Here is a 69,532-nt window from a genome sequence, read left to right as displayed (position 1 = left end):
ATAGATAGATAGATAGATGATAGATGATAGATAGATAGATAGATAGATAGATAGATAGATAGATAGATAGATAGATAGATAGATAGATGGATGATAGATATAGATGATAAATTAGATATATAGATAATAGACAGATATAGATATGACATATATATAAAGATATATAGATATACTGTAGTTACTGTAAAGATATAGATGATAAATAATGATAGATTAGATATAGAAATAGATGATAATGATATAGATGATGAATGAGATTAGATATAGATGATGGATAGATAGATAGATAGATAGATAGACAGATGAACAGACAGATGGATAGGTAGACAGGTAGGGAGAATAGATATAGGTAGCTATAGGTATAGATAGATAGAGAGAGAGAGAGACACCCAGGTCACCACGATATAAAAAAGATCCTGGGACCCTAGAAAGCACACAGAGAAGAGCAACAATATATTTTGAGGCACACTTGAGAAATGCCTGGGGTTCTCTACACACCCTAATCCTCCATCGGCTCCGACAGATGATGGACTGGGAGGGTCCGGCAGCCAGCCACGGAGACCCCCGCCTTGTCCCAGCCAGCTGTCAGTCTAAGTTATCAGAGCCCCTTGTTTACCGACCCAGAGTGCGTCTACCCACGCGGCATGGCAGCTGGCCGAATGCAAGCCCGCCGGGGGTCAACACGAGTTCTCCAGCCTGAGAAGAAGCATTTCCCCGTCCGCCCCCGTCTCCACCTGCCCCGAGGGGTCGACCCCTTCCCAAGACCCCGGGAGAAGTGCAGAGAAGAGCCGCGAAGAGGATTGGGGGGCTGGAGGCTGAAACATATGAAGAACTGCCGACAGCTACTTTAATGAAAGGAAGGGCCGGGGGTGACACGATAGCAGCCTTCCAATATCTAAGGGGCTCCTATAAAGAAGAGGGGGGGCATCCCACCTATTCTCCAAAGCACCAGAAGGCAGGACAAGAAGCAATGGAGGAAAGCTTGTCAAAGAGATCCACTTTAGAGTTAAGAAGACATTTTCTGACAGTGAAAACAATCAACCTCCAAGGTCCCTTCCATCATCATCATCATCATCATCATCATCATCATCATCATTATTATCATCATCATCATCATCAGGATTCCCTCCAGATGTTGTGGGTGCTCCAACACTGGAGGTCTTCAAGAGGCAGAAGGTCTCCTGCTGGACCACAGAGTTGGACTAGAAGCCCCCCAGGGTCCCTTCTGACTGTTATCCTTCCTTCCTTCCTTCCTTCCTTCCTTCCTTCCTTCCTTCCTTCCTTCCTTCCTTCCTTCCTTCCTTCCTTCCTTCCTTCCTTTCTCAGAATTCCACTTTTTTAAAGAAAGATCTGTGGTTATTAATTAAAATGACATCAAAGTCATGATAGCAGCATTGCAACATTTGGCGGGGGCCTGCCACAAAGAAGAGGAGGGGGTCCCACCTCTTCCCCAAAGCCCCAGAAGGCAAAGACAAGAAGCGACAGATGGAAACTAACCAAGGAGAGAAGCAACCTGGAATGAAGGACTACTCTGCTGATAAAATGAGTTTGTGTGGTTGTTAAGTAAATTCAGCATATCCAATTCAGTGGATGGAAACTCTTAAAACGTGCCCGAAAACTGTGACGCAACCACAGGATGCAAGTCATAAATTCAAGCCGGTTGCCAAGTGCGGAAATACAAATTACTGGGACCGCAGACCAATTATAAATACGAGTCAGTTGCACAAGCGTCCGAATTTTGATCACATGAGCCTGGAATTGCTGCAACGGTCTTACGTGTGAAAAACGGTCACAAGGCTCTTTTTCCCAGTGCCGTCGTAACTCCGAACAGTCACTAAACGAAATGTTGTTCAGTCGAGAACCACCTGTAGTATATTTAGACAAATTTGAATCTCCTCTCCATCCTTCGCCGTTGTTTTTTTTAAACCCCCCCCCGTACAGATCAAAACAATTTTAAATTTAAAATAAACACCCATCACCACCACCACCCAAAAATGCAAAGGATGGACACTAAACAGAACTTTTAATCCTTTTCTTTGTCATTTTAATTTCCTTTAAAAAAAATTAGAGGTTCCGGATGCCTTGCCGTTATTAGGAGCCTTTGAACAGGGGAGATAGATGCTCGGTTCCTTAAGACCAAATTTGGTGGCTTAACTAACTTTGGGCAATGTTTTCCTACAACCAGCCACACCCCCTAATCCTAGATAGCCAGGATAAGGCATCAGCTGTTTCTCTCTTTTTAAAAAGAAGAAGAAGAACAACAACACGGCAAGCTATTTAGGGGCTCGAGGCAGACGGAAGCATTCAGAACTCCTGGGAGAAGACACACACACAGAGAGAGAGAGATTTCACACCCACGTGGAATTCGGTGGTGTTCAGGATGTGACGCCCGTCGGGACTCCAGGACGAGGCCACCAATCCGGCCGAGCCTTCGTCAATTTTGCAGTGCCAGTCGGGGTGTTCCAAGCACCAGACCTAAGGAAGGCAAAAACATCCCACTTCTAATGAGGTCTCTTGCCCTGGAAAGGGGGTTGGACTAGAGGACCTCCAAGGTGTCCCTCCAGCCCTGTGATTCTATGCTGCTCAGTCTCCAGCTGAGAAGATTCAGACGCCTGGCATAAAGAACAGGAATATCCACCGGGATCATGAAGGACTGTGGTTGGACCACGCTACAAAAGTAAGCTTTTTTTCCTCTCTCTTTCTCTCTGTCTCTCTCTTTTGTAGAAAGCCATACGCAGAGTCTGCAACTTACGATCGTTTGTTTGTTTAGATCCACTTAACGGCTGTGTTACCACCTTATCAACTGCAGTGTTTTGCTTAACAACGGTGGCAAGAAAAAAGTCGTAAAACCAGGCCAAACTCGCTTAAGGAATTCCTCACTCAGCAGCACAAATTCTGGGCCCATTGTTGTTACATTGAGGACCACCTGCATTACGATTTAATAATAATAAATATTATTCAATATTGTCTAATAAATACATACGGATAAATGGAGTCGCCGTGCTATTTTTTTAAAAGGCCATCAGGAAAAGTAAAAATAATTTCTCCCTCTAAAGATACATACGTTTCTACAACATCTGTCAGCCTCTAGTTTTGTGCAATATGCAAAGATCACACATTTTAACATTTGGAGTGAAGGCTGGGAGGAAAAGAGAGAAAGGCACCGTGTCCTGCCTCTTTAAAAAAAAAAAAGGCGGAATGCCTCTATTTATCAGTACTCCTTGGCATACTGCCACAGTTGGGATCCGCGCTTCCGTCACTAAGTGAGACGGTCATTAAACCTTTTAGCTATAGAATCAGGCCTCCTCCATTGCTGGCCGGAAGCCAGCTTGGAAAGTGGCCAAAAGTGACCACATGATCCCAGACAATGCAACTCTTGTAAATAAGGGCTTGTTAAACTTGGGACGGTTGTTAAAGGAATGATCATAAATCAAGGAATCCCTATTCCCCTGGAGACGCTGCAACAGTCCTGTGGACTAGTCGTATCACTTTTTTCCAGCACCCTCGTGGGTTTTTCCAGTGCCGTCGTAACTTTGAACAGTCGCTAAACAAAATGTTGTAAGCCAAGGACTTCCTGTGCATTGGGCAGAACTGCAGAGTGCCTTTACAGCCGCGTATCTTTCCTTTAAAAAAGGCACGCTGGCTCTTCCCAAATTGCAAAAATTGTGACTTTTTCCAGGGAAAACGCAATCCATTTCCAATTCCACCTCTTTCCACCAGAGGCTGCTATCCCACCTTTTCTGCTGCCTGAGGAATTTTGGGAGTTGAAGTCCACAAGTCTTCAAGTTGCCAAGTGTGAAGACCCCTGCTCTACATCTATCTATATCTATCTACTCTCTCTCTATACATCTATATCTGTATCTCTCTATCACTAACTCATCTCTCTCTACCTATACACAAACACATATACATATACTCTCTATCTCTATTTCTCTCTTATCACTATTTAACCCCATCCATCCATCCATCTCCCTCTGTGTGTGCGCGTGCGTGTGTGTGTGTGTGTATATATATATATATATATATATATATATATATATATATATATATATATATATATATATATATATATATATATATATATATATATATATATATATATATATATATATATATATATATATATATATATATATATATATATATATATATATATATATATATATATATATATATATATATATATATATATATATATATATATATATATATATATATATATATATCCATACCATCATATTCCTCATAAACCGATTGGATTATCAATCATACCCACCCAATCGCGCACCGTTTCCAACACCCCACCCCGACCCTCTCTTTAATCCCTTCGATTGGGCTTTACACTCAATTCGGATCGAGTGCCTCCCCTTTCCGAGTTGTTTGGCGAAGAGAAACCACTTCGACTCCGACTTCAGCGCTCCAAGCGCCCGGTTTGGAGCTGACACGGAGATCCAGATTCAGACAAACCCCCACGGACGTCCCAGGTCTTTCATTCCCACGAGATGCGGGTGTTGGGTCTCCAATTCCGCGCCCCCCCACCTCCCGCTCCGGGTTAGCAATTAATTGGGTCTCGCCTGTATTTGAAAAGTTCTGGGTGAATTATAAATCCATATAATTACGAAGTCCCCCCGCGCACACGCTTTATTAGAAAGAGTTCAGGTAAACAAATGAACACCTAACACGCAGGAACACATTGGGTGGAGCGCTTAAACGCGGCAGAGGAAAGCAAAAATAGATCACACGCAACAAACCAACTAATTTTCTATCGTTGTCATCATCGTGGCTAGAAGCTAGTTTATGATATTTTTTCCAGGAAAACCAACTTGTTTTAAACCATCGAGAGGATAATTATCCGATGGGGCGTTTGGTCGAAGCAGAAAAGAAGTGGAGACATCCATTGACATTAAAATGGATTATTTTTTTAAAGGTGAAATTAAGTGTTCGGGAGAGCTAAGGTTTCGTGGGAGAGGTGCGAGAGTTGGGAAGGTGTGTGTGTGTGGGGGGGGTGTTATTTGTTTTTTTGAGAAATCTGCGATTTCAGAAGAAAAGGACCTTAAGCCAATACGAATAAGACTAAATTGGCAGGGTCAGGGTTTAGAGAAATAATATAAAATATAGAACACAAAACACAAAACACAAAACGTACAACTAAAATATAAAATATAAAAGTACAACTGCCCAATGTTCAGTATAGAAATCTGACCAATGAATTGTTCCACCGAGTCATGAGTTATAAAAACAAAAATCGCATCACAAACGGTAGAATCACGTCTCAAACGGAATAATTCATAAAACGATAGCAGATCTCCAGCGCGCCCGATCCGGAATAATAAAATCGTAGGAAGGAAGGAAGGAAGGAAGGAAGGAAGGAAGGAAGGAAGGAAGGAAGGAAGGAAGATTCCACGCCAATATATATATGTTTGTCCATTATAAACATTTTCCCTCCACGAATTATGAGAATCAATAGGAGTGAAAAAGAACGAAAGGCGAAAGTTTTTAAAATCTCCTTTTCGGCCCATTTGACGGTGTGTGTGCGTGCGCGCGCGCCTGTGTGCACGCATAAAATGCAGAGACACATACGAACACACACACACACACACACACACAGACACACATATAGACAAACATTGTTTTTTTATCACTTCTAGAGCACAAACCACGGAATGCCAGCTCCTCGACAATTCTCGTATATCAAGCGAATTACAAAAATTATTTTTTTTAAAAAAAAGAAAAATTATTTTTTAAAAAAGAAAATTAAAAGTGAGACATTTATGTGCCGATTCGGGAAGCCCAGAGACTGTTAAAAGGTTGTCGCGCTCGCACGCACACACGCACACACACACACCCCGGCCGTGACTCTTACCCCGTTCACACGACCTGCTTCCCTTGCGGGGGAAATGAAGCACCCCTGCACCATAAAAATAGGCGAGGGAGGCAAGGGAGAGGGCGGACTACAACTCCCCTCATCCCGAGGGACCCAGTCTCCCCTGCCCACCGCCTCCCCCTCCCCAGGTCTCCAACACCGGGGACAGGATGATGGGCATTGTGTTCCAGGATTGGAGAAACCTGTGAATCCGGGTGGGGGAGAAAGGTAGAGGGGAAAGGGGGAGGAAGGCATCCCATGCTCCCCTTCTCCCCCTCCCCTCCCCTCCCTCCCTCCCTCCCTCCTTCGCTCCGCTTCGCTTCTCTTTCCTTTCCCGCCGCTGGCCGGGGAAATGGCGCGGTTGCTCCCAGCGCTTGGCATCCCGAGGTGAACACGTCTGCAACCCGCCCAGCCTTGCCCGGGGTCTCTAGCAGGGACCGGGGCATGCAGGCTGCAGCCCGACCTCTCCCCAGGCCAAGGGGGGCGACCCGGGGGGCATCAGGACCACCGCGGCACGGGAAGGACCCTTCCCACGACAAGTTTGGCACCAGCCAAGTCCCGAGATTTGCCTGCCTTTAGATGCCCACCGACCAGGTAGGAGAGGAAAAGGAGGAGGGGAGCAGCTGAAACTGGGGGTAACAGGGAGGGGAGAAGACTCCCCCCCTTGGGGTGCCCTGCTGGGCAATGACACCCTTGTTCCGGTGGGGAGGTGCTGCCTTCACACAAAACCTGGGAATTCGAGTGGGGGGGGGGCGAAAGACCGCTGGTAAGTGTCAGGAGTCTAGAAAACCCAATTCTGGGGGGAAGCAGGGATGGGTGCGGGTGTTCACACGACCCCTGTAACCTGGGTTCTGAATTGAAAGCCTTTATCTGGCACTGCCCAAGGCAAACCAACCCAGGTTTGGAATCAGCAAAGGAGTGAGTGGAAAATAAAACAGATCAAGCGGCTGGCAATCGCTGGCTGTTCTGATCAGGTTCAGGGGTTGTGTGAACGTGCTCTAGGGTGAATCTAAAGAAAGAGTGGAGGAGATTGAAAGCATTTTGATTCCCGTGGCTAGCTGGAGACAAGGCATGATTTTATAATGGGCTGGGGTTTGTGGCTCTGCTACCGTGTTCGCACGACACATTTAACCCAGATCGAATCACTCTGCTAAATTGAAGCATCTCCAGGATATTGGATATTTTGCGTATGTGTGTGTCTGCCCTTTTCTGGTTGATTCTTGTGCTGCCTGCGTGCAAGGAAATGGTTTCTGCAGGAAAAAAACAACAGCAAGGTGGATAGAATTGATACCTTGTGCCAGTTCAAACCAGTGGGATAAAACAGTAAGCTACTGGTTAGCAACCTCTTGTCATCATGCCTCTGCTGTTCAAAACCAGACTTTCAAAAAATTGGATTGTGTTCACCTAGGCACGATTTTTGTTTGATTTTGGCTGCGCCACACACAGTTAGTTCATCTCTTTAGTCAATCTGTTTAGTATCCCTAACAGATTTGGTGCTGTGTTAATTCTGGTGCCCTCGTTGGCAAATTCTGGTTTATGAGATTGTGTTGTGCAGTTGTGATTAATTCAACAAGCCAGAAGCCCTATCGTAATATCTGTCTGTTACAAATTTGAGCAGTTTTAAAGTACTGTAAAGGAGGAAAAAGATATTAAATATTAGCCAAGTTTGATTTTGCTTTACTTTGATTTCAGACAATATAAACCAGATTTTGCCGGTTAATCAGACATTGGATTCTTATCACAATTGGGGTGTATACGTTGTGGGTGAATCCCACATACCTGAGCTTCATGAAAGCATTGGATTAAAAATTGTGTCAACTGTGTGTGCTTTAAAAAAAAATTATGAACTAATCCAGTTGGGCTTTTCTGCAAACACAGCATAAAGCTTCCTCCTAACAACAGCCTTGCAGGGTAGGACACGCTCACCCAAAGAGGTCCAAAGAGGCTTAAATATGTAGCCAGTGAAAAGAGAATTTGCTGATGGCTTCTGTGCAGTTCTAGAAATTTGTGCCATTCCTTTGAAATCCTCTTGGGTGGGTCTTTCTTTGGACCAGCTTCCATAGTTTGCAATTTCCCAGATTTGTGTTACATCACAAGTGTGAGCGTGCAGTTGTGCAGCCAAGAAGACTTAGAATGCTGTACAAAGGGGGGGGAAGGAACTGACCCATCAAATTTTGCAACCAGACCCCAAAACATCCCTCAGACTAATTCCAAAGAAATTCTCAACCTCCCTGAGAACGAGGTAGAAAAACGGAAACCGCTCGGCTGCGGAGGAAGAAAACTTTTGCAAAGCGGCAAAGTAGATTTGGGTGTTGGATTCACGCCCTCCGAGTTCCATATCCAATTAGAAAACCCCAAATCATTCCAATATAGGTAGTCCTCGCCTTACGACGTTTTCACTTAGTGACTGAAGTTACATCTGCACTGAAAAAAGAGACTTAGGGCTGTTTTTCACATATTTACGACCATTGCAGCATTCCCCCCACACACGGTCATGTGATCAAAATTCAAAGCCTTGGCAATTGGCTCACACTTATGACAGTCGCAGTCCCGCGATCCCCTTTTACGACTTTCTGCCAAGCAAAGTCAACGGGGAAGACGGATTCACTCAAACGACCGTGTCACGAACTTAACAGCTCTCAGGGATTCGCTTAAGGACGGTGGCCAGATGATTCGTCAAATGGAGGCAAAGCTGACTTAACGAATGCCTCGCTTAGCGGCTGTCTAACTGTTCCCTGCCATTTTAACACAGCTTAAACCGCAACCTTTTTGTTGTTGTTTTTTAACACAATACATCCGATGTTTGTGAGCCGCAAGGCTTGGCTGCAAAGCCCAATTCATGGAAGCCTAGAGGATATATAACCCTGGTTGATTGGTCCAGGGATCTGGTTACGGAGGCAGTTGCTGTTGAGGATAATGTATCCAGGTTTAAGACATTGGATACCTCGGTTTGAAAACGCAACAGAAATAAGCTTAAAACGTTATTCCCTAGTGAAACATGCGGCGAGGTGGGGGTGGGAAACACACGCACACACCAGAGGCTTCAAAAGGGAGAATTAATAGCAGCGCATCTGTTGCTTCTGATGCTCTAAAGCGGTTTTCTTGCGGGCAAAAATATAAAATAAACCCCCAGGTATGAAATATCTCAATGCTGGCTTTCCAAATTCTTGATTAAATTGATTTGCAGAAGCTAAGCCAACTTTTTTTTTTAAAAAAACGACTCCCAAATACAAAGCACTCATTTAAGCCCCAGCGGGCTTCACCCCCATGGTTTGTCGAGCTCGCCATAAACCAGGATCGAGTCGCGATTCGCCGAGCAAAAATAAAATAAGATTTAAAAAAAATAGCATTGAGTGTTTTTCCGAGACGCCTACAAAGGAACCTCGGAATTACTCTCAGCTTGTCTAGCTGTTCATAATATTCCAAGGCGGGCTAAGGAGGATCCATGGGCAGATTTTGCCCACCGGCCTTAAAAATAACCCCACTTTAAAAAATAAAAAAACAGGATTCATGACCACCGAACCTTAGCAAAGATCCTCCAGCAGAGATTTAAGAATTAAAAAAAGGATCCGTTTTCTTTTAAAAACACACACACAAAAACCACCCTTTCCCAGCCAGCTTACAAATGCCCAGCTCTGTTTGCAAAATCTTTTGACTCCCCCCCAAGTGAGAAAGAGGCACGCCCCCCCTTCACTGAATGAGGAAGAGGCAGGGAAGTGCTCTTAGCCACGTTTTTGGGGTGCTGTGGAGATCCCCACTTCCTCCCCGCTGGCCTTGCACAGCTGTTCCACTCACTGCCGGTTTCCAGATGGAGAATTAATTCACCTTCCTGCCTTTGCAGGGGATGGAGGCTTTTAATTGCTCACCTGCTGTTTGGGGTGGTGCCCGGGCACCCCCAGGGAGCGTGTGAACCCCCGTTCCTTGCAGGGCCCTAGCGGTGGGGGAAAATTTTTCTCCGCAGCTGTCGCCGGCCTTTCCCCATGCAAAGTTCTGAGGAGGCTGTGCTTTAGAATCCGGCTTGGATTACAGCTCCCATCCTCCCCACCAGGGAGGTCCACCCTCCGTGGTGGACTGGAGGCCTGGTGTGCTCAGAGTTCATTCTTGGAGAAAAATAAAGATTTTTGCGACTGGAAGCATGCACGGTCCTTCCCAATGGGAAAAAAAATGGGTTCCCCCCGCTCCTCCCTGGCAAAGCTCTTCATAGGAGAGAACAGCTGGCAGGAACCTCATCAGGACTAGTATCTTTGCAAGTCCCTTTTTAATTTTTCTTTTAGTCTTGTTAACGTAAAAGGCGTCAGAGTCCCTTTGGCTCGAGATGCTTAAACAGAGGCTAGACGGCCATATATATTGGGGATGCTTGTAAGTGGCAGATTCCAGGTCTGGTGGGGGATAGACTGGATGACCTCAGAAGACCTCCCCCCGGCGCAAACATTCTATGGTTTTGCAGGTCCCATCCTTGTCTGTCTTGCCTCTGTTTAAGCATCTCGAGCCAAACAGATTCCGACGCCTTTTACGTTAATAAGACAAAAGGAAAAATTAAAAAGGGACTTGCAAAGACACTAGTCCTGATGAAGGAATGAACACTGCAGAAACCCAGATGTTCCTGCCAGCTGTTCTCTCTTATGAAGAGTGAGTGAGTGGGGTGGGGAGGGGGATTCATTTTTTTCCCCATTGGGAAGGATCATGCACGCTTCCAGTAGCCAAATCTTTATTTTTGTCGAAGAATTAAAAACCCCGTTTTAACCCTGGAAATTTTGTTCTCAGCTGCCACAGGGGGGAGAAACAGATCTGCAAGTCGGCCAATTGGGCAGGTGCTTAACCTTCCTTCAATCTTAAAAAAAAATAAAAATAAACATCAACTCGACTCGGTTGTAATTAAGAAAAATCTCCCACAATATTTGCCCCTTCTATTTTGAACGGGGGGCATGTTCTGACTTGCCCCTCCGATTCTCAATCACGGCCATCCTCCGCGGCTAATTATGGCTTATAATGAGGGACAAGTCAATCACAGCGGCTCCAGGAGTGTTTCTCTTTCGCTTTGTGGGCGGCTGGAACAAAGTTGGTAAACAATGGATTAATTGGGTTAAAAAAAGAGACCAGGGGATCCCTCGGCAAGCGATCCAATCACAGAGGTGACGTTGACTCGATAGCCCAAGTTGGATTAAAATACAGGGGGTCCCCGACTTACGGCCACAATGGAGCCTGTTTCTCTGTTGCTAAGTGAGACAATTGTTCAGCGGATGTTGCCCTATATTACCAACTTTCTGGACCCCGCTGTTAAGTGAATCACTACAGCCTGACGGGTTTGAGGCAGAAAAACGGAAGCCTCAGGGCCAGAGGGTGGGAAATGGCTGGAGGGATTTGAGGCAGAAAAACGGAAGCCTCAGGCCCGGAGCATGGGAAATAGCTGGACGAATTTTGCCCTTAGGCTGAGCAATCAAACTCTGGGCTGGCCCAGAGTCCCTCCCTCCACTCGATGTTCCAGGAAGGAGCTCGCAAAACCCTGCCACAATTTTTTGCATAGCTTTGAAGAGCTCGGCCGCCATCTCCTTGGTGACCGGGACGCTCCTTGGCCGCTAGCGCCGGTCAGGAGTTCTGAGTCGCAATCCTTAAGTGCCCTGAGCCTTTTCTTTCTCAAAGGGACGCAGGAACGCCACCACCGCCGCTGAGCAGGTAGGCCTTTGTCCCGTTCCCACCCCACACCCCCTCTAAAAATAAAGCATTTGCAAGAGCTTTTTCCCCCCCCCCAAAGAAAGTTTCAGCTTCAAAAAGTGCCTCTGTTTTCAGCAAGAGCCAAAAAATCAGTGCAAAAATTACCATTTGGTGTCTTTTTTTAAAAAAAAGAAGAAGAAGGAAGGTTGGAAGGGAATTTATTTTCAGAAGCTAATTCCCCCCCCCCCCCGGCACGGGAGAGGTGTGCAATTTCTGCAAATGTGGGTGTGTTAAACAAGGCCAGGCCACAATTTAACCTTTCCTTCCTCTTACGATGACAGAGCTGGCCGTGTCCTTTAGCAGGACAGGAAACTTCGTTCAACTCTTTTGCGTCTTGGGCATGGCGAGGCAAAGTCACTCTTGGTGTCTTGACATCAAGACCAGCCGTGCGGTTGTGCGCTTGGACGGAAGTAGAACACGGAACGTAGAATAATGGAGCTGGAAGGGACCTTGGAGGTCCTCTAGTCCAACCCCCTGCTCAAGCAGGAGAGCCTATGACCACAAGGGGATCCCATGAGCCCCCCACGGGATGCTGCGACCGTCATAAATACGAACCAGTTGCCCAGCGGCCGAATTTTGATCATGTAACCGTGGAGGATGCTGCAGCGGTCGTTGTGAAAAACGGTCCTAGGCTACTTTTTTCAGTGGCGTCGTAACTTTGGACGGTCACTAAACGACCCGTATTGCTCTCCGTTTTCTTTCCTAAGCAGGACATTTATCTCAGATTAAGAATGTGATGAAACGGTTTCAGAATCTTTCTTTTCCTCTTCCAGAAGAAGGGATCAGTCGGAAAGCTACACAATCTAACACAACTGTCTTCTTCTTCGACAACAGGGCCGCCCATCCTTCTCCGAGTTCGTCGAAGATGTCGCGGGCTTCCCCGGCAGACGAAGGCACCACCTTTGAGCATCTCTGGAGCACCTTGTAAGTAAGAGGGTGGGCGAGGGGACTCCCTGGAAACTCGTGGGGGCACTCACAAAATGGGGTCAATGGAGCAGCGGCCTGGTCCTCAAAGGGCAGCTGAATCGGGCTTGGCCTGACCAAAACGCCCACTGAGAGGAGGAATTAGTGTCTTCAGGACGGACAGGAGGTCCTCGATTTATAACCGTTCCGTTTAGTGACCGTTTGACGTTGACTGCAATTCGCTTAACGACCACCGTAGAAATGGCGATAAGATTGACTTACGACTAGAACGGCTCACAAGTCGAGGGTTACCTGGATAAAACCTAGACCCAGGTTTGCATTCCCACAACACCGTCAGCACCACCGAGGGTGCGTTTGTCTGGAGCCGAAGGCGGACCAAACTCGGCTTGTGGTTTTCGTTGACCCATTCAGGAATCCACCCGCCTTCTGGATGGAACCCGGTCAGATCTGTTTGGTGATCTGGGGAATGAATCCTTTTGCCTGAAACCCAGCAGGGAGAATTCAGCACCTCGGCCAGCGCTTTTGTCAGCCATTGTCGGCCATCCAGCCAAGTGGCCATGGAAGGATTTTGTTTTATTTATTTATTTGCTTTAGCAGGTTTTTTGCCACTCCATGGAGTTTTTCAACCCCATTTTTTGGCTTATTCGATTTATACAGCTGCCTTTGTCGCCGTTGTGACCCCGGAGGTTTTTGGTGTCGGAAGAAACCACACTAAACTGGGAGTTTTCGGTTTGCATGAATGAGCTTGGCAAGAAGCATCCCAGTTGCCAACTCAAAGACCTGTGGACTTCAACTCCCAGAATTCCATGGCTGGCTGGGGAATTCTGGGAGTTGAAGTCCACAAGACTTAAAGGTTTGCCAAGGAGTAAGGCAGTAGCTAAATTTGCCAAATGGATAAGGTAAAGAGCAAACAAATCAGAGGTTAAACACTTGGCTTGCATTCCAAATTTTATCTTTGCCATTTACAGGATTTTGGGAGTAGGGGTGGTGGGGGGGTGAGGCAGTCATGGAGACATTAAACCCAGATGAACCAACCCCACAAAAACACGTGGAATATAACCGGAGCTTGGGTTGCAAAGGAGCCCCCCCCCCCCACACAAATTTGGGAGTGAGATTGCAGCAACTTTTCAATCGACGCAAGAGTGCAAAGATTTGAGGTTGTGTCTTTCCTTCTCTGGTTAGAGAACCTGACAGCACCTATTTTGACCTGCCCCAGTCGGGAAATACGGGAGGAAGTGAACCCCCCAATCAGACGGAGGTCACCATGGACGTTTTCCAGATGAGAAGCATGGACGACTCAGTAATGGTAAGCTTTGGGAAAGGATCCTGATTAATTTGCAATTTCTGCTTGATGTCACACATTTCTGCGAAACCAGAATCTGGGCTTGTCTAAACAAATAATGCTGAAACCTAGCCAGAGTTTGAAAGCTTATGTTTACAACTCAAACCATGATTAAAGATATGCATTATCGGTGAACTGTAGAATAAGGAAGTATAAGTGTTGGAAGGGACCTCAGAGGCCATCTAGTCCAACCCCCTGCCCATGGCAGATGTCTCTATCTAAGCTGCTACCACTTGTGCAAATATTCTGGCATATCTTTAGATTGGTACCTAGCTGAGCATCACGTAAGGCGGAAATTTCAGGCTAATACTTGGGATATGGCTATAAATTCCTCCATGCATGATATTCTCTCTGCTTTTGGGGGCCGGGAGCCCATTTGGATAATGGGATAAACTTGGTTTTAACCTTGGTTCATGGGGGGAGGTGTTGAATGTGTGGTGTGCGACTGGTTAGGTCTGTGAGTTGCGATTAGTCAATTGGTCAATCCATAAGATGGATAAATTCCGGTGCATAGTATCGTTGGGTTGCAACGTCGAAAGGCTTTGCTTCGCTCGAGCTGGCTTGACGGATTTGTTTTGGGTTCTGTAATTGTCGTTTGTGTAGCTGGGTCTTCTGTTTTGTGCTGTTTTGCCTCGGGATAAGGACAGGTAGTCGTCAGCGTACGGCCACAGTGGAGCCCGCAAATTGACGTCGCTAAGTGAAAACATCTGTCAAGTAAGCTTTGCCCCATTCCACGAGCTTTCCTGCCGCCGTTGTTAAGCGAATCACTGGTCACAGTGGGTAACACGGCTGTTAAGCGAATCTGGGTTCCCCCGCTGACTTACCTGTATTTTGACTTTGCTGATGCTCTCTGAATTTCTCTGAACAATCCTAGCAAGGCGTCGGCCTTCAAATTCAGCCCCATAGCAAGGCTTTTTCTAGCCTTTTACGCAACCTAAACCTCCAAATGCAACACTCCTGTTCGTCTGAAGGGGTCCAAGCAAGATGCAGGCCGGAGTTGAGCACTCAAACTCCTCCCGTGGACCCTTTATGAGGGCAAATCCCTTTGAAAGGCCTAAATTAGGTCTCCTGCCTGAGCAGGGGGTTGGACTAGAAGACCTCCAAGGTCCCTTACGACCTTATGCTTTAAATATCCCTGCTTTGATGGGTAAGGAATTCATGTGCTGTTGCTCAAAGGGGGGGGAGAAACAACTTTTATATGATATGATATATAAAAGAATAAGATGTTGAGTGCAGAGAAGAGCAGTTAAGATGATTAAAGGCTTGGAGGCTAAAACATACGAAGGACGGTTGCAGGAATTGGGGATTTCTAGTTTAATGAAAAGAAGGACTAGGGGCGACATGATAGCAGTCTTCCAAAATGTGAGGGGCTGCCTGAAAGAAGAGGGAGTCAAGCTATTCTCCAAAGCACCAGAAGGCAGGATAAGAAGCAATGGATGGAAATTAATCAAGGAATTAAGCAGAAACTTCCCAACAGGGAGGACGATTAGACAGTGGAACAACTTGCCTCCAGAAGTTGTGGGTGCTCCAACACTGGAGATTTTTAATAAGAGATTTGTGTGAAATGGGATAGAATTTCCTGCTTGAGCAGGGGGTTGGACTAGAAGACCTCCGTGGTCCCTCCCAACCCTATCATTCTATGTTCTATGACAATAATCAGGGCCCTTCGCCCCGACCCACCCCTGGGCCGCTGTGCACGTTTGCACACTGCCGTACGCACTCTTTCCCCGTCGGGGTCCGTGGAGGCTGTGTTCCTAACATTCACCCGTGCCACCGTGGGAATAAAACTGCCTTTGCCGGCCACAAAGCTCTGCCTCGCCATGGCTCCGTTGTGCCAGGCGCACCGATCTTGTTGCCAGCAGGGCACAAACCACCTCTGGCGTCATTGACCACCCTGGGGGGGGGCATCTCAAACCACCTGTTTGCAGAGGGCAGGATGGGCATTCACACCGAACAGGGTGGCAATTGTGCAAACCAGCATCCACTGTGTGCCGCGCCAGCCCTCCCTCCCCCATGGAGCACCCTTGGTACCGTCCAATCTTCCAACGGGCATGTTGAAACTTGCCTTCTCATAATGAATAGTCATAAGGGAGGGAAAAGGGGTTGGCTAGCCAGCCTTGGTTGTTAGCTGCAACTAAATGACAGAACCACGATTTAAAGGTGGGGGGGGAGAGGAGAGAGGGAGAACGAAGCCAACGAGGCTACCACTAAGCCAGCTTCGAATCGCCCCCGTCCTTCTGCTCTCGGCACCCCCTTGGTGGACCTTCAACGTCTTCCTGGGTTGGCCTCTCAACCCTCATGACTCCAGAAGTGAGGAGCTGGCTTGCCATCTTCAAACCCCAAGCAGATAAACATGCTGTATGTTAGCAACTCCGTGCCGCCTTACACCACGGTAGGTGCTGATTTTATATCCCTTTAGGAAAGGGTGGTTTAGGCTAGTCCAGGAGAACTTCGGATGGCTTCTGAAGGGCCACCAGCAGCTTGGTCCAGAAGCTGGTGGAGATAGCTGGTATGATGAGCTGTGGGGATTCCTGTCTTCTCCACTTTTCGATGCCCAAACGATCATCCAAATATTTGGATTAAACAAGGTTTGGTGATGCTTGAGGTCTTCCTGAGATGACAGCCTGTTCGGCTCGGTCCCTATCTCTCAACGTTTTCACGGTTTGAGTCTGGGTTGGTTCTCCCAGCGGGATTAAAATTCCACAAAAAATTCGGAAACGAGGCTCATAGCACCCCGAAGGCATCGCAATGGGATTTCCATGCAATTCAGCCCGTGTGGTTCACCAGAAGGCTTGGAGATTGGTGCCCAGCCTGGCCATCGGTCAAGCCAGGATTGGCTAACCACGGTTAAATTACCAAACCTTCATTAAATTAGGGCCAGGTTTGGTTCTTGCGATTGCCACAGAGAATCAGGGTCTCGTCGCTCCCTTTAAAGGAGAGATTAGATTATGATCTCACTCGCAAAAGGATGCCAACCAACCGCAAATATTTTCTCTCTCTCTCTTTTTTTTAAAATGGCAACCGTTCCCCATCCAGATAAGTCAAGCAATTGCCCAACGCATAGCTGCCTTGATTTGATAATATCAAATAAATAGGATTCCACACCGATTCAGTGTGTGTGTGTGTGTGTGTGACAAATAGGAGCCTTCGGTTTTAATAAAAGATTTGGTGCTTTGGTCGGTTACGGCTTTTGAATTCCTAGTTTTTTTTAAGGATTTGTTAAGGCGAAGGATTAAGAGCAATAAAAATCTGAATTTGAGGAGCGAGCAGGGGGAAAACGGCAATTTGAGACAGCAAAAATGATCCTCTACTGCGAAGGCGTGGCATTGTTTTTTTACAGCAGCTCACAACATCTGCAGCTTTTTGTGCCCCGTGTGTGTGTGTGTGTGTGTGTGTGTGTGTGTGTGTGTGTGTGTGTTTTCTCGCCAGTTTCTCTGGCTTTGATCCACCAAACCGCAAAACAGTTAGCAAGCTACGTTTTGTGTAGACAAGGCATAGTTTCACCCAAAGCTGGATCAAAGGGGAGCAAATCCCCAAGTTTTGGAACCCAGAACGGCCAGGTGAAAATTAAAATTAAAACTCTTGAATATCCCAGAGTTTGTCGGAGAGATCCAGAGCGTGCAAAATAAAGGGAAAAAAAAGATTTATTTATTTATTTTTGGATGGTGGAAATCAAATCCATTCCTCGCCCCTAGACAATAAAAATAAACCAGATTTTTTTTTTGGGGGGGGAGGGGGCTGGTCTTTTTAACGGCAGCTTCCGTGCTCCCCTGAATGCAACTGTGGATTTAATAGGGGCCTGGTTAAAATATGGCACTAATTAGCAAGTTGTTGCCGCAGAGCCAATGTTGTGCACCCTGCCATGTGTTTTCGGTAACCTTAGGAGTTAATTGCCAAGCGGGAAAAGTGATTGTGTTTCTTTTTCATTTCTGCAACGCTCAGCAACTCCTGGCTGTGTTTTGTTTTCCAAGGACACACAAATCCCGGGGTTTCCTCAGTCTGGCGCTCTCCCCACATGCGCAGGCTGGACTACAATTCCCAGCAGCCCCAGTCAGCAGGAGCTTTATTCTTTGGAGTACGTTGAGTAGTCCTCAGCTTACGATGGTTCGTTTAGTGACTGAAGTTATGACAGGATTGACTTAGGCTTTTTGCACATATGACCCTTGCAGTGTCCCTGTGTGGCCACGTGATCCAAATTTGGATGCTTGGCCACTGACTCGTATTTATGACGGTTGTGGTAGCGTCCCCAGGTCACGTGATTTCCCCTTATGACAAGCAAACTCAAGGGGGGGGTCCAGAAAGGTGGCAAAATAGGGCAACGTCCACTGAACAACTGTCGCACTTAGCAACAGAGGAATGTCGGGCTCCATTGTGGCCGTTAAGCGATCTACGTTTGGGGCTCAAATGGGGTCGTAAGCTGTGCTCCCAATCTCAAGCTTTCCTGGCTTTGGGTTTTGTTTTGAGGGACGAAGGAAAGCGCCTTCACTGGCTGAGTCCTTTGGAGAAGGCCAGCCCTTCCTGGGTCAGCGTAACATGTGAACCCAGCCAACCAGAGTTTACTCAGCCAAAATCAGGGGTCTTCAAAGGTGGCCCTTTTATGACTTGTGGACTTCAACTCCCAGAATTCCTCGCGATATAGATGATATAGATAGATAGATAGATAGATAGATAGATAGATAGATAGATAGATAGATAGATAGATAGATAGATAGATAGATAGATAGATATAGATAGATAGATAGATAGATAGATATGGATGGATGGATAGATAGATATGGATGGATGGATAGACAGACAGACAGACAGACAGACAGATAGATAGATATGGATGGGTGGGTGGATAGACAGACAGACAGACAGACAGACAGACAGACAGATAGATAGATAGATAGATAGATAGATGATAGATAGATAGAGCTGGATGAATAGATGGACAATAGATATAGAGAGATAGATAAATAGATAATAAATATAGAGAGCTAGAAATATACAGAGAGATGGATAGATGGATTGATAATAGATATAGAGAGACAGATAAATATTTATATGTGTGTGTGTGTATACACATACACACACACACACACTATTCTTGTTGCCCCGTGCATACTTTCGGGGAGAAAAGAGGTGTTTCTTTGTCGGCGCAAGTCAAAGCATGTTGCGAATTCCAGCCGTTACTCACCGAACACTGGAGAGATTGTGGGAGACGCAACACACCGGAGGTCTCCCTAACCCAGCGGGCTCTTCACACACACACACACACACACACACCCTGGTTTTTAAAAAAAAAGCCAAAAAGCTCTTACGGCGGAACTTCAGAAAGTTATCAGTGGGTGAGGTTCGAATCCCAAGTTGTGACACGTCCCTCGACTCCCAAGCCTGGTGCAGTTTGAAGGGAGGGTTGAGGTTGATGCCGCAGAGGCCAGACAAGGTTATCGGCAGACGGTCCTCGCTTTACAACCACAGTGGGCCCAAAGGGGGACTAGACACTCCACCGTTAAGCGAGCTGGTTAAGCGAGTCAGGCTTTATTTTTATGACTCTTGCCATGGTCATTAAGCAGAATCGTGGTGGTCCTTAAGTGAATTGTGGCGGTCATTAAGCAAATCCAGCTTAATGGAGGTCTTCTAGTCTAACCCCCTGCTCAAGTAGGAGACCCTGGACCATTTCAATCAATTGATCGATCAGAATACAGCTGGAAGGGACCTTGGAGGTCATCTAGTCCAACCCCCTTGCTCAAGCAGGAAACGCTATACCATTTCAATCAATCGATCGATCAGAATACAGCTGGAAGGGATCAATTTAATCAATAGTAACAATTGCCCGATAGTGCCCAGGGGATGCCGATATATACAAAAGTTCACAACTCCATCTCGACTTAGCCTGTCAATCACACCTTTCCATGATCCTTGGAACTCCTGGCTGGTCTCGGGCAGCGGCTTTCTGCTCATCTGCTTCATTTCTGACTCAGACAACCATGATTGGCTCACTGCAGTTAAAGAAATAAACCAGAATTTGGTTGACTTCGCACATGTCCCGTCAGACGTGCTGGTGTTCTCCTGGTGGGACACTCATCAGTGTGAGAAACTTTTTTCCAGCGCCGTTGTAACTCCGAACTGTCACTAAACGATCTGCTAATGATTGGGGCGTATTTTGCTCCACCAATGAGTCTGGTGCTGCTTTTCTCTAGGTATTTCACTCCCAATAAATTGAATTTCCATGGTTATTTTCTGACCGTAACTCCTCAGGGCTTAAAATCCAACAGCCTGAGATCCAGATTAGGAATCTCGATAACCCACAAAGCTTCCTTTGATGGTTTGTATGCAGCTACTGGCCGGAATTGGCAGGCTGTAAATCTCAGTTTGAGATAAGCACCATGGAGACTTGTGGTCATTCGTTTCCTGGCTGGCTTGAGTCACAGGAGGAAGGGGGCCTCTGCTCCTCTCCAAGTACCTCCTGGGGAAGTGGGGGACCGAAGCCCATAAATGCAGGGAGATGGGCTAGGAGGTACAGGAAGACGGGGCAACACTCCGACTGGCTTGTGCAAACTTGCCAAGGGCAGATTTGACTCCAGGATGGGTTGAGTGTGTCAGGAGAGACACAGGCAGCGACAGGCTCAGGTTGGCAAACACAACCCCCCCCAATCCCCAACTTCTACACACACACACACACACACACACACACACACACACACACACACAGAGCAGCCTGTTTTATGAGCCTCCCAATCTCAGCCTTTCCTGGAGCAGGAAAATGGTTGCAATGGGGCTTTGGAGGAAAGCCTGAAAAGACTTTAGGACACATTTGCTTGGCCTCACTCTGGGCAGAGGGTTCGTTTAAATGCTGAGGCTTCCTTCCTTCCTTCCTTCCTTCCTTCCTTCCTTCCTTCCTTCCTTCCTTCCTTCCTTCCTCCATCCCTCCCTCCGTCTTTTCCATCTCCTTCTATACCTTCCATCTTCTCCTTCCTTCCTTCCTTCCCTCCCTCTTCCATCTCCTTCCTTCTATTCCTCCCTCCCTCCCTCCTCTTCCTTTCCCCCTTTCCTTTCGTACCTTCCTTCCTTCCCTTCTTCCCTCCCTCCCTCCCTCCCTCCCTCAATCCAAGCCTACGAGGTCCGTTTATGCCCAGCTGCCACGGCAGGTTCATTCTGATGTCACCTCTCTCGGGACGGCCCAGCCTTTCGCCATCCTTCTGGATGGGCCCTGTGGTCCAAGACCCCCTCCCCACCCCCTCCCCCTCCGCTGCCCCCTTCTCCTCCACCCTTTGCAAGCGAGAAAAGTAAGGGGAAAGGGGAAAAGGGAACTCGGGTGGAGAGCAAGCATGGGCTTGCTCGGAAGGGGAGGGGGAGGAATGCAGAAAGGCTCCCCCGAAGGACCCCAGCCAGGTATGTGGCTTTCTGGCGGGAGCCTCCCCTCCCTGAGGGACACCTGGTGCACCTTTGCACGGGCACAATCCGGCCCGCTCCCTGCCAGAGGAGGGCCGCTGGTTCCCCCCTGGCCTGTGCCACTGGCAGCCTGACTTCTTCTCTTCTTCTCCTCTCCTCTCCTCCCCTCCCCTCCCCAACCCCCCCCTCTCCTCCCCTCCCTCCCCTCACAGTCCCAGTACAATTTGCTAAACAGGAGCATGGATCAGACCGCTGACAGCCGAGCCTCCGCCTCCACGCCTTACAGCGCCGAGCACATCTCCAATGTCCCCACGCTCTCGCCCTACTCCCAGCCCAGCTCGACCTTTGACACCATGTCCCCCGCGCCCATCATCCCCTCCAACACCGACTACCCGGGACCGCACCACTTTGAGGTCACCTTCCAGCAATCCAGCACCGCCAAATCGGCAACCTGGACGGTAAGTCAAGTCTCTTTGGCCTCTCCCCTTTGGCCCTGGGATGTTGGAGGGGGTCCCGAGGTTTTGGGTGGGTGGGTGGGTGGGATTCCTTTTCCTACTGGGAATGCCACCCCAGATGGGATAAGGGTGGGCTTCCCGCCCCGTTGCCCCACCACCACCCCAATGAGACCTCGGTCCAGAGTCCTAAAATCCGGCACCATTTAGCCCGTTGTCTGACCGCGGCAACATCCCCAAATCAGCCCCAAACTGAGATTTATCAGGGGTCCTGGGTGGTCTCTGAGCTGGGTGGTTTCCTTGCAGACGTTTCGTGACCCAAACTAGGTAACATCATCAGAGATTGTCCCATTTTGGGCGATGAAACGTCTGCAGGAAAGCCCCCAGGCTCAGAGAGCACGCAGGACCACCCCCCCTTTCAACCCTGAGTTACAAAGATTCTCCTTTATTGACACTGAGATCGATCTCCACTTTTCTATCAGCTAGAAAAATAAAAGAGTTTTCCCACGCATGGAACAGTGGCTGCACAAGGTCTGTTATACTCTGCCCAAGATCCCGGCACGTGGGTTAAATGTTTTGGCTTTTAATTCTGTGGCCATCTCTTACACAGGAAGCCCTCATCATCTCTGCCTTGCTTGCTTGGAAAGCAGATAAAGACTCAGTCACTGTACCCATTTTACAGATCTTCTCTAGATAGCTACAATAAACAGATTCCCGCATTGCCAGTCTAGTAAAACGGAGATCAGGCAGGTTGCATTTACTGTCAAATATCTCAAGAGTTCACCTTCAGGGGCGTGTGTGTGTGTGTGTGTGTGTGTGTGTGTGTGTATTGTGCAGGAGGGGTATGTGTGTTTGTGTGTGTGTGTGTAATTGCAGCCCTTCGTTGTCTCTCCTTCGCAACCCGTATCAATGCCCCCTCCTTTTTTTATCTTTGACACCAAAGTCACATCCGGGTGGGGGGAAAATATCTGCTTTCCGAATCAATTCTGGGTGGATTGAAGCTGTAAGCCTTAAAATGAGATGAATTAATTTAAAACGGAGAGCGCTTTGCAGGGGCCGCCAGATGTTTACCGACTGGATTTTGCATTGTTGTGCACCTCTCCAGTCTTTCCCAAGGACCTGGGATACAATGATGTGGTTGTGTGATGGTGCTAAAGGTCCTGTTGCAGGATGTCAGCTGTTCCTAGTCGGGCTGCCTTTTTTGCAATTAACTGGGGGGGATTTTGTCAATACCCAGGAGGGTGTTCCAGGGGTGCTCCAGATGTTTGTGATTACAGGTACTCCTTAGCTCTCCAAATTTCTGCTGCTAAGTCAGCTTTGCCCCAGTTTAAGAACGTCCTAGCCACAGTCATTCAGCGAATCACTGCAGTTCTTAGTCACCCACTTGTTAAATCAACCCAGCTTTCCCCCCCCCCCCCGTTGACTTTGCTGGTCAGACAGTTGCAAAAGGGGGAATCGCGTGACCCCACCATGGACTGACTGAGGTTGCTGGGTTATGTAGTCCAAAACCTAGAGAAGCTTGAAATTGAAAGAGGATCGATGTGATTCGGCGCTAACGAAATTGCAGAAATTGTTTTGTTTGTTGTTTTTTCGCTTGAGAGGTGATAATTGAGCTTCTACCATCCCTTAATGATACTCCTCCTCTGCTCTGGGCTGCAAGCAGTGAAAAGGAGACCACTCAGAAACCATCCTATTACACCCCATCCTCTAACTTTGAGATGTCTTATTTTTCTTGTGGGATTAATAATCCCGAGGTTGTAACATCGGTTTCCGTTTGCAAACCCGATGCAAAATTTGCTCGCCGCCCATCCAAAATCTCTTTTACTTGCAGCGTTGCAATTTCTCTGAATTTTGCAGGGCGGCTTATGAATAAACGGAGTTGGGTGGCAGAAGCTGGGTGGTGTAAAAAAATCGACTTAATCATTAATGATTTTTTTTAGGAGGGCGGATTGTAGGGAGAGGCCCTACGTTAAAAGGCAGTAAAAAGGGGACTTTGCATATTAGAAAAAGTGATTTGCAAGCAGGAAAAAGGGGGCCCTTTGGGATGGGTTTAGCAAAACGATACTCAAAACGGGAGGCTGAGGCATTGATAGCTCCACCTGCAATTTTTTTCCCACTCTGTGTGTGCGTGCGTGCATTTCAAAATAAGCATTTTGCAGTTTCACTGCTGTGGGATTTTTTTTATTTTAAAAAATATTTATACCATATAACGTGTTAAGGAACTCATATTCGTTATTGTCTGTCTGATAATGGCTGTGATAGGGGAAAAAATGTAATATTTCTGTTCTTTTTCGAAAGCCCTAATAAGCAGGCATATACATAGAATGAAGGCTACTGCTAAGCTTGTAAGCCGCCCTGAGTCTTAGGAGAAGGGCGGGATATAAATGGAATTAAAATAAAAAAATAAATAAATCCTCACTTTTGGGGCGTTTAATGCCACCCCTTTTGCTATTGCACATAGTTCGTATTGTGGTTTATTTAACAAACCTCTGATAAATGGACAGACAATGTGTTTAGAAAAATTACACAATGTGCTAATTCACACCTGCTCAGCAAAGCTCTGTGGCTGTTAAAATGATATTTATGACAGAGCCGGAAGGGACCTCGGAGGTCTTCTAGTCCAGCCCCCTGCTCAAGGCAGGAGACCCTATACCATCTCAGTCAAACAGTTGTCCGGTGTATTTTATTATGCTACATATGTTTAAAAACAGCTTAACCCACATTTAAAATAATAATAACTCCCACCACAAAGCACCATCGGCATTTAAAGAGGGGGGGGGAACCATCCCACAATTCTTGTGATTTATTTATTTTTTTGCACGAACTTTCACCTCGCAACCTGGCCAAAAGCCCTCCCGAGAGTCTCGACAGCCTGCAAAATTTTCTAGTCCTCTGTGAGGAAGAGCGGGAGGAAAAAAAAACAAAACAAGAGTGAAATATTGACCTATTCACGCAGTCAGGATTTCTTTTAAAAAAACAAAACAAAAAAATCACCGCAATCACAAGGCAGAAATATCGTCCCGGGAAAAACATCCTTCCCACTCTTCCCCCCCCTCCCCACTTTCCTCCCTGTGATTCATTTTGCCAGCGGGGGCGGTCCGCTGCGGCGGCACCCGGCGTGATGGTGCATGCCAACCGGTTCAAAATTGGGGGTCTGCCCGTTTGGAAAAAACTGCCCGGGCATGTTGGGAGTTAGGAATTGCTCACAGCTGCTGTCTCTTTCCCAACCAAGAGATAATTAATATTTTTCACAAGTCCGGTCCCCGTGGATGGCCTGGCAATTGGCAGGTGGGGACCCCCTTCTCCATCTGGCCTAATTGGCATCTGGGGGGGGCTTTGGTTTTGGGGGCTTCTGCAGAGGCAAGCTGCAGGGAGCCCGCTTCCTAAATTTGGGGTTTTTTTTTTCTAGACCTGAAACCAAATATGAATCTGTAGCTCCAATGGGCTTCTTCACATCCTGACGGACCGAATATAAGAACACAGCATCCGTCTTATTCGTTGATTAGTCTGGTGCCTTTATCAACAGGATTAAAGAAGCTAGAATACGGAAGTGTGGAGCTGGGAGGGAACCTTTTGCTCAAGGCAGGAGACCTTATACCACCATTAGATACAGTCTCCTACCTGAGCAGGGGGCTGGACTAGAAGACCTCTAAGGTCCCTTCCAACTTTGTCATGGGGCAAAACTCACTGAACAAGTGTCTCGCTTAGTGGCAGAAATGTGGGGCTCCAAATTGTGGGCGTAAGTCGAGGACTTAACCTGTAATAGGCAGACGTGGGGAGGGGGGGGGAAATCCTGAATGTTTTGCCCTGCGTGTCTTGTCACTCCCTGGATCTGTCCGAACAGATTTTGCCAAGTTGGTTAACGGTATTTGCGGTTTGCAAGCCGCTACACGCCAGAGCGAAATGACATATGTGTTATTAGCACCTTTCTCGTGCTATCTGTCTGAGCCTGCCCTGCGGATGGGAGCCCTTGCAGCTGCTTGCATAAAGGCTATAAGGAAATTAGACGCCCCAGGCACTCGTTTTTTCTTCTCTGCACAACACACAAACACAATTGCGCACAAGTCTCCCTCCTCTTCCCCCCCCCACCCCCGTTTGTGCCTTTCCATGCATCCAGAGTCAAGCCTCTCCGGAAAACAGAAGATAAACTTAAATGGAAAGCACTCTTAACTCGATTGTTAAAATGATGATGATGATGATGATGATGACGATAATAATAATAATAATAATAATAATAATAATAATAATAATAATAATAATAATAATAATAATAATAATAATAATAATAATAATAATAATAATAATAATAGATTTGGGGAATATTTTACCCGATTCAGTTGTCTCGGCTGCGAACACTCACCGTTTTAATTCTAACCTTTAACTTCTGAGGACTTCACCCCGGAGGGAATGGAAGGAAGGAAGGAAGGAAGGAAGGAAGGAAGGAAGGAAGGAAGGAAGGAAGGAAGGAAGGAAGGACCCAAGTTAGAGAACGGGGCAGATGCCCACCCGCTTCCAGAGGGTGAGCCAGCTCCCCACCCCTCCGCTTCCCCTGCCAGGCCTGCCCGGCTTCCAGAGAACAAGGCACCTTGGCAGGTGTGCCTCCCCCAGGGGGACGTTGCCCTCACCCCCTCTGGGAAGGCCTGGCGGGAGCTGTTGGGGCTTGAGAGAGGCGGAAGCCCATCTGCGTGGGACGAGGCTGCCATGGCTCTGGGCCACGGGCCTCTCTCCGCTCTTCCTGCCCCAACACGGCAGGACAAACCAACATGCAGAGAACAGCTCCTCTCTTTTTATGGGGGGGGGGTTTGCCTCTCCTTCCTTGGGTCTATCCAACCTTTCTCTTCCTCTGTTCGTTTTATTTCCTTCCTTTCTCTCACTCCTTTCCCTTTCTTTTCTCTTCTTCCTCCCTCCCTCCCCTCTTTACTTCTTCCCTTCCTCCTTCTCACACTTCTATCCTCCCTCGTTTCTCTTTCTTTATTCTTTTCCTTCCTTCCCCCCTTCCCTATCCTTCTTTCTTCTGCCCTTCCTCCTTCTCCCACTTCTATCCTCCCTCCCTTCATTTCTCTTCCTTTCTTCCTTTCTTCCTTCCATCTTTCCTCCCTCCCTCCCTCCCTCCCCTCTCAACCTCCTGCCTTTGGTCTATCCCTCCATTCTTCTCCGGTCTTGGCTGACTCCAGCTCCCATCATCCTCCCCCCAATGGGAACCGCTGGCAAAGAGCGAGGGGCAAGGCGTGCCTGGGCAGGAGGCGCATTGGCGTCAAAACATACCTGCGGAGTTGGGGGTGGGGGAATGAAGGGTTTCCGAGCATGTGTGCGCCCGGGTGGGACGCTGCCTCTTGGCACGGGGCCAGCCCTTATCCCGGGAAGCAGCGGGCGGGAGGCCTGGCACAGCCAGGGCATGCCGAACCATGCTCTCCCCCCCCCCCGCCAACAATGGGGGGAGGAGTCAGGAGCTGCTGCCCCAACCACCTGCATGGCTGTGTGTTTGTGTGTGTGTGTGTGTGTGTGCCAACTTGTGCCCACTTTGCCCTGGGTCCAGGGCTGCCCAGCTGCAGAGTTCAGGGTGTGCAATTTGATTTCCTGACCTAAACTGGTTGGGAAAAGTTGCTTGGCCTAGCCGTGGTTTGGGTCAGTCTTCCTTCTTCGTTTTCCTCCCTCCCTCCCTCCCTCCCTCCCTCCCTCCCTCCCTCCCTTCCTTCCTTCCTTCCTTCCTTCCTTCCTTCCTTCCTTCCTTTCCTGTATTTTGATTTTATTCATTCAAGCTATGTAGATTCCCTTCTCCTGTTTGTGCTACAGATGCTACTTTGAAAAGCGTTTCGAACGCCAGACACGGGTTTTTCACGGAGTGGCAAAGCCTCCGAGTCAATTTTTGGCTTTGCAAAAAACAAGAACCGCCTGAACTGAAAAGGAACTCAGGTTTATGGCGATGAGCTGATAATGAAGTTTTATGATACCAATTATTCCAGATGTGATGCGCTAATGCCGCCTTTTGACAGGTTGATGGCAGTAAATCCATGTTGGCAAAGAGGCGAAGTTCGGATGAATTAGGAAAAAGAGCAGCTGGATTTTCCCCAGCAGTCTGCCTGGAGCGAGAGCTTAATTGATAATAATCCCGAGGAAATTTTTTTTTCTTCAAAACCTGGAAAATTGTCCTTTGAAAACAGCTTGCGATTAAAAAGTTTGCGCAATTTCCTCTGTTGAATTAATTGCATTCAATCCAAAACAATCCAAAATGCACACTCATGGCATGTTACCTTTTAAAAGTGAAAAGCCAAAATATGCTTTTGGATAGGTGCTTTCCAAGCCGAGCTGCCAAATTTGGCACTGAGGACTCAAAGCATGGACCTTTAGCACTGAGGACTAGCAACATGAAACATCTCCAAGCCGCTCAGTAAAGGCACTCGAGGGCAGCCCTTTTTTGAGTTGTAATGACTTGAAGTGCTGCTGTTGCTATTTTTAATTACCAAATGGCTTCAATCCCAGCCTGAAATGTAAAATTTAAAATTACACATGCTAAAGAAAAAAATTACACGCAAGAACAAACACGAATTTTCAGGCTGGCAAATAATACAGGCAGTCCTCATATTACAGCCATAATTCTGTTGATAAGTGAGACATTTGTTTTACCCCATTTTACGACCGTTGTTACGTTAGTCACACCGTTGTTAAATGAATCCAGCTTCCCCATAGAGGCTGCTTGTCGGACGGTCGCAAAAGGGGATCGCGTGACCCCAGGATGCTGCGACCGTCATAAATACGAGTCAGTTGCCAATCGTCTGAATTTTGATGGCGTGCCCCAACGGTCGTTAGGTGAGAGAACTGGTCCTAAGTCCCATTTTTTCCCGCAGTGTCGTCATTAACTTTGATCTGCATCGGTCATAAAAAATGAAAAAAAAAATTGGGCTGGAGAGATTGCACGGTAGGAGAAATCGACCAGCCTTGCTTGATTCGCCTGAGTTTTATTTTTTATTAATTCGTGAATTTTATTTCCGATCCCCAGTATTCCCCTCTGCTGAAGAAACTCTACTGTCAAATTGCGAAGACCTGTCCAATCCAGATTAAGGTCTCCACACCGCCTCCTCCCGGGACGGTCATCCGAGCTATGCCCGTATACAAGAAGGCCGAACACGTAACAGAAGTGGTCAAACGGTGCCCGAACCATGAGCTCGGCCGCGACTTCAACGACGGTGCGATCTTGCTCCTTCTCTCGAACTCAGCTCTCTGATCTCGTCTCAGAAACTCCTTCCTTTGCTCCCATCTGCGACTTTTGCCGTAAAACCACCTTCTCTCTCTCTAGGCCTCTCGGCGCCCGCCAGCCACTTAATCCGCGTGGAAGGCAACAATCTCTCCCAGTATGTGGACGACCCCGTGACCGGAAGGCAGAGCGTCATGGTCCCTTATGAGTCCCCCCAGGTGACGTGTCTGGCCTGCCAATGTGTAGGGTGCTTTGCTTTGCTCTTTGCCACTTGCTGGGCTGCCAAAGGCGCTAGTCCTCTTGAAGGTTCGCAAAGAAAAGGCCTGGCGTTGCTCTTGGCTGGGAAAGCGGTGCTTTCAGGAAATTATTCTTGCAAAACTTAAGGAGGTTTTTCTTTGCCTTCCGCTGTTGAGCCAAAATTTCCATTACGGGCTTAATTTCCATTAGCGGAGTTGATTTGTTTTTGCAGGCAGGAATAAAGGTTAGCCAGAACAAATATGCCGCCATCCGGTGGCCATCTGAGTAATTGCAGACAAGTCTGCAGGGTCTCTTTTAAAGGGGCAGAACCTGGCTGCACGCTAAGCAGGGTCAGGCTAGGTTACGAGTTGGAAGGGAGACTGGGAAGTGAGAAAAAAGCCAACTGCAAGATAGCCAGGGTCATTTTCTTGCATGTTGTTGCCCGTTCTACTTATAGAGGTGGCCCGTCCCAGTGTGAGTCAAACGTGACTCAGGTTTTACTACTACTCGTATTTTTTAACCGAAATAAATTTCATTATTTCTTTTGTCTTGCCAAGGTGGGGACCGAATTTACCACCATCCTGTACAACTTCATGTGTAACAGCAGCTGCGTCGGGGGCATGAACCGGAGACCGATTTTAATCATCATCACCCTTGAGACGAGAGAGTGAGTTCGGGCGTGTGCGGGCGTTCGTTGTTAGTAAACAATCCTGGTAAGAAAGATCGTAAAACGAGGCAGTTAAAAAACCCCAAATCGGAGTTAGTAACAATCGTGGAAAGAAAGGTCGTAAAACGACACAAAACTCACTGAACAAGTTTCTCATTTTGCGATGGAAATTCTTGGGCTCAATCGTGGTCGTAAGTCAAGGATTTACCTGTACTGTTTTGTTTTGTTTTTCCCCTGTAGTGGACAAGTCTTGGGCCGTCGATCTTTCGAAGGCCGGATCTGCGCCTGTCCCGGACGAGATCGGAAAGCCGACGAGGATCACTTCCGAGAACAGCAAGCGCTAAACGAAAACGCCGCCAAGAACGGAAACCCCAACAAGAGGAGTGAGTGCTTGGATGGGGGTCCCGACCCTAAGAGGCTGGTTAGGCAGATGGGAAATGGAGTCCTGTCATGGGGGACAAGGCATCAGTTTAGTAAGACGGTGAATCTCCCAGGACACCGAATTGTCCAATGTGTAGTAGCCGATTCCTGCCCTTCCATTCTACGATTCTATGTTTTGGTTTGAATTCCTGGGCACGGGTAGGACTGGATGATCTCCACATTCCCTTCCCTTCTAGGATTCCAAGCTTTAATTTGGATTCCTGGCCCTCAGGAAGGGGTTGGACTAGATGGCCTCCGAGGGTCCCTTCCATTCTGTGATGCTATGATTCTTCCCAGCTTTCAAACAGAGTCCGCAAAGTATCCCAGCGTTGGGGGCCGGGGTTAAGAAACGGAGGCATGGCGAGGACGAAACGTATTATGTGCCTGTAAGTAGTAAATTTGCTGCAAAAAGTCCATTTTCCCATTATTCATGCTTTTTTAAAAAAAAATAAAAATAAAAAAAACCTTTGCAGCCGGTTTCTTACAATTCAAAACAAAACACATGCATAGAAAATTAGAAATATTTGCAGGTGAGTTGGGGACTCCGCAGTTCGTTCCAGATAATTTCATCTTTGGCCCCCCGTCTTTCCAACCACCAGTGCAGGCAGAGGGGAGCTGTAGTCCCAAAGGTGGCAAAGCAGAGCTAGATGCATGATAAAAATGGCTTCCTTCAGATCCCAACGGTCCCCTCTTGGTTCTCCTTTCCTCAGGTCCGAGGTCGGGAAAATTTCGAGATGCTGATGAAGATCAAGGAAAGTTTGGAACTGGTGGAGCTGGTTCCCCAGCAGCTGGTCGATTCCTACCGACAGCAGCAGCAGCAGTTTCTGCAGCGCCAGTGAGTCCCGCACGGACCCCCCCACCTTTCCCTCCTCAACACTTGCCTCCTCGTTGCAACGATGCAAAGAAAACTTTGCAAGAGTTGATGGGGAGGAGGGAATCCTGCTGGTGGCCGAAATCTCCTGTGTTAGTCGGCGGGTTCACTTGTCCTAACAGGGGTGGGCAACTGGCGGCCTCAGAGCCTTGTCCCGCCCGGATCTTTTATTTGCGACTTGCTCCTGTGAACTGCAACCACATCATGTAAATCCTGCCTTTCAAGTCTTGACGGAGGCTAAGAATTGCTTAAAGCAGACCTGGGCATGTTACTCTTTGGCTGTTCCTGTCCAGCCGGCGTGAGGTCAATTGGAAATTGGGAATTAGAAATGAAATAACCAATAAAGAGAATGTGGGTAGGTCAGGGTTGAAATGAGGGAGTCCTTGGCGCTCTCTGAGCTCGGTGGCTTCCTTGCAGACGTTTCATTACCCAGTGAGGGAACAGCATCAGGGCTAGAAGGGAGGGGGATTTGCATTGGTAGCAATGAAGATGTTCCCTCGTTGGAACTTCTGCAAGAAAACCACCAAGCACCCAGGACCACCACCACCCGTCCTCCTCCCTCCCTCTCTCTTGGTCTGCAAACCCACTCCCTTCTAGCATTGATGACGTTACCTAGTTGGGTCATGAAACGTCTGCAAGGGAACCGTCAAGCTCAGAGAGCACCAAGGGACCCCTGAAATGGAATAAATAGGCTGCAGGGGGCAGGAGAACCTTCAGCTGACTGGTGCCCCCATGTGGCCCACTTGGGAAAATCAGTCACCCATATCCCTGGCTTAAATGCAATTCCAAGGTTCTCTCCGTTGGCTTTCGGAGAAGAGGGGAACAGATCTCTCCAGCCAAGATGGAGGGCACCCCCTGGCATGTCTTGGGCTCACTCACTGCTCCCTTCGCCCACAGGACCCACCTTCATTCTCCATCCTCCTACGGCCCGGTCTTGTCCCCAATGAATAAGCTTCATCCAGGAGGGATCAACAAACTGCCATCCGTGAACCAGCTGGTGGGGCAGCCTCTCCAGCAGGGGCCTGGTGCGGGGCCAAATCTTGGGCCTATGGGTAAGACACACACACCCCCGGGCACCTTCCCACCTGCCACGCTGAGGATCCCAGGGAACTGAGCCCAAAATTTCCGTGGTTAAGCGAGGTAATTGTTAAGTGGCCCATTTTACGACTTTTCTTGTCACCATTGTTAACTGAGTCACTGCAGCTGTTCTGTTAGTAACCCAGTCGTTAAGTGAATCTGGCTTCCCCGTTAGGGTCCTAAGTCACATTTTTCAGTGCCGTCGTAACTTTGAACGGTCACTAGACGAAGTCAAAGACTACCTGTATTGTGGCCTGATGGAGTTTAGAAACCATGCTGGAAAGCGTTTAACCAACATTCGAGTGAATGCATCATCCATAATTACAAGGAAAATGGGATTTGTAATCTCACCACCCGTGTTTCTTTTACCGGATCTTAGGGCCGACGATGCTCAACAGTCACACCATGCAGCCCAACGGGGAGATGAACGGGACGCACAACTCACAGCCGATGGTCTCCAGCTCGCACTGCACTCCCCCACCACCCTACAACCCAGACCCCAGCCTTGTCAGGTAGGGGCATCATGGGTAGTTGGGTGCGTGTGTGGGGGAAGCCTCTCTTGTCTGTTTTAACTTCTATTAATCCAGGGATGGGATCCCAATGATGTCCCAGGTGTGATAACCTTGACAACCTTTAAGACTTGTGGACTTTGACTCCCAAAATTCCCCCAGCCAAGGCTGAATACCCCTGGTATGGGGCTGGACTAGAAGACCTCCAAGGTCCCTTCCAGATTCTATTCTATTCTATTCTGTTCTGTTCTGTTCTGTTCTGTTCTATATAAATATATATGAGAATATATTTTCAAGAGGAGACTGGACCGTACATTTGTCTGAAATGCTTATAGACTTTCCTGCCTGAGCAAAGGGTTGGACTAGAAGACCTCCAAGGTCCCTTCCAGCTGTTACCGTAGTTCTATTCCGTTCTAGATAAATATACGCTGTGTTTTTTCTCTTTTATTCCCCTTGCAGTTTCCTAACAGGGCTGGGCTGCTCAAACTGCATTGACTATTTCACTTCGCAAGGCTTACAGACTCTTTACCACCTGCAGAATTTGACCTTAGAGGTAAATGCACATTTTCGAAAGGTTTCCTGCTGGTGGGAGTGTGTGGGGGGGGCTCATTTATTTCCCTCTGCAATGTTCCCTTAACTCCATCTGGGGCCTCCATCCTCCCCATGTAAGGACTGGTGCATTTTGCAAAAGCTAAGGCAGCACCCAGTTGCGAACGTGAATACAGGCTGCCTTTCCAATGAAACTGACCCCCACACACACACTCCCTTTCCATTTTCTTCCAGCATCTTCCTTCTCCTTGCCCCCCCCCCCTTGGGGAAAGCAGCTCTGGTGGTCAGGAGGCTGGAGAATAACTTTGGAAATTATTTGCAGATGGAAAAAGCTGGGGTCTTTTCGTTTGCTTTCTTTTTTTATTTCTTGCAACTCTTCTTGAACAGAATATTTCTGGCTGGGGGGCTGAACCGTGGGGTCCTCTGAGCTTGGTGGTTTTCTTGCAGACGTTTCGTCACTAAACTATGTAACATCATCACTGCTAGGAGGGAATGGGGGGAGGAGGAGGAGGAGGAGGAGGAGGAGGAGGAGGAGAAACTTGGTGGTTTTCTTGCAAAAATTTTATTACCAAACCAGGTAACATCATTACCTAGTTTGGTAATGAAATGTCTGCAAAAAACCCACGCTCACCAAGCACCATGGACCCTACAGTCTTCCTCTTTCTCCCCTTCCTTCCTTCCTTCCTTCCTTCCTTCCTTCCTTCCTTCCTTCCTTCCTTCCTTCCTTTTCTCCTCCTCCTCCTCCTCCTTCTCCTTCAACTTTCCCAGCTTCTCCCCCTCCTGCTCCTCTCCACAACCCCCACTCCCTTCTAGCCCTGATGATGTTACCTAGCTGGGTCACGAAACGTCTGCAGGGAAACCCACCCAGCTCACTGAGCATCGGGGACCCCACCGGAGGGAGACCTGTTCTTCAGAGTCGATCTGATGCCTCTGTTTCTTCGCAGGATCTCGCCGCCCTGAAGATCCCAGAGCAGTACCGTATGGTCATCTGGAGAGGCCTCCAAGACTTCAAGCAGAGCCACGAGTACGGCAGCCCGCAGCCGCTCATCCGCTCCAGCAGCAATGCCGCCACCATCTCCATCGGGACCTCTGGAGAGCTGCAACGGCAGCGCGTCATGGAAGCCGTGCATTTCCGCGTCCGCCACACCATCACCATCCCCAACCGCAGCGGATCCGACGAGTGGGCGGACTTTGGCTTCGACCTGCCAGATTGCAAATCCCGGAAACAGTCCATCAAAGAGGAATTTCTCGAGGGGGAAATCAACTGAAGGGCTGGTGGTGGGGTGAGTGCAGCGGTGGGATTCAAACAGGTGAACAACTGGTTCTCGGCGTGGATGCCACTTCCGGAAGTCCGTTTCTGGGCCTGGGCAACAAAAAATTAGCTACCGGTTCTGCCCAAGTGGTGCGAACCGGCTGAATCCCACCACTGGGTGAGTGGGTAGGTGGTCTGCTGCAGACAGACAGCCGGCCTGTGGACCCCTAGATTTGGCCCGAGATCGAAGCCACCAAAAGTATTTCCCAGAGGTTGTGGTGTGGACTTCGGCGGGCCCACTTCCGTACGTTGTCTACCACCGCCAAGATCGTCTTGCCTTTTGTGCAAAAAACGCAACTCATCAGAAAGAAAAAGAGACGTGTGCGCCAGCAAAACGGAAATCGGTGAAAACTTACAATTCGAATTTCCTAAAAAACCTCGCTGTCCGTTTTGCGTCCACGAGGAGAGGATGTGCTGGTTCTGTTCCTTACGTATCCTCACCTTTTCCTCCGACGATGGCTGAGTGCCCGGGTTTCATTGCTCCTCAGTTCCCCCCTTTTGTTGTAAAGGATCTAGAAACGAGGGGTACCAACCTCCGCGGACCCTGTTCCTTCCCTTGACGGACTGCCAGAAAGTGTTTTGTTTTCCTACAGTGCTACGTAGACTGGGCAGGGACAAGAAAAAGCTGTTTGTAACTCGGTCAACAAACTCAAGTGACGTCTGTATTAGTTAGGTTCACCCTTTCATCTGCTCGAGCAAACATACGCTGTACATAACTGTATTGAACCATTGTGGTAAGCTTTACGTACTGTAAGCTATTTTAAGATGGACATGGCTTAGTCTCTCACCAAGAGTTGGCCATTTTGGTCTGTATCAGGGGTCTTCAACCTTGGCAACTTTTAGGACGTGTGGACTTCAACTCCCAGAATGCCCCAACCTGCAGCAAACGGCTGGCTGGAGAATTCTGGGAGTTGAAGTCCACAAGTCTTAAAGTTGCCACGTTTGGAGACCCACGGTCTATATGAGAGAGAGAGAGAGAGAGAGAGAGAGAGAGAAAGATTTATTTGTACAGTCAAAGGGATAAAATGCAGGGATGATTTCGGCATGGGGAATCAATTCCTAAACTGAACGTCCAATATTCATAAAGGAACGGACTTTTTAAAAATTATACATGGTTGACACTGTATCTTGCGACGAACTCCGTAGACACATTTCCTACGTTGCAGAAAAATAGGTGGGCATGTCCAACAGGGTTGTGATCCAGAAAACAGGTGTCTTTTATGGATGCAAAGTTTTCCCACTTTCCACAAGATGCTGCTTAAGAATCCTGCTTCAGTCTGTCCAATGATAAAATTAGGAGAAATATCCAGGGGTCACTTGGGGCTGTGGCTCACAAACAACGCACAAGATTGCAATCTGTATATAACACCTACATGCAAACTTAATCTATGTACATTTTTAAATCTTCAGGGACCGACCCAAACATGCAGCAAATTTCTGGGGAATTTTAGGGGTGTGTGTGTGTGGGGGGGGGGAAATAGCCAAGTTTGAAAAAAAGAAGGAAAAATGGTTTTCCTGTTTAAAATGTTTAGAGCACAAAAGTGTAAAAACTCGCTCTGGCCTCTACCGAGAGTAAATTCAGCGGACCATAAATGTTTTAAATAAGGTTGTGTTAATTTGGGAAGATTCCTCATCAACCACAGCCAATTTTTTTTCCCCAGTTTCCAATTTGGAAGCTCTGGGGTCCAAATTTAACCGTGCTCTAGTTGCTTTTAGCAGAAAATCAAGATTTTTCCAGAAGAAATCCAGGATCAAGCTGGCTTTTAAAAAGCGTTCTTTTTCTATTTTTTAATGCAACACGTCTCAGCCAAGCAGGAGAGTCACACGGCTTATTTGCCTGCACAATTGGTGTTACCTTGCGTTGCTGTTTTTTGTTCGTTTTGTTTGTTTTGTGCTGAAACAGCTGGCTGTTTCATAAGCAAAATACATTTCTAAACAAATTCCCCATCTTTCTAGTAGCTTCCCCGTAGGATGGGGACAACTTCCTCCATGTCTAAAGCAATTCTCCAAGCCAATTGAGGAAGGCATATCCAGACTGTGCTTTGCAAGCCCAGATCCCGAGATCGAATCATACCAGCCCAGTGGAAATCAAGTTAAAGCACTTTATTTAAAAAAAGGAGAAAAAAAAGACTTTTCCGTCTCTTATGTTATGGGAATAAGAGAAATCTTTTTTTCCTAAGCCCTAAGCCTCTGACAGCAGTATTACTATCAAAGATTTTCTAGGTAGGTCAAGATTATCAGCAACCTATCATTCCCTGCCAGAATGGCTACTGGGAAATGAAGGATGGTAGATGTAGTCAAAACAGCCCAGAGAATCCAAGTGGAGGTAAGCTGACCCCAAAACAAATTATTTTGTTTTGTTTTTAAAACTTTAAATCAAGCAGGCCTAGGAGTCTTCTGAGAAATTACTTCATCCAAACAATTTTTTTTAAAAAAGGTATCAAGGCGACAGGTACACCTTGAGGAGCTAGCTTTCTACATGCAGGAGTGGAAGGAGAATTTAATGACGTCTCCCTTGGAAAAAGGGATGCAGGTAAAACTGAAAAACAGCCGCCACTCATCAAAAAGGAAGAAGGCGTTGATCCAATGGCCATTACATTTTAATCACAGTCTTCGTCCAGTTTTTAAATTTTTGCTGCTCATAGCTGGGGGGGGTGGTGGTACCCAAAGACCTTCACCATCCTTTTCTCAGCCTCTGATTGCTGCCCCAACAACTACAGGTCCCATCCTGCTGGAAATCCTCTCGTAGTTCCAACACATCGTATCTAAACCTTGGCAAAATCCATCCACTGTTCATGATATCTCCCACGATGCCAGGAGCTGATTATCAATGAATTAAAGACAATTAAAAAGCAGTGTCTCCCAGAGCAATTCTTTGCACCCAGGTCTGCTTCAAACCTACCCTTTATTTTGATGCCTTGACAGGTGTGATTCCCGCAAGGCTTCTGACATTATTGGTGTTTTCTGAGCAAAATGCTTACCTTTTGGGGTCCGGCTTCATTTTTACTGAATCAGTTTGCCAGGTACGATGGATCCAGAAGGCTTGGTTAGGAATCTGCAAAGAGCTTCCTGCAAGCAAAAATTAGCGGTTGGGGGGGAGGGAGGAAGGGGGGAAATGCCGTGATGGTCATAAGGGGGAGGAACGGTTGTAAGTCACTTTTTTTGAGTGCCGTTGTAACTCTGAACGGTCACTAAACGAGTGTAATGGGGATCTCATTTCTCAGGGAGAAAGGAAATAAAATCTCCTTCCAGCTTAGGACCACCACCGCTTTCTTCCGGGATGTTGAATTTTTCAATCTAGGCTACCATCGTAGATCAGCCTGTGGCCTCCCATCCAAGCATTATGAGCCAGATCTGACCCCACCCCACCCCACTCAGCTTCCAAGCTCAGAGAAGTTGGATCAATGGACTTTTCCTTCTCGGTGTGTGTGTGTGTGTGTCTTAGTGGTACTTGTAGTGGGGGGGGTGTCCCTCACCGGAAAGCCACAGGTGCCTTCTTCGTAGCTGTGACCGCTGCAGTTTCTCCCTCCGTGTTTCGGGGAAGGCTTGTTGCACCGCCGCGACCGTCGCACAACTCCTAACCCACAGGAGACGGGGCAGGGCGTCCACGCTGCCCAGGGAGACCACGCTCCATCCACTAATGCAGAGAACAAACCATAGTTTAACCTCTTGAGACGTCGCTTGAAAAAGCTGCAAGTCTCCAGATGTCGGCTTTCAGACTCTTGCCCAGCGTGGTGAGGAATGGTGGAGTTGTGAATCCCACAACACGGGGGGTGGGGGGAAGAGAGCAAGGGTAAGGAAATATCTCTGAACAACGACCCAATGGCTTGCGGATTGCTAGTCCTCATTAAATACCGGCACAGGTGCTCGAGCGGCATAATCTGAGTTGCTCCTTCTCCCCTTTGCAAGGCAGGCCTCCTCTGGAAGGGGGAGGGCTGTCACAGAGCCGGACCCGTTTCTTGACCCCCGAACACATCTCCAGGCAGGGCGACCACGGGGACCAAACTGACCATCGGCCATCCGCTAAGGCAAAAGGGAGACAGAAGCAGAGACGATGCCGGTTGGGGACAGGGACCAATTGAAACAGGACATACAGGCAGGCCTCAACCTACGCCCGCAACGAGGCCCAGAATTTCCGTTGCTAAGAGAGGCATTTGTTACGTGAGATTTGCCCCGTTGCACGGCTTCAATTGAAGAAGCTGGATTCACTTAGGAACCGTGCACCTTGCTTAACGACCACCAGAGTCACTTAATGATTCACTTTACGACCACTGTAAAATGATCGTAAAAAAAAACAGGTCCTGTCAATAGGATAGAATAGAATAGAATTACAGAATCAAATAGAATTACAGAATAGAATAGAATGGAACAGAATGCAAAATAGAATAGAATAGAATTACAGAATAAAATAGAACAGAACAGAACAGAACAGAAAGGAATAGAATAGAATCTGGAAGGGACCTTGGAGGTCTTCTAGTCCAGCCCCCTGGTCAAGCAGGAGAACCTGGGCCATCTCAGACAAGTGACTGTCTAGCCTCTTCTTAAAAATCTCCATGGATTCCAATCCCTATTGCGGACCAGCTGTGGTGCCACAGATTCTTTGCAAAAAGGTGATGAGGGTTGGGGCCTGGAGCCAGGTGGCTCCGATCCGTAAGGGGGAATCACACACAGAATGTCGGTTTTTTATTTTTATTTTTTTTAATTGTTGCAGCAGAGAGATAAGGACTTACCGGGGCAAGGATGCAGGCCGGGGCAGAGTCGGAGGTGAGACGAAGGCCCCAGGCAGCGCATCCCGCTTTCCACGTGAGCGCACTCGCGGATGCGCATCTGGTTTTGGAAGCCACAAGTGACGGAGCAGGGGGACCACGGAGACCAAGGAGACCAGGCGCTCTTAGCTAGGCGGGGGAGAAGAAAATATGGTATTTCATGGGCAAATAGACCTTTTCTCCACCCTGCAGAAATTTACACCTGTGTGTGTGTGTGTGCCCCACCTGTGCAGCGCAAGCCGTCCCCCACAAAGCCACTGTGGCAGGCACAGCTGTAGGAGCCCAGGGTGTTCAAACACCACGCGTCTCGGTTGCAGCCGTGGGTGCCTCGCGTACATTCGTCGATGTCTGGGAAAGAGAAAAATCAGAAATGAAATGAAACCAAGCAGAGTCTGGATGGTCTCCAGGGCGGGATTGGAGAACGGGATCTTCACGGAGAGGGTGACCATCCCGAGGATCCGCGAGAACCTCTTTGGGAGGAGTTTGCCTCCCACGTTTGTTTCGCTTGCTTTCTTCCGGAGCTTTTATCCCTTCCGCAGCGAGGCGCAGCCCGCGTGGAAAAGCGATGTTTCGCAAACCGCTGGACGCCTCCCCTGGCGAGGGGGCCTCTCCCCTACCTGTGCAGCTCAGCAGCCCGTCTCCTTCTAAGCCCTGCGGGCAGCGGCACAAATAGGATCCGAGGGTGTTGAGGCACTCGGCCTCGGCCAGGCACTGCGCGGTGGCTTTACTCTGGCACTCGTCGATGTCTTTTGGAGGGAGAGGAGGAGGAGGAGGAGGAGGAGGAATGGAGGAGTAGTGGAGGAGGAGGAGGAGGAGGGAGGAGGAAGGAATGGGGGAGGAGGAGGAGGGAAGGACAAGGAAAGCAGGAAAGCAGGAAAGGAAGAAAGGAAGGAGAAGGGAAGGAGAAGGGATGGGAAAAGGGAAGGAGAAGGAAGGAGAGTAAAGGAATAAAAATTACACTCTTTATAACCAGCCAGCACCACCTTCTCTTTACGCTTTATTTCCAGACCGTCCCCATCAACACCCCCAAATCCAAAGGAGAGAAGAGAAGCTGGTTCGCACAAGCCCGTCTTTTCCGCGCAGGACATTCAAGGTCTCAACTTCTGTCATCGTGTTTCTTAAACTGCCCAGAATCCTAAATAGACCGGGGTGGGGGTGGGGGTGGGTGGGCAGCTCCTATCTTGCACAAATAACCAATTACATCCCTTTGTCACGCTTTTGTGGGATGGAGGCTTGAGTCACATTCACACATCAGCCAGGGTGTGTGTGTGTGTGTGTGTGTGTGTGTGTGTGTTCCACCTGTTTGTGCTGCCTGGGCCAGTGGGAGAACCTTGCTTGTTCACCCCACTTCCTCTGCCTCTATGTTAAGCTTGGAGCACCCAGATCAATGCATCTGTTTGTCACACCCTGGTCTCAGATTCCTGGCACCTCACAATGGGTCCTGGTTGTGTGAATGCTTTGAAACACAAAATATATTGATTCCAACACCAAAGAAATACCTTTGTCGGTTACAAAATAACTTTTTGTGTACAAAACCTGCTTCGCTAACCATTGCTTGGGGGAGATATCCATTCTCGCAAACGCAGTATACGCACACGCACACGCACACACACACACATAGATCTACAAAAAGCAAAGCTCCAAAGTTACCGACACAATGCACACCGCTTCCTTCGAATCCCGGGTTGCAAAGGCAGGACCTTTCTTCCTGGCTTCCCTCGCAAGTTCTGCTGACGTCTGAAAAGAAGCACGTCAAGTCTCAGTGGAGCATCAAATCAGAATCACGCAGTCAAATTAAGCCAAATTTATTTGTCTGAAATGGTATAGGGTTTCCTGCCTGAGCAGGGGGTTGGACTAAATGATCTCCGAGGTCCCTTCCAACTTTTCTCCTCCTCCTCCTCCTCCTCCTCCTCCTCCTCCTCCTCCTCCTCCTCTTAAAGACGCTGTCCACTCATTGAAAGAGACAGAGAACAGCCCTTCACCTTTCTTTATTAGGAAGAGTCTCTCGGCCACCAAAACACGTCCAGGGACCTCAGAGTGAAAGTCGTAAACCAGGGCTCGGATGTAACCAAAGTTAGATGCCCTGCAGGATGGACAGTAAAGAAAACACAGCAAATAGTGACCAGTTCTGAGGAGGGGAAAAAGAGAGAGAGAGAGAGAGAGGAAAAAAAAAAGACGTGCAAGAAAATTTCCAGAAACGTGACGGGAAAAAGAGTTTCGTTTTCATCTACCCCAAACAGAAAGCAAAAATGAGATTTATTTTTTAAAAAATGATTTTTGTAACAGAGTTGTCAAAAAATTTGGAATATTTAACCCAGTTTGGTTGTGTTGGCCCCTAACTTGCAGTTTTAAGTTTTAGCTTCTGAGGGCCTCACCCCATATTTAAGAGGTCCCTAAGGGCACTAGCCTGCCTGTCGTCCCCATCGCTTTTTAATTTTTTTTTCATTTTGTTTGCTCAAATTTGTAAGATTCATTGGATGAATAAACAAACAAATAAACAAAATTATTGCTTTCTGCTTGTTTGTTTGTCTGGGGCTAATCCCTCCAGTAGTGTTGGCTGCCGGAAGGGATGTGTTCTGATCTTTTTGTTGCCTTCTTAGCTTTTTGCTGCCTCTTTTAAATGACGTGTAAACGTGGTTTGCCTCTATCGGTCTGTTGATGGCTTTTCTTCTAGAAACAGCAGCTGCAGAGGCTGGCTAAGTTCAGGAAGGCGGGTAGGTTTCCCCTTGTCCCTTTGTAATTCTTTTTCCTGCATTGGACTAATGCGCTAACCCGGTTCTTAACATATAGGCAGACAGCAAGCAAGCCACCCTACGTTAATCCGCGGATCTCCATCTTTTCCACGTCGTCGGCGATGACCACGGCTTGGTTATTCAGCAAGGTCAGCGGACGGGATTCCTTGATCCACTTAACGAAGCTGGAAGGCGAGAGGTGCAGGTACTTGTGTAACTGGAGGACCGCTGTATCGCCTTCCAAAAAAGGTCCAACCTCTTTTCCCCAAAAAAAAAATAAGGCGGGGGAGGGAGGGAAGAGGAGAAGCAACAAAGAAATCTCTCAATGTTCGGCTGCATGGATTGGAATCGTGTCGGGGAAATGAATCAGGTAAGACGAGAAATGAAAGAGGAAAATGATAGATAGAGATAGATAGATAGAGATATACATAGATATAAATACGTGTTACTCCTTGTCCTACCCTTAGGTACTTTGGAGAATAAGTTGAGCCTCCTCTTCTTTGTGGCAGCCCCTCAAATACTGGAATGCTGCTATCATGTCCACCCCCAGCCTTCTTTTCTCCAGATTAGCCAAACCCAAGTCCTGCAGCCGTTCTTCGTATGTTTTAGTCTCCAGGCCTTTTATCATCTAAGTTGCTCTTGTCTCAACATCTGTTTTGTAACCTGGTGACCAAAACTGGATGCAGAATTCCAGGTGTGGCATTACTAAGGTTTTATAAAGCGGTACTAATACCGTACTTCAAGTGATTTTGATTCTATACCTCTGATTATACAACCTAGGATCGTGTTAGCTTTTGGGGCAACACACGACTGGCTCATATTTAAGGGAATCCTAGATCCCTCTCACCGTTACTGCTGGTTGAGCCAGGTACCGCCTATTCTATAACTGTGCTATTGATTTTTCCCTGCCTAGCCGCAAGACTCTGCACCACTCGGTCTTACCAATTGACGTTCCCTCGAGAGCGAAATAGAATCTCAGACCGGAAGGGTTTAACATTTGGAAGTGGGTTAAGTCGTAAGCTTCAATGCCCAGAGTTTTGGGTATCAGGGGACGGCGCCTCACTTCCACCCAGAAAAGGTTGGGGTAAAAATCGTCATCCTGTATCGATAGGAGGGTCAGGACGTGGCTATGGCGGCCCACCATTATCCTCAGAGTCCTGTTTTCGAAAGATCCCAAACGCCGTCGGTAGCTGCAAGGAAGAAAAAAAAACGCTCTTGACTTACGGCCAAAATTAATAGAATAGAATAGAATAGAATAGAATAGAATAGAATAGAATAGAATAGAATAGAATAGAAAATCTGGCTTCCCCATTGCTCATTGGAAACTGGCAAAAGGGGACCACGTGACCCTGGGACGCTGCGACGCTGTCATAAGTACGAGTCCATTGCCGAGCGTCTGAATTTTGATCATCGCCGCGGTGGCAACTCTGGTCACTAAACGAACGGTCGTTAAGGCGAGGACTATCTGTCCCCTGAGCTCTTCCTAGGAAAGGCCTCTCCTCCAGCACTTACCCATCTTTTAGCTGTCCGCAAAGCCGTTAAGTTTAACCGAATCAAGCAGGTAAGAAATCGGGCAGCAACTTTACCTGTGGAACTGCGGGCTCTGAGCAGTGTAGAACTTGTACCAGACCAGGCTGGGCATACGGCGGGTGGCGGAAGCCGAGACAGAGACGCGGAAAGTGACGGTCGGCTCTTTCACGTGGAGGAGGCACACCTGCTCTCCCATCTCGTCACAAACGGAAGCGTCGGAAACGGTGAGGTGGAAGGCCGGGGCTGCAAGCCGAGAGAAAGGGGAATTTATGGGTCCTTTTATAATAATAAGTAAAAAAAAGCATGCTAGCCAAGTAAAACCTGAACATTTACAGCATGCCAGATATATTTCAGTCCCCTTTTTTTCTGCACCCCACCTTGTGGAGAGGCTTGTTACTAATCAATGGCGGGTTCTTGACTTAACGACCGTTCGTTTAACGACTGTTTTTGAAGTGACCGCAGAGCTCAAAAGACTCATGAGTCTTCCTCAATCTTATGACCGGGAGAATTATGTGAGCTGAAGTCCTCACCCTGGGAGCTGCAGAGGTCACCTAAAAGGATCCATAAAGTAAAGACACGAGCGGGACTTGCCTTGGCAAAGATGGACGCCATCTCCGTCGTAGCCTGGCAAGCAACGGCAATAAAACTCCGAAGAGAGTTTGTCCAGTTGGCAAATGGCTTTTGGGTGGCAGGACATCTTCTGGCGGATGCATTCGTATTTATAGGGATCTAAGCAAGGAGCAGAAGAGAAGCAATGGAGGAGAAAAGACTATACTCCATCCGGAATACAGGAATGTGCAGCTTCGGGGCTGAGAGACCATGCCAGAACAATAAACTTTAACTTTAGCTAACGAATAGAATAGAATAGAATAGAATAGAATAGAATAGAATAGAATAGAATAGAATAGAATAGAATAGAATAGGAATAGGAATAGGAATAGGAATAGGAATAGGAATAGAATAGGAATAGGAATAGGAATAGGAGTTGGAAGGGACCTTGGAGGTCTTCTAGTCCAGCCCCCTGCTCAAGCAGGAGAACCTACACCATCTCAGACAGGTGATTGTCTAGTCTCTTCTTAAAAACCTCCAGTGATGGAGCACCCACGATTTCTGGAGGCAAGCTGTTCCCCTGTTTAATCGTCCTCACTGTTAGGAGGTTTCTCCTTAATTCCAGGTTGCTTCTCTCTTAGGTCAGTTTCCAACTGTTGTTTCTCATCCTGCCCTCTGCTGCTTTGGAGAATAAGTTTACCCCCTCCACATATCCTGGAATACTGCAATCATGTCGCCCATTTCTTCTTTTCTTTAGACTAGCCAAACCCAAGTCCTGCAGTCACAAAATTAGAGTCCAGCATGCTTTAAAAGAGGGAGGGGGAGGGGGAGAAATAACAGAGGAAATTAAAAATAGTCACGGAGACAAGATTCTTAAGTTTGTCGGAGCGACTCACCGTTAATCAGACTTTTACCCTGCAGGGTGGAGAGGACGATGAAGAGGAGAGGAGAAGGCAGGAAAGTTGTCTGCATTTTGTATCGAGGTTTGTCTTTTTCCTGCAAACCTCTCATCCTTAGGCCTACAAATGCAAGCAAGCAGTCAGCAGCACGTCCATCTGCATCCGGTCAGAAGCAGGCAAGGGTCCGGAGTCAGGATTCAAGGATGAGAAAGGTCCGTTTCATTTCAAATCGTTCTGAAAGTTCCAGTTCTAGATTCTAACCCGTTTATCACCCGCAAGGGGCGTCGTGGGAAAAGCTGAGAAGATGCTGGCCGAAGAAACTGGGATGGCTAGAGTTCCCCCGACGGAGTTGAACCCTTGTCATCTTTTCGAATTGAAAAGTTTCCGGATGTGGGCAGAACAAGAATGAAAACATGGCTGGCTGCCTTGCTTTGGCAAAATATCCACCAGTCAAGAAGCCCAAGGTGGTCTTTAGCACACACAACACACACTCCCAAGAAATCTGAAATAATTTAAAGCCACAATAAAGTTGTGGCTTTAAAATAAATCACAAAGAAGCTTTGCTAGCCTCCTTGGCTGGGAAGATGCAAAAGATGGTTTTAAATATTTCCGGAGTGTGCGAGCAACATAGCGCGCGGCAGACTTTCCCATCTAGCTAGGCAAAATTTTCATCACCAACTCCATTTTTTGAAAAAGAAAATCCAGCCTTAGATGCAATCCCTTAAAATAGGAGCCAGATGTGTGCAGCTGCTGCCAAAAAAGCCAACACAGTGCTAGGCTGCAGTAACAGAGGGACAGAATCAAGATCACGTGAAGTCTTAATACTACTTTACAAGGCCTTGGTAAGGCCACAACTGGAATGCGGCGTCCAGTTTAGGTCACCACGATGTAAAAAAGAGGTTGAGACTCTGGAAAGGGTACAGAGAAGAGCAACAAAGATGATCAGGGGACTGGAGGCTAAAACATATAGGGAACGGTTGCTGGAATTGGGTTTGTGTAGTTTAACAAAGAGAAGGGTGAGGGGTGACATGATAGCAGTGTTCCAATATCTCAGGGGCTGCCCCAAAGAAGAGGAAGTCAAGCTATTCTCCAAAGCCCCTGAGGGCAGGACAAGAAGCCACAGATGGAAACTAATCAAGGAGAGAAGCAACTTTAGAACTAAGGAGAAACTTCCTGACAGTTAGAACAATTAACCAGTGGAACAACCTGCCTCCAGAAGCTGTGAATGCTCCAACACTGGAGGTTTTTAAGAAGAGACTGGACAGCCATTTGCCTGAAATGGTACAGGGTTTCCTGCCTGAGAAGGGGGTTGGACTAGATGACCTCCAAGGTCCCTTCCAACTTTATTATTATTATTATATAAAACAGGCAGTCCTTGACTCACAATAGTTCACTTAGCGACTGCTCAGAGTCATGGCAGCACCGAAAAACCTAAATTATGAGCTGCAGTTGTAACTGCTGCAGCATCCTCATGATCACATGCTCAAAATTCAGACGCTTGGCAACTTACAAGGGTTGCCATGTCCCGAGGGAGGGGGGTCACGTAACCCCCTTTTGCGACCTTCCAACAAGCCAACGAAGAAACCATATTCACTTTAACAACCGTGTGGCTAAACGGTGATTCCCTTAGCAACGGTGGCCAGAAAAGTGGCAAAACTCACTTAAAACCAATGTCTCATTCAGCGACGTAAATTTTGGGCAGGTGGTAAAGCACTTAAAAAATTTGGAATTAAATTCGGAATTTTTTAAAAAAAATATCAATCCAGATAGAATTCAGAATCCAAGGTCTGTAGCCTGGCCAGGTGTTTGACCTACACTAAGACCCCGCGGTCAAGACGTTATGACTTCCGACAACTTGGTGAATTTGATTGGGTAGAAAATGGGGATCAGATTTAATCCAAGCCCCTCATTTAACCAACTTTGGTGGGCAATAATTACATCTGTCGACTTCAAGCCGGCATTCGGCCAGATTTCACGGCTAAAACAACGGGACAAATTTTGAGCGATCTCCACCAGCCTCCCGCCTGCTTATTTTCATCATCAAGGAAAAAGGGGGGGGGAAATAAAAATCATGAGCGCCATCGTTTAATGGAGATTGGAAAAGGAACAGCTCAGGAGTAGAGTAAGAAATTCAAGAGGTTTTTTTCCGGAGGGGGGTGGATTTTTTTTAAAAAAGGGGAGGGGGTTTCTCATTTCCCCCCGGCTTTTTTCTTGTGAGTCGTCGGCGGGGCGGGCTCGGAGCTGAGCGACGGGACTTTGACACCTTTTTGCTTCAACATTTGGTGGAAGTCGAGACGATCGTTTATGATTTTCTGAAAGACAGGGGCGTCCGTGAGGAAGAGCAGAGGGGGAGGGCAGCCATGCCAGGCCGTGGGTCTCTCCTCCCCCCCCCCCGCCAGCCTTTCTACCATCTTACCTGCAAGGCCTCTAAGACCTCCTCGTCGGTGATTTCAGCCTGAGGAGACTTGGTGCCCGGCGTGCTGTAAGCGGCCTGGATAATTTTGCTACGGAATCGTTCAAACTTTCGAAGAGAGAGAGAGAGAGAGAGAGAGAGAGAGAGAGAGACGGAAGGGTAACGGAGAAAGGGACGTCCCGCAACGCTGCCCCTAACAGGCTCCGGGGCCAGTCTTACCCGGGCGCTAACGCTCTCCAGAGTGACCCTGGTCTGCTGTTCCGCCCGTTGCAAAATTTCCAGCTGCTTCTGGAGTTCGTTCTGGCTGCTCAGCTGCTTCCCGCTGCGATGCTGGTTCACCAGTAACTCCGACTGAAGCTGCTGGACGTTGCTTTGCAAAGAGTGGATGGTCTGGTCCTGGTCTGCCAGTTTGGCCTCCAGTTTGGTCACCTCCTGCAACCAGGAGGAAAAGAAAAATTCTGTCAATTCTGGGTCTAAAAATAGGAAGAGGAACAGCTGATCTGGTCCACAGAGTGGGGCTGACCCAAACACCTAACCAAGAGCAGAAATCCACAGGTAGATATCCAAGGGTGTGTGTATGTGTGTTTCCCTTACCTGTCGAAGTTCGCAGTTCTCTCTCTCGATAGACCCCATCATTTCTTTGTGTTTCCTCTCCTCCCGCAAATTGCAAAACTAAGAAGGAAAGGCAGGATTTTGGGGAAAAGTTCCCGTGTTGGGGATTTCCAATGAGCACGGTTTGTTTGTTTTTTTTACAAAAAGGAATGCATAAAAAACAAGAGTCCTGTGGTGTCTTGCGTGCAAAAAAAAATGAGTCAGCAGCTGCTCAAAAAGCCAATGCAAAAAGAGAGCGTCAAGACTTACCAAGAAAAATAAAATATTTTTTTGTAGTTTGTATTTGGATAACAAAAAATATATATTTAATCGTGAAAACAAGGAAGAAAGCTGCTCGGATATGATCCCTCTCCCTCCTTTTATCTAGTCACTAAACAAGTTCCCTCTGTTATAGGAACCGGCTGCTTTTCTTCCACTCCTGATTCAGTGTCCTTTGAAGTGACTCAGGCTCTCACGAGCTTTGGCAGAGTCGACAGTTTCCATCTAAACACTTTTAAAGCAACACCTCCCACCCAGCTCTAATGGCAAGAAGAAACCAAGAGGCATGTAGCTGCCAAACTTGCATTCTTGACACACGGCTGCATAGTACTGCCCAAGCCCACTGACCAACCTTATTAGACATGGCCTCCAGCTGTTCGCCTCGTTCCCGGAGTTCCTTCTGCAAGGATTCTTGATCCACATGAGCTTTCCGGAGTTGGGACTCCTCAAAAGACAACTTTCTTTGCAAGGATGAAATCGCGCCTGGAGGAGCAAGTGGAAGGCAGCCGGTGAAGCCCACCCACCCACATTTTCCACCCATACTTCCTTTCTTCGCCTTTTATTCCCCCAGCGGACTCTAGAGAGAAATTTCCTGGCAGTGAGGACAGTTTACCAGGGGAACGGCTTGCCACAAGAAGTGGTGGGTGCTCCATCACTGCAGGTTTTTAAGACAGCCATTTGCCCGGAATGATAGCGGGTCTCCTGCTAAAGCCAGGGGTTGGACTAGAAGACCCTAATAGGGTCTCCGGCTTGAGCAGAGGGTTGGGCCAAGGTCCCTTCCATTTCTGTTAGGTCTATCGTTCTATTAATCAATCAATCAACAGATAAAAAATACACTTTTCCACCAGCTCCCCCTCCGCAACTCCCTGGCATTGAAGGGAAATGCCAGAGCCGCCTCTGGCTTCTACAGCTTTTTTCCACTCCAGGTTTATTTTATTTATTTATTTTAATTCCATTTATATCCCGCCCTTCTCCGAAGACTCAGAGCTTTCTAGAGGTACCTGTGGCCAGCTCGTACTCGTTCCTTGCTTTCTGCAGCTCCTCATACAGGAGTTCGTTCACTTTCTGGAACTCCAACAGCTTGTAGAGGATCAAGGTGTTCTCCGATTCTTCCCGGTCGCTCGATTCCCCTTCCCCCACTTTCGATTCGCTGCTCGAAAGATTGTCGTCCTCCATTTCCACCAGGCTCTTTTTTCCGCCCACGCGAGAGGCAGAAAAACGGAAGAAGACCGTCACCGTTGCGACTGTGTTGTTATTTGGGGGTGGGGGGAATTCCCATCATCAGATCTGTTCCCATCCCTTTTGGCAACACCACCACAACCTTTTTTTTGTGTCCTTACCTCCTTCTCTATGTGTTCTAGCTCTGCCTGGCCTTTCAAGAGCTCCATCTTCAGGATCAAGGCTTTCGAGTCCAGCTTCTGCTCCGATTGGCTCAGCAACACTTTCAGCCGCTCAAACTCCTGACTGGAGTCCTCCGCCAGATCCAGATGGATCGAGGGAGTGCTCTTCCATCCCGGCTGGAACGAGGAGCTGATGTCCAGCAGCTGGCTGACGCCCCGTTCTGGATCCTTGGAGGAAGAAGATTTGGAAAGCAAGCAACCACTTAGAGAGGGCTGGGAAGCCGCGTATAAGCCTACTGCTATTGCTAATTCATAAATCTCGCTAAAGAAAACTTGGTGGCTTGGAGGGGGAAAAAAGCAACAAAACCAAACAGGTCCTGGCAGCTATCCAGGCACGAGATAAAGAAGCAAAGAAAAAAGGGCGGCTACCTCAACCGAAGTGCTCCCTAAAATCGTGGCCTGCCATTTTTGCAGCTGCTCCAGCTGTTTCTGCATTGCCTCGACCTCTTCCCGCAGAACCGTGATGACTCCATCCTTCCGGGCACACTCGGCTTCATAAGGAGCAAGGCGGGCCAGCTCCTCTCCCATCTTATTCAGACTCACATCCTGGGAAGGGAACCAAAATTACTCAGCCGAACATCCCCTACTGAATAACTTAAATACGCCCCCGTCCAGATTTTCCACTGTTAGATCTCCACGGGACTCGAAAGGGGGAAAAAAACCCAGCCTGTTCCTTGCAAACTGCTTTTTTCAGCCCCTATAATATCTCGTCCCTTCCGTTTGGTTGTTGGGTTCAAGTCCTCACCTTCTCGTGAAGCACAGGGATGTACCACGGCATCCTGTTCCCGGAGCGTGTTTTAATGTTGGTGGGGGGGAGGATGCCTTCGGTAAAGCTCTTCCACTTGGGTAGCATGATTTCCGAGGATAAAGAGCGACAAACTGGGAATGCGGAAAGAGATACATCACTCAAGGCCAACCCGAAGAGGACAAAGGGTTGTGGGGTGCCCCCTTTTGGTTAGTGGGGGGAAACAGAGGCCGGCCTATAGAAGAAAAGATTTGTAGCTCCGGGGTTGAACTGTGATTCTCAGTGAGTTGGGTGGCTTCCTTGCAGACGTTTCATGACCCAACAAGGTAACATCATCAGTGCTAGAAGGGAGTGGGGGTTGTGGAGAGGAGGAGGAGGACTGTGGGGTCCTTGGTGCTCTCTGAGCTGGGTGGTTTTCTTGCAGACATTTCATGAACCTACTAGGTATCATCATCATCATATATAATTGAATGAAAATGCTAATGTACTTTTGTGCTCTGGGTTTAAAATGAAGGGTTTTTAAAAATCCCCTTTATGTATAATATTCAAGTATTTGTTAAAAGTTAGTAAAGTATCAAAACTAGAAAAAGTGTTTTCTCCCTTCAGGACTAAAAAAATAAATAGAAATAATATAGAGGATTCTCTTAATATGAAGAAGTATGATAAAGGTTAATGAGTAAACAGAAGCGTAGATTATAATTCCCCACAGGAAGGACCAATGCTGCTTTCATGCTATAAATCTCTTGGGAAGATTCTGGGAAGAAAACCTTGTAACTGAAGCCAGACAAAGAAACTTACATCTGATGCGACTTCTCGAATCCCAAACTTCGGGATTTTGGATAAGGGAGTTCCAGTCTTCCAGGGAGATCTGGGAAGTCAGACTGATGGTGCTGAGGTTGGTAGGGAGTTCCCCAGGCTTTAAAAAGCTGCTCTCTGCTGGGGAGAGGAATGAGGTGAGGTGGGGACAGCAAGGAGAGAGAGTTCAGTTCTGACTCTTCCACGTCTGGGATGGTATTAACTGCCTTGGCCCGGGGGTTGGACTAGAAGACCTCCAAGGTCCCTTCCAGCCCCGAGATTCTATGTAATTCTAGCTTAAGCTTGAAAAAAGTGGATTCACGCTGCACTAAACTACGGTTTGCATTAGCATGAAAAATGGACATGTAGTGACTTAGGTCCTTTTTTTTTACACGTACGACCCTCACAGCATGCCTAGGGGTCACGCGATCCAAATTCAGACGCTGGGCAACTGCCTCGTATTTACTGTGTGATTTTGCTGACCACCCACCGAGGGGGGGGGGGGCGGGGGCATCATGGAGGCCAAGCAAGTGAGACGTGGACTACGAGTTTTACCGAGAAAGGAGGCCGATGTGGCCTGGTGGCAATACTGAGGACATCCTGGTCGTTTCAGGAAGCAGCTCTGAAGCACCGAGTCGGAAAAATCACTTGATATGCTAGAAACTTTCCTTTGCTCCTCGGCCTGGGAGACGGGAGAAAGTTAAGACTCAACTCCCTCCGCTTATTATAAGCTGGAGGTTTCTTCAACTTTAACCAAAAGACGAGCTGGGGACTGGAAAGACCCTGGAGAATTTTCTTTTCTAGGGAAAAGGACTAGCAGTCTTTGGGCAACAGAAACTTTGGGGTCCACTGAGGCCATAAGTCAAGGGCTGCCTGCATTAATACCTTTCCAAATATTAATACGACTAATAGCCCTTTTGCAAATCAAGCAGGAGGCATTGCCTACCTGTTTCTCATAATAAAGCTTGACAGCATGAAATGCTTTACTGGGATGGATTTTATCACTGTTGGGACGATTCCACACAAGGGTCTGCTGTGGGGAACTCGTCTTCCTCAATTCATTTATCCCCTTCCTCATTAAGGTAGGATTTTTCTCCATGAATGCAGAAACCTCGTTCTCTCTTCCAACTAAAAAGTCCTAGAAATAAAAAAAATCAAGTTTTTAACAATTATTGTGCACCATCAAGTTGTTGTCAACTCCTAGGTGAATAAATATTTTTTTACCCATGACCTGATCTTAAGAGGGGAAATAAAGAGTAGATTATCTTTCTGGCTGTATTTATTTTATTCCTTGCAAAGAAATGGCTGCAATTTAAGGATAGATGGAGGGATAAATAAGTAGTATGTAGATTGGGTGGATAGATGGATAGATAGATAATGGATGGATGGACGGAGATATCAGCAAACATCCCTAATACTCCTATATGTACATAATATATATAAAATACATATTATATATATAATTCACATATTATATAAAGTAATAATATAGTAATAGAAGTAAAGGAGTCAAAATACAGGATTGGTAGCCAGGCTGAACTCTTCCTTTCTGGTGGCTTGACGGGGGTGGGGGGTTAATCCTTGGATTTGCCAGGCTGGGGCTTATGGGGATGGTAGTTCCCCATTTTGCAAAAGCCAGCAGCTTGGAGGAAATCAGCTTACCTGCCCGAAAATAAACACATGAAATAATGCTTAATTGTGAATAGCCACCATGACAGGCTGGATGTCTAAATTAAGCCACTTGGAGACCCGCATTGTAATTCACAATTGTGTAACAACGCTAATACGGTTGCTTAGCAACTTGGCGGAAAATCGACGCGCGGCGCTATTACGTCTACACCGCGACAAGGAGGCGCATGCGTGGTCGAGGATAACCGGACCAGAAAGGGCACCTCCGAAGACGCGATCTGATTGGGCGTCCCGGATTCCCGGGTCTGCGCGCATGCGCCTGAGGCTTGAGCTGGATAGGCGTGGATTTTGGTTGGAAAGCTCCCGGGGATCGAAGGAACGCTCTTTCCTGGCCACTGGGTCCGGGGTCGCGGCAGGGAGTTTGGCCATTGCAGGTAAGGCGGAAAGTCACCAGGTGCAACTTATTCATCTCGGACCATAATAATAATAATACTTGGATCAACTGCATCGGTTGAATTGTGGGCTGCCTTTTGCAAGAAGCTGCCACTGTTGCATAGGGGGGGGGAATCCTTCCGTTGAATCAGCGCCTTGCAAAAAGCGAGTGACCCGGTTTTCCCTCTTGCAGCGCTCCTTGCAATGCTGCAGAAATTCAACAGGTGCAGCTCGATGCTTTGCAACCTGAGTGCAAGAAGGAAGCTCGGGGTGAGCTCCCTTTGAGCCTTCTCCTCTCAGGCGCTGCCTTGGACTTCTGAATGCTCTTGTGTTTTTCTGCAGCTGGGTTTCCCTCATCTGCTAAACCTCGGCTTGTTTGGATTGTGGCTTGTCATGACCTCAGTTTGTAGGTTGCCTTAAGCCCCAAGCCTGCTTTAGCATCTGTACAAGCTGGGATTGCAGCCGCTGGTTTATACCGCGGTGTGTGTGTGTGTGTGTGTGTGTGTGTGTGTGTGTGTGTGTCAGAGGCTTGTTTTTATACTGGTAGTCCTCGACCACAACGGAGCCCCAAATTTATGTTGCTAAGTGAGACAGTTGTTAAGTGAGTTTTGCTATATTTCTTGCCACTGCCGTTAAGCAAATCACTGCAGTTTTTCAGTTAGTAAGTTGGTTGTTAAGTGAATCTGGCTTCCCTGTTGGCTTTGCTTGTCAGAAGGTCACAAAAGGGGATCATAAATATGATTCTGTTGCCAAGTGGTCATGTCACCATGAGGATGGTCGTAAGTTACTTTTTTCTAGTGCTGTTGCAACTTTGAACAGTCCCTAAACAAACTGTTGTAAGTCAAGAACCACCTTTATGTTTGTATATTTGTAGGGTTAATTCAGTTTTTCAACTTTTATGCTGCGTGGACTTCAACTCCCAGAATTCCCCAGCCAGCATTCTGGGAGTTAACGTCCACCCAGCTTAAAGTTGCCCAGGTTGAGAAACACTGGTTGTGTGAATCGCATCTCGGCTTCCCTGGAGCCTCTTTTCCTTCTGGTTTGAAATAAAAATACCATTTTGCAAACACTTGGCTTTTTTAGCCCTCTGTTCTTTCCCAGCAGCCATCTGGACTCCGTTACCCTGATTTTTCTCCACCCTTTCTCTGCTGGAAAAGGGCATCATGGTTCAGCTAGGTAAGTGGCATTACAGAATGCTTTATATATCTCCATGCCCACCATCTGGTGCTTTTCTCATGCACCACCACCTGGCCGGGTCAAGTTGCATGCACTTTGCAAAGGTTGTAACTGAACCATGGTCATTGTTGCCGTTGTAACATCAAAGAGTCCCTAAATGAATTGTTGTAAGCCGAGATCTAACTCGATTGCTGACCTAGGATGTCTGCCCCCAATTTCCTCCCAACAGGGCGCCCCCTGCTGAGGGCGTACCGCAATGTCCGGGTGGTGATCAGGCTGTCCCTTGGCGGTTGCACCAACCGGCCGTTCTATCGGATTGTAGCTGCACACAACCGGCGCGCCCGGGACGGCAAGTATCTCGAGCAGATCGGCTGCTACGACCCTCTGCCCAACCGCTACGGTGAGAAGATCGTGGGGATCAACTTCGACCGCTTCAAACACTGGTTTGCTTACGGAGCCACCCTGAGCAAGCCGGCGGAAAAACTGCTAGGTAAGTGGTTTGGATCACAGGTTGTCCTCGACTTAACGACCACGATGGAACCCAAAAGCTTCATTGTTAAGTGAGACATTTGTTAAGTGAGTTTTTTCCCCATTTAACGACCTTTCTGGGGAAGCCGACGGAATGTTGCAAGTCGTGCGATGTCTTGCTTAACGACTGCAGCAAAAATGGCTTTAAAGTCGGATGTAGTCATGCAAGGCCCCCCCTTAATGGCAAAATTTCTGGTACGGCCACAGTAACTCCTGGACTCCCCGTGTGCTCGATATTTTTCCTATTGCATTTGCAAATGATGCTCAACGCATAAGAGTGATGCGTTTTTTTAAAAAAAACTTTTTTTAAAAAAAATGTTTAGGTCTTTCTGGCTTTTTCCCCCTGCATCCGATGACCATCACAAACGCTGAGCGGTTAAGGAAGAAAAAAGCTCGGGAGGCAGAAAAGGCAGCTGAAAAAGGAGAAGAAGAAGAGGGAGATTTGGAGGAAAAGCAGGAACATCAGCAGAATTGATCAATGGAGTGAGGGGGAAAAATACCTCACACACCGTTGGAGACTGAAAGGATAATGTCGATTTTATTTTATTTTTCCTTTTTTAACCGCATGGCATTGTGACTTGCCACTACGAAACCTCGCCCTGAATTCTTGCCCGTTCAAAGCCAAGTTTGGCTCCCGTTCTTTCAAAGAGGCCCGCGCGCCAAATGGCCTGCTGCCTAGGAGTGCACAGCGCAGGGTCCGCGCAACCTGGAACTCGGGACTTCCTAGCCTAGTTCGCGCGATTCAATCCCAAATGTAAACGAAAACCCGCTGAGGTTTGGGTTCGATGCCGCGCAAATGCCAGGAGACGGTTCAAAGCCCTGGGGACGAGTTTTGGCCGTTTTAGCCGATTTATAAATAAATTTAATTTTCTGCAGTTTTCAATAAGGCGTACGGTAGTTGCAAGCAGAAATGTAGCCGTCTTTTTGTGTGTGGGGGGGAAGATACATTTCCCCGCAGTCAGAAATCTAGCATTAAAAGTAGAAAAGTGTTTCTCTGAAATAGGGATGTTTGAGACGGGAAAGAGAATTGGTCACAGCATTGTACAAATCTTTGAACAGTTTACAGAGAAAAAAAAATCATTATTATGTACAGGATTGAAGGGTGGGGCCCTTAGAACAGAGGCTTCTCTGGGAATATTAGCTAAAAAGGGAGCACTGAGGCATGATGGGGGAAAAGGGAGCCGATTGCCGATATGATGAGCCTTTAAAAAAAATTGCTGTAAGAATGAGTCTTGTTCCGTGGTTTAAAAGAAAAAAGAAATATATAAAAAGGGTAGGCTTTCTCCGACGGCTGCAAGTTGCTGGCCTCTTTTTTTAGGATGCAGCATCTGTTGTGAAATGCTGCTCTTGGCAGGAAGATTTAAAAGTGGATTTTAGGCAGTGGTTCTCCTACAATCCAGTTTATTTTAAAAAAAAAACTGGAGTCCTTGTACGGTCCAGGAGGAAGAGAAAGGGTCTGGCTTTGCAACCCCCTGGCCGTTAAAATACCTTCCAACTTCCTCGGCATCCACGGGGATCAAGACATGACCCGCTCCGACGTCTCACACGTCGGTCTCGATGCGCAGCCGTTCCATGCGTTGGACGTTGCGTTCGACAGCGTTACGGTTGGTGATCTCCTGGGCGCAGGCTTGCGGGAACCAGCCCGTCTCTCCGTCCCGCAGACGCTCCCCCAAATACCAGCCTGGAAGGCGATGGAGAAGGAGTAACAGGTTAAAAACAACAAAATTTTTGCTGAAGGATGCGGCTCTCAGTGTAGCAAGTGATTTAAAAGGGGGTTGGACTAGATGACCTCCAAGGTCCCTTCCAACTCTGTTATTCTGTTCTGTTCTATATTCTCTTCTATTTTTTATTCTATACTGTAATCTATATTCTCTTCTGTAATTCCTATTCTCTTCTGTAATTCCTCTTTTATTCTGTAATTCCTATTCTATTCTACATTCTTTTCTATTTTTTATTCTACTCTACTCTATCCTATCCTATCCTATCCTCTACTCTATCCTATCCTATCCTACACCACCACCCCCTCGGGGGGGGTCCTCAGAAACACCTTGGTCTGGGGGATTTCAACTATTTTAATTGTCCTTGTGATATAAAGAGGAAAATGTTTAAAAACGCAAGGGCAGAGCCTCACCCTTTACACACATTCCATCGTCTTTTTAAATGTGAATTTTTAGAACAGGAGATCAGTCGTAACCTCCCTTAATTGCATAACGGATGAAAATATTATTCCGGGGAAAGAAGAATTAATTCATTCTGCCTGCATAATTTGGGTCTTTCTAAAGCCACTCACCGTCTTCGCTGTTCAAGACAAGGACCACGTCGGTCTGCTGGAGCGAAATTTCATCTGCCTGCTTAGCCAGATAAGCTCTGGTGATCAATACCTGTTGGAGTGCTGGAGGGAAAAAAAAAGAATATGAATTAAAGCTAGACAATATAACAATATTTTTTTTTAATTGTATGCCAAAGACTCCAAGAGGCGCAGCTTGTTTTGAAAAAGACTAACTTCTAATATTAAATCAAGATTTGCACAAGAAAGTGTTTTTAGAATAATCAGCATTTATTTTCACGGTGTTTTTTTTAAATGCTGCTTTTTTCCATGTGTTGCGTTTTAGATCAGTGATCAATATGTGTAGTTTAATGAAGAGAATGACGAGGGGGGACATGATAGCAGTGTTCCAATATCTCAGGGGCTGCCCCAAAGAAGAGGGAGTCAAGCTATTCTCCAAAGCGCCTGAAGGCAGGACAAGAAGCGACGGATGGAAACTAGTCAAGGAGAGAAGCAACCTAGAACTAAGGAGAAACTTCCTGACAGTGAGAACAACTAACCAGTGGAACAACCTGCCTCCAGAAGCTGTGAATGCTCCAACACTGGAAGTCTTTAAGAAGAGACTGGACAGCCATTTGTCTGAAATGGTATAGGGTTTCCTGCCTGAGCAGGGGGTTGGACTAGATGACCTCCAAGGTCCCTTCTAACTTACTGTTGTTGATGAAGATGATTTTTATGGCTTCTCTTAAAAGCAATGCAGAAAGTAACGGTTTGATTTGAACGTCACTCTGGAAAGTTGTTCCAGATTGTTCCATCCTTCCGGTGCTTTGGAGAAAAGGTGGAAACCCCCCCTCTTCTCTGCGGCAGCCCCTCAAATATTGGAAAACTGCTATCATGTCCCCCCCTATTCCTTCTTCTCATTAAACTAGACATACCCAATTCCTGCAAGCGTTCTTTTTTATGTGATGGCACGCAAGACAAAAAAGTTTTGCAGAATCCTTTTAGGGGCTATGAGAAAGGGAAAGTTGCTGATTTAACGGGGGGAGGATCTAAAAGTGTTTCGGGCTTCTGAGTAGGGAAGGAGCAAACTTACGTCTCCTCCGGCCAAATTCAAAGCATCAGTACATCTTTCTTTTTTAAAAAATGCAACGAATGACCAGCAGAAGGAGCACAAAGCCTGCTTTTCCACAGTGGAGAAGACTACTAGACGGTCGCAGACATTCCTCTATTTAAACCCTGAGAACAAAAGGTCAGGAATGTCTCCGAGCGGTCCCAAAACAACACAATCCTTCTCACACTCCATTTGGCCCCGCAGAGAACAGACCCCTGGGCCGGAAGCCTCTTGCGCGCTGTGGGCTTAAGCGGCTTTCCCCCCCCCCCCCAAACACGGAATTCTTTTGAGCTTTCCAAATTTTGCACTCAACTCATTTGGACAGAGCAAGTCAAGACTTGGCTGTGCAAGTGACGAACCGAGGCAAAAACAGCTGCAAATGAACATCTGGGCCTCCTTGGGAGTAAATCTCCTTCCCTTAAAAAAGATGTTAGCGTCGTTCAGAGACAGAGAAAATGTGTGACACTCAGCACTCAAAAATGACTGCAGTGGGCCCGGTTTCAGCAAGCCACAATTGATGGTTTATATGGGTTTGGCAGGGTTCCCACATGCTGTGATTTTTAACGAAGCGTGATCTGGGTTAAAAGGGTACATGACTGCTTGGAACAGGTGGACTGGGAGGTGCAAAACATTGCATTTTATTTTGCAAACGTACTTTTTTTTCCCATTTTGTCTGGGCACCTAAGATTAAAATTCAGATTTTTTTTTATCCTTACCTCCTTTCTCTGCTGTGCTGGTCTCTTTTTTTTCTCGGTGCATCAATGCGCTGATCCATCGGGCCCTGTCGCTTCTGCACAGAGCAAAGGGTGGGTTTGTGGGAATGTCTGAACGCAATTAAACCCTAACCTGAATTTTAGCAATGATCTGCAAAGCTTTGGGTCCAGATTTTTTTGGGGGAGGGAATCTGGAATACTCCCCTCTTTTCCCTAATTCAGAATAACATCCGCTATTAAGGCAGTGTCTCAAAGTGGGTTCAAATTTCAACTTCCCAAGCTACTCTGGGATCTCTTAGTGGCCTCCTCTCCATTTGCAAAACCAGGCTGGACTTCCCTGAAACCAGTCAAGACCTCCCTCATATTCTCAAAATAGGGGAATGTTTCGGGTTCCCCATGGGAATACCCCTTTATCCCTGCCCTGGGAAAGAGGCATGTTTGCCCCCCTGGCAGTGCAAGAAAGTGAAAAGGTAGTTTCAGCAAGCGAGCGGAAAACTGTTTTAGGACCGGTCAGTTTCTGATTATTTTCTCACTCAGAAGACTCACCGGGATTCTGCGGCCAGGATGACCTCCTCCGACTTGCCTTCGCTGTCCTTTCGCAAAGTGAGGCGGAAGAGGTAGCCGCTGCGGCCGAGGCCAGTCGGACTGTCTGGGGTTTCGATCTTCTCAACCGAGAGACGTTCCAACATGGAGTAGTTAAGGACGGTGTAGCTCTCCTCGCTGATCCAGAGAAAGGGGGGTGGGGAATGAAAGTTGGGAAGGAGTTGAGTGGCAGATGAGAGAGAGGATTGCAAAAACAAAGCTTTTCTCCAAGGGGAGAGAAGGGATTCTGGGAAATGAAGTCCACGCAGGGGTGAGTGGGGAAAGCTGTTACTATTAACGAAACATTTTAAAATTATTATTATTATTATTATTATTATTATTATTATTATTATTATTATTATTATTATTATTATTATTATTATTATTATTATTATAAATTCGTGGTGAATGGATGCGCCAGGAGAAACCCAGTCAAGATCTCTGTGTTCACCTTTTTTTCTTGGTGATGATCAGGACATCGTTGAAGACAAAGAGGTAGCAGCTTCCTCGCCCGGAGCCCTTCCGAAAAATCCCCCCGTCTTCTGTCGGGGGGAGGGAGAGCTCCCCTCTTTTCAACAGCCACCGAGAAGTTGAGATCAAGGGGAAGTTCTGAAAGAGGCAGACGCTTGGTTCAACTGTGAAGCCCCGAAGTGGATAACTAAACTGTCCACAGAGACTATAAAACATAGAATCGGCTGGAAGGGACCTTGGAGGTCTTCTAGTCTGACCCCCTGCTCAAGGCAGAAGGCCTTCCTCCATGCTGGTCAAAGGCTTGTCCTGACAGTTCCACTCTGAGCTGGAGGCTAAGAGAACCTCTTGGAGGCCAGATCTCACCTTGACTTTTCCAAAATCCAGCTGGTTCTGCAAACTGCACATCTGTTCGGTCCTTTCCATGGTGTGAGCTCCTTCATTGCACTTCTTCACCAGCTGGAAGAACAAAGGTAAATCAAAGGAGAAACAAAAACTAAGAATAGAATAGAATAGAATAGAATAAATAGAATAGAATAGAATAGAATAGAATAGAAATAGAAGCTGGAAGGGACCTTGGAGGTCTTCTAGTCCAGCCCCCTGCTCAGGCAGGAGACCCTCTACCATTTCAGACAAACGGCTGTTCAGTGTCTTCTTAAAAACTTCCAGTGTGGAAGGATGCTGCACAAACTTTGACTAGACCAAAAGAGGTGCTTAAAAATGGGCCAGATCCTCCAGGACAAGGGGCAGAGATTTTTTTTTAAATAAAACATAAATAAAAATAAGCCGAACTGCCATTTTAAAAATAAGCCAAACTCCCATTGTTTTTCTTCTTCAAACGGGGTGAGAATTTTCCAAAGTCACCACACACCAGCAAGAATTTCCCCCCCCCTTTCCCTTTCTTTCCAAAAAAGCGGTTGATTGTAGCCAATTTAGCCCCAGAGAAAGCCATTTCCCTTCTTTCCCGCAGATGTTGGAGGCCTCACCTTGCTGAGGGACTTCAAAGCTTGGGTGGTGGCCCGGTACGCGGTGGTCTTCACTGGGGTCTTTTGGCAAACGGTCTGAAATGGAAAAAGAGGGTCCAGGCCAATGCCGTCAGATGTTTTACAGATGTTTGCAATACCTAGTTTGGAGATCTTGATGGGTTCAGGACACATCTTAACGTTTCCTACTACTGAGTGAATGTGACGGATGGAACCAAACAAAATGTGAGCAAGACGAGACCCGTTAGGGCTGCTTGAGCCAGAAACGTTCCTCACTGAGGACTAGCAGCACAGCTCGTTCCGGAGGTTTGGAGATGGGAAGGCGGAACAGCCCCAGTTTTACTCACATCCATGAGGAGAGGCAGGCGGGTCACTCTCTGCATGGGGAGGATGAGGAACGAAAACAAGGGCAAGGCCCCGCATTCTGGCATCTGTTCAATCCGCTTTAACGACTCCTTAAAGGCAGTGTTGGTGGCTCTAAAAGCAGAATTGAAAAAAGGGGGATCAATTTTTCTTTCCCCCCCAGGCCCCCCCCCAAAAAAGCCACTTCAGGACCCCCTTCTGGACAAGCATTACACCCAGCAGGATCTTCCTTTATTTCCCGGTTTGCAATCCACCACTTTGAACCTTGTTTACACAGTGTGAAAAAAACTGGCCGTAAGTCCCTTTATTTTCGGTGCCCTTGCAACTTTGAACGGTCGCTAAACAAAGTGCCAGAAGTTGAGGACGGCCTGTAACATCTGTCAGCAAAGGGCAGAAGGTCACGGCCCAACTTACAAGAGCTTTTGGAGGGTCCTTTGCTGGTAGACCTCGTTGGAGCAGTAGATGATGTAGGGGTGAAAGTGTCCAGAGACGTGCGCTTCCACCACATCGCTGATGTCCGTAATCACTGCATGCTCTCGGTGCCTCTTCTCCAAGTCCTCAAAAAAGCTAGATAATCCCCCACCACCAAAAAAAACACCTCGTGAGAAACTCACCCTGCAATGATGCTGCGGCAGGACCTAAGTATCAAGGTTCTGCCTGACAAACCCAACTGAAGAAGCACCGATGAGACGATGCCATCCCTTATTGCAAAACTTTATTGAGTACATCATTTGGGCACGAATGAAAGCAAAACCGGCCCTGGTTACTTCCCACGAAAACCACTATCATTAAAATATAGAATTCTGCCTCCCGCTGCTAGTGCAGGTCACCGTTGTCCAATTAAGTGTCAAAATAGTGTTATGAGAAAGTGTCTCCGTGGGTTGGCAAACATCTGCTGAAACGTCCTTGGCTCCCACGGCTTCACTTCCATTTCCTCCCTCTCCTCCCCACTATTGCACTGGCAAGCTGAGAAGCAATAATGCTGGCAAGATCATTGGCGCACTTCGAGCTTGACACTTAGCTAGCAGGGATTTGAACGTGTGGGTCATTTGAGATGACCGCTCTACCACGCCCCACTGGGGGTTGCCCCACCTTCCCCCCCCTCTGCAAAACCGACCTCTTGCTGACCGCCAAGATGTCCCCCACATTGGAGAAGAGGTGATGGTGCTCTGTCTGGGTCATGGTCTCGCGCAGGCTGGCCGATTTCAGAAAATGCTCCACAAGGATGGTGAGACTACGGAGGTAGGAATACTCGGAGGTGATGATCTCAAAGATAGCCTGGGGGAAGAGATGGAGAGGTGAGGGAGAGAAGGTGGGCGAAGGGTGGCTTGTTGGCTGTGCGTGGAGGTTGGCTGGAGAAAGAAGCCGGCTTGATCTGCTGGCAAAGCCTAAGCTAGAAGCAGCAAAGGTGTGGGCTTAGATATGGAATAACCATCCTTAAATTGGGGTTAAAAAAGAAGCTGTGTTGGAACCCAGCATGGTTTCTCAAACTTGGCAACTTCAAGATGGGTGGACTTCAAAACTCCCAGAATTCCCCAGGTTGGCTCCCCATCTTTCTATAGCTTGTTTCTCCCCCAAATTTGGCCCTTGTAGGGTGCTCCTGGTGACCAAAGGATGACCAAGGCCTTCTTTTGAACTCTGAGTTGGGTTGAAGACCGTGAAAGGGCACAGAAGATGCCTCCCTGTTCTCAAGAAGACCTCCGTGGTTTCTACACCTTCGCTTACCTCTTGCCTCTTACGTTCCTCGGGGGGTATCCAGTCCAAGATGCCGGTTTCCAGGACCTGCAGAAGACAAATTCAAGAAATGGATCCCATGGCTTGTGTCTAAATCAGAGGCAATCGCCTACCTGGGTGTGGGGTGTCTGTGTGTGCGTTTAATTACGCAGCCACGCACAAGCACACACATCTGGGAATTTCCAAGCTTCTTTGGACTTCTTGCTTATTGCAACACTCCAGACCAAATGCAAACGTCGTCGTGTTTCCTCCTGGCTGCTTCAGGCAGTGAGTCAAACGGGCGAAGTCTCTTGCGACTCCTCAAGTTTCTCTTTTCCCAAAGAGCGGTTTAGGAGGAGGGGGAATCAGGTGCGTGTCTGCTTGTTTGGCTGTGTCTGCGTGGGTGTGACTGTGTGCTTGTTCCCTCTGCATTTCAGCTGCCCTTTGCACCTTTGGTGTCTCCAAAGATGGGCAGATATTGACCAGGTCGATATTGATTCGGCAAAGGGAGAGAGTTGTGCTGTCTGTGTTGTGTTTCTGAGCTTGGTGCTTGGCCCAAAGTCACCAGGCTTTCACTCCCTAAGGGGGAACCAGAACTCGCCACCTCCTGGTCTTTAGCCCGGCGGCTTAACCACTAGGCCAAACTTCTGCCCTGCGTTGTCCAGGGAGGCTGGAAAGGGAATTTGACTTCTCCCACCTTGATCCAAGCAGCTTTTGCAACCCTTCCCTACCTCGGGCTGTTGGCTCCAGGTGGCGTGAGCAGGACGGTAGTTTTTCACCACGATGGCAGGAGGATGTTCTTCAGGAATGGCGTCCAGGTCGAGAAGGTCATCGTCCGACTCGTGGTTGATGGAGCTGAGGCCTTTTTCTCGGATCTCTTGATACAAACGGGGGTCTGGCAAAGAGAACAGAATAGAATAGAGCTGGAAGGGACCCTGGAGGTCTTCTAGTCCAGCCCCCTGTTCGAGCAGGGGAACCTACACGGTCTCGGACAGGTGACTGTCTAGTCTTTTCTTAAAAATCTCCAGCGATGGAGCACCCACGATTTCTGGTGGCAAGCTGTTCCGCTGGTTGATTGTCCTCACTGTCAGGAAGTTTCTCATCCCGGTCAAAGACAATGCTCTGAACTCAAAATGAGTTTTGTGGGTCAACGCACAAAAACACTACGGTGGGACAAAGCAGCAACCACAAGCCCAGGGCAAAATCTAGGTCTACATAACAGATCAACAGAATTGGAAGGGACTTCGAGGGTCATCTGGGCCAAGCAGGAAGCCTTAGGCAATTTCAGACAAATGGCTGTCCGATCTCTTCTTTGAAAACCTCCAGGCGTGTTCAACATTGGCAACTTTTAAGACTTGATTTTTCAACGTCGAAGGCAGGGGACGGCGTGGGACTCACCGTCTTTGAACGAACCGCCGTGGTGCTGCAGACGCTTGCGCCCCAGAGTCCGCTGTGGGGAGGAAGAAGAAGAGAGTCTGCCATCAGTGCGTGAGGCCAGAGTCCCCCGTCCCGCCGTTGCCTGGTTCAGCCAGGCCGATCTAAGAAGGGTAACATCAGGGCAACTGGACCAGGGCTTATTGAAAATAAGATGTTTCGTTACTCATGCAAATAGGGGTAGCCTTTGGCTTGCAGCGAATTGTAGATTAACATTATATCATCATCATCATCATCATTATTTTGAAATTATTAGACCTGAACATTCTGACTTTGCAATAAAAGCACCCTACTTGGAACTGCCTATATATTCAGATGCTACCTTAACAGCTCTTAGGCCCTTGGGCAGGACTAGAACTGTTAATTTTTCTAATAGTCCCAGACTGTGAATCGAACTGAATATTAAATCAATAATAATTATAATTATAATTATAATTATAATTATAATTATAATTATAATTATAATTATAATTATAATTATAATTATAATTATAATTATAATTATAATTATAATTATAATAAACTGTGAAGTTTTTACAAGTCCCGGACTGTGAATCGAATTGAATATTAATAATAAAGCAGAGGCAGACCTCGACTTACGTCATTGAGTGACCATTCAAAGTTACGACGCCACTGAGAAAGGTGACTCACGACGGCTGTTTTTCCCGCCTACCTTGTTCCTCACCGGGGCCCGGCTAGCGGGGGGCTTGGCGTCTTCCAGCAGGGGCCTGAGACCTTCCGGGGCCCTGACTGGCTGGGCTTCTCCCCCGTTCTTCAGGTCCTTCATGGCTGCTCGGTAGGACATGCTGCGCAGGTTCCGCTTCAGCGTCCCCTCGCCTGCGTCCAGCTCGTCCTCCAGTTCGTCCTCCAGGGAAAGGCTGGGCGCCGACAAGCGCTTGGGGTCGCAGCGGACCTCCTCTCTGCCCCCCACCGCCCCATCGGAGAAGCTCTGGTGGCGGGTGGGAAGCTTGGACTTGGGCTCTTCGGCTAAGCTCCTGGGGATGAGCTGCTGGGTGCCCACCTTGAGGGCGGCTGGGCTCTCCGTGCTCAGGATGATCCGCCGCGGAACGGAGAGCGGGGGAGAGGGCTCGACCGAGTGGCCGGCATCCTCCAACGAGGTCATGGAGGCGCATTTGTCACGTGGGGACAAGCCGTTGTTGCTGATGGGTTGATGGTCCAGGAGCAGACCGTGGTCCCCCGGAAAGGCGGTTGAATGGCGTTGGGCCATGTTGATCCCGAAGACCCCTGGAGGGAGGGAAAAGAGAGGGATTAGCCAGGATTAAGTGAGACCTCACAAACTGGGGCTTAACAAGGACTCAAAGGGAAGAACTGTTTCTTTAGTCCTGGTTTTGGGGGAGGGAAGACTTCCTTTCCTGCTTTACTCTTTATTCGACTGTTAGTTTTCGTGCTCCTTGTAATAAATTATATATCTTTATATAAACAGAAGTAGAAATAGAAGAAGTAGAAATAGAAGTAAAAAATATACATAGAATTAGTAATAGAAGTGGAAGAAGTAGCAACAGAAGTAAAAATAAAAGTAGAAATAGTAGAAATAAAAGTAGAAAGTAGAAATAGAAATATATAAAGGTTTATGGTATCAAAGAAAGTTGGAAACAGACTACAGGACATCAGCACAGATCAGCCTTCAGAATCTGGCATGGAAAAAGGACAATTTGGGGCAGGATTTTCCAGACCGGATCTTGAAAGCTGCACCTGGACAGGGAAGTGAAGGAGGAGTAAAGCTGCCTTTTCTTGGCACAAGCGTGCACGCCCACACGTACCCAGGAGGGGCTAGTTTAACCGGTCCTACCACTTTTCCAAAGGTCACTTGCAAGGAAGCCCAGCCTGGATACAGAAGCGGCTTTCTCTTCTGTGCTAGCTGGCTGGGCAAAAAATAATAATAATCACCGTTTCTGTTGTCATTTTGATCGGTCACTAAATGGGACCGTTGTAAGGCAAGGGCTACTACCTGTATGCGTACATACAGAAGAAAACTTTTTAAGGCTAGTAAGATTAACTGTCAGTAAGCTGATCGGTGGAAGAGCCAAACTTTAAAGCTAATCAAAACAAAACAAAACATGACATCCAAAACTTAAAAGGCAATTAAGAAGCCGAAAACGGCACCCAGTAAAAAGATTTTTTTTTTTAAAAAAAAAACCAGGGGTGAAGGATTTGAAGGGGGAAAAAACTGCAAAGGATTTTCACTCTGTGTGTGTGTGTGTGTGTGTGTGTGTGTGTGAGAGAGAGAGAGAGAGAGAGAGAGAGAGGGAGAGGGAGGGAGGAGGAAAAATGGAATTTGTTGAGGTTTGGTGCCAAATGTTTGAAAAATATCGCGGAAAGCAGGTAAAAAAAGGCTCTGGAATCGAAGCAAATTGGAAAAGAGAGTTTCTTCAGCTGGCAGCTGGAGTGAACACTACAACTTCCCTCATCCCCAGCTAAGCATGCCCACCATCCACAATTCCCCCTTCGTCCCACCCAAATGGAAGAAGCCGTTTTGAGAAAGCAAAACTTATTGGGGCAACTGAGATGAACCGTGATGTTCACACCTACACCCCCCCCACACACACACACACCCAGGGCTTTCTCACTCAGAGCTCACCCGTTTTGCAAAAATAAATCTGATTTTTATGCATATTTACCATGCAGCGCTTTCAAGTTCAGCACCTTTTCATCTCCGGAAAGCTGGAAACTGGAGGGTCGCAACGTGGCCGAAGAAAGCCGGCTTTTGAAGGATGTGTGGTCATTTCACAGCTGGGGTCGAGGATCCCCAAAAAATAAAATAAAAAGCCACTTCAACACGAGAAACTCGGGGCCATCCACCGAAACACCCCCAGGAAGACTGGAGGGAACTAAAGCAAGTGCAGGCAAGGTGCAAACCAACATCCCCCAGTCAGATCTGCAGGGTGCGTCTGCGTGTACAATCCAACATTGTTTACAAGAGATTAATCGACCTCGGCCGAGCCTTTTTTGGGCTTGGCTTTGAACCGTGTTCAGCTGGCTTCGGGGCGAGGCACAGCTGCAAACAGTTCTCACCAGGCGGTGTTGAAGTCAGTTTAGGGACAATCCTGGCTGCACAACAGGCGCACAGTTGTGATTCTGCACACCCCGAAACTCTCCTCTTGAAACCCTGCCAGAGTGGAAGAGCATCGGCGTTGCAAGCCGGAGAAATCACAAAACTGCAGGGATGTAATCCAGCTGTTAAGTGTTTCTACAACTTGGGCGCTTGGAGATGGGTGGGAGTTCAACTCCCAGAATTCCCCATCCAATTGGAATTCTGGGAGTTGAAGTCCATCCATCTTCAAGTGCCCAAGTTAAGAGAAAATGCGGAGTTGAATGACAAACAGGCCAATCTTAAAAAAAAGATATTTTTTTTAAAAAAATCTCACTTAACTAGAAGCTTGGAGAATTTGCAGGCCTGCTCAAGCAATCTGGACTTACGTGCTGCGTTCCTTCCTTGCGTGGTCCTGAGGCCGGGGAGAGATCCTCTCTTAAGGCCCGTTGGATTCAGCGGAAGTTCCTTCCGGGTAAATTTGCAGAGGACTAGAAACTTAAGAAGATTTCAATTAACCGCACCTTTCACAGCAATGCATCCAAGATTCCTGCTTTGTCCATCAGGAACTTTCCATGGATGCTGAAGAAATCCCGGGTTTCCCCACTTAGACGAAGCTAGTTTTCAGTCATGGCTAGGAAGTTGTTAGTCTTCCCATAGGGCTGGAAAGGGACCTTGGAGGTCTTCTAGTCCAACCCCCTTCACATCCAGAAAAGCAGTTGTAATCTTCAGAATAGGCTTTCCCTACAGCGGGTGGTGTAAAAATTATCTTCATCTACATCAAAAATCAAATATTTTGTTATTTAGTGGGGAAAAACAAGCAAAAAAAAACCCCTTCAAGGCACCTCCGACTTCTAAGCCTGGAGCGCCCTCTGCTGGACAAAGCTACTAACTGCTAAAGAAAAAACAATCAGTAAAAAATTTAAATTTGATATATTTATTTATTTAGATTTATATACCGCCCTTTCCCGAAGGACTCAGGGCGGTTAAACATGCGTTGTTCGCTCATGGTTTAAATATTAATTATTATTTGGGGCGTGTGTGTTAATGTATTAATATCTACAAGTAATATTTATGGGAGGTTCTTTAAATGTTCAGGATGGTAATGTAAGGTTGAATTATAAACCAAAGCTTTGGAGGTTGACTTTCTCAAGAATTTGGCCCTCGCATGCCATCTAAGGCTGGGCATGTGTTGGTGGCTGTGTCTCAAAAACCTTATTTTTCTTCCTGTGTTAAGCAGCAAGAAAGTTTCCTTCCTATAAACCGTGGTTTAAAGCCGCAGGGCTTGGATTTCCCATGGAAAGCTAAGCTGAGATTCAACCAGACACATCTCAAAGTTGGTGGCCCTCTTCAACCTCAGAGCGCGAGAAGGTACTTTGCCACAAGCCAGGATCTGGTTCAAAGTGACCCCGGATCATGCAATTTAAAAAAAGGATCCTGATTTGCCGAGAAGATACACCTTAGATAGGTGGCTGAGCTTTCTTTTCAACAAGGAATTGGAAATTTGGACTTAAATAGCACCCCAACTGTTTTAAGTCAAAGATTCGGAATAAGAGAACAACAGAGTGGAAGGGACCTTGGAGGTCTTCTAGTCCAGCCCCCTGTTCAAGCAGAAAACGCTATTACCATTTCAGGCAAGTGGTTCGAAGCTTCGGGAAGCTCAGATAAGCCTATCTGGGGGTCCCAGGAAGGGCCAAACGCCCAAATATTGAAAAGCTCCAGTTGGGCTGTGAAAAACCACCCCCACCCCCCAAAAAAAAGAGAGAGAAGAAATTTCAGGATATTGACTTTTGCACAGCTGTGGAAAGAAAATGCTTGGAGCATCCTTTTAAAAAAAGCAGAGCCGGTTTACTGCATGTCAGTCTTATCTATAAATCCATAA

At 47.4% G+C, this 69,532-nt stretch overlaps 4 protein-coding genes across 5 annotated transcripts; 2 read left to right on the top strand and 2 right to left on the bottom strand.

Moving 5' to 3' along the window:
- Nucleotides 1-12,418: 12,418 nt before the first annotated feature.
- On the top strand, nt 12,419-35,828 carry TP73 (tumor protein p73). The gene is made up of 13 exons (XM_081341062.1): nt 12,419-12,499; nt 13,682-13,805; nt 21,431-21,676; nt 28,668-28,854; nt 28,965-29,080; nt 29,657-29,766; nt 30,007-30,149; nt 30,484-30,572; nt 30,897-31,021; nt 31,955-32,109; nt 32,514-32,646; nt 33,103-33,196; nt 34,137-35,828. The coding sequence occupies exons 1-13, from the start codon at nt 12,441-12,443 to the stop codon at nt 34,458-34,460; spliced, it is 1,905 nt and encodes a 634-aa protein (XP_081197188.1). The 5' UTR covers nt 12,419-12,440; the 3' UTR covers nt 34,461-35,828.
- An 11,341-nt stretch (nt 35,829-47,169) lies between these two features.
- Nucleotides 47,170-52,302, bottom strand: CCDC27 (coiled-coil domain containing 27; the record flags this gene model as incomplete). The annotated part of the gene is made up of 12 exons (XM_081341271.1): nt 47,170-47,292; nt 47,397-47,501; nt 47,613-47,825; nt 47,988-48,065; nt 48,616-48,746; nt 49,265-49,451; nt 49,604-49,831; nt 50,033-50,209; nt 50,409-50,542; nt 51,207-51,341; nt 51,759-51,885; nt 52,150-52,302. 12 exons carry the CDS (start codon nt 52,300-52,302, stop codon nt 47,170-47,172), a joined length of 1,791 nt encoding a protein of 596 aa, XP_081197397.1.
- An 878-nt stretch (nt 52,303-53,180) lies between these two features.
- On the top strand, nt 53,181-55,505 carry MRPS16 (mitochondrial ribosomal protein S16). 2 transcript variants are annotated; one of them, XM_081341350.1, is made up of 4 exons: nt 53,181-53,266; nt 54,366-54,440; nt 54,670-54,930; nt 55,292-55,505. In XM_081341350.1, the coding sequence occupies exons 2-4, from the start codon at nt 54,428-54,430 to the stop codon at nt 55,441-55,443; spliced, it is 426 nt and encodes a 141-aa protein (XP_081197476.1). In that variant the 5' UTR covers nt 53,181-53,266; nt 54,366-54,427; the 3' UTR covers nt 55,444-55,505. The 2 variants fall into 2 exon arrangements, with proteins under 2 accessions (XP_081197476.1, XP_081197477.1); XM_081341351.1 differs by having other exon boundaries at nt 53,206-53,266; nt 54,369-54,440.
- On the bottom strand, nt 55,480-67,681 carry ARHGEF16 (Rho guanine nucleotide exchange factor 16). Its single transcript, XM_081341349.1, has 15 exons — nt 67,241-67,681; nt 65,275-65,846; nt 64,566-64,617; nt 63,899-64,062; nt 63,180-63,236; nt 62,572-62,732; nt 61,869-62,021; nt 61,439-61,568; nt 61,095-61,169; nt 60,475-60,567; nt 60,092-60,249; nt 59,605-59,778; nt 59,062-59,135; nt 57,259-57,360; nt 55,480-56,649 (listed from the first exon to the last, which is right to left on the bottom strand). The coding sequence occupies exons 2-15, from the start codon at nt 65,827-65,829 to the stop codon at nt 56,510-56,512; spliced, it is 2,088 nt and encodes a 695-aa protein (XP_081197475.1). The 5' UTR covers nt 65,830-65,846; nt 67,241-67,681; the 3' UTR covers nt 55,480-56,509.
- Between the last annotated feature and the right edge of the window lie 1,851 nt (nt 67,682-69,532).

The sequence above is a fragment of the Vipera berus genome, assembly GCF_964194415.1.
Source record: "Vipera berus genome assembly, chromosome: 17".
NCBI lineage: Eukaryota > Metazoa > Chordata > Lepidosauria > Squamata > Viperidae > Vipera > Vipera berus.
Note: the sequence above shows the minus strand (reverse complement) of the source record. Positions and strands in the feature narration are given on the sequence as shown.

What these genes read in the sequence shown, in the direction of transcription:
- TP73 (XM_081341062.1), top strand. Translation starts at nt 12,441, where the DNA reads ATGTCGCGGGCTTCCCCGGCAGACGAAGGCACCACCTTTGAGCATCTC. An exon ending in TCCCTTATGAGTCCCCCCAG is followed by an intron (nt 29,081 to 29,656) that starts GTGACGTGTCTG and finishes TGTCTTGCCAAG; the next exon opens with GTGGGGACCGAATTTACCAC. An exon ending in ATCACCCTTGAGACGAGAGA is followed by an intron (nt 29,767 to 30,006) that starts GTGAGTTCGGGC and finishes TTTCCCCTGTAG; the next exon opens with TGGACAAGTCTTGGGCCGTC.
- MRPS16 (XM_081341350.1), top strand. An exon ending in GCCGGCGGAAAAACTGCTAG is followed by an intron (nt 54,931 to 55,291) that starts GTAAGTGGTTTG and finishes AAAAATGTTTAG; the next exon opens with GTCTTTCTGGCTTTTTCCCC.
- ARHGEF16 (XM_081341349.1), bottom strand. Translation starts at nt 65,829, where the DNA reads ATGGCCCAACGCCATTCAACCGCCTTTCCGGGGGACCACGGTCTGCTC. An exon ending in ATCTTGGCGGTCAGCAAGAG is followed by an intron (nt 62,022 to 62,571) that starts GTCGGTTTTGCA and finishes GGGATTATCTAG; the next exon opens with CTTTTTTGAGGACTTGGAGA. An exon ending in ATCATCACCAAGAAAAAAAG is followed by an intron (nt 59,779 to 60,091) that starts GTGAACACAGAG and finishes TCTCTGGATCAG; the next exon opens with CGAGGAGAGCTACACCGTCC.